This window comes from Anabrus simplex, chromosome 5 (assembly GCF_040414725.1).
Source record: "Anabrus simplex isolate iqAnaSimp1 chromosome 5, ASM4041472v1, whole genome shotgun sequence".
Classification (NCBI taxonomy): domain Eukaryota; kingdom Metazoa; phylum Arthropoda; class Insecta; order Orthoptera; family Tettigoniidae; genus Anabrus; species Anabrus simplex.
This window is the reverse complement of record NC_090269.1, coordinates 174433658-174505746: the sequence shown is the minus strand read 5'-3', so window position 1 is coordinate 174505746 and position 72089 is coordinate 174433658. Positions and strand designations below refer to the sequence as shown.

Here is a 72089-nt window from a genome sequence, read left to right as displayed (position 1 = left end):
TAACATGAGGATGAATGTCTCAGTATGCTGCGAAAACAACGGCAGGGATGATACATTTGTTCATTCTAAATCTGTCGAGCAAGTGGCTGCGCGGTTTGGTCATGTTTTGGGGATAGTGGGTTCGAACCCCACCGTCGGCAGCCGTGAAGATGGTTTTCCATGGTTTCCCATTTCACACCAGGCATATGCTGCGGTTGTATCTTAATTACGGTCCCGATCGCTTTCTTCACAACCGAGCTCGATACCTGCAGTCGCTTAAGTGCAGCCAGTATCCAGTATTCGGGAAATGGTGGGCTCGAACTCCACTGTCGGCAGCCCTGAAGATGGTTTTCCGTGGTTTCCCATTTTCACACCAATCAAATGCTGGGGATGTACCTTAATTCAGGCCACGGACGCTTCCTTCCCAGTCCTACCCCGTCCCTGTCCCATCGTCGCCGTAAGACCTATCTGTGTCCGTGCGACATAAAGCAAATTGTAAAAAATAAATAAAAATGAAGTCGATAAAGAATGATGTAATCGCACCCCTGGATCTGACCATAAGACCCCCAAACTTCTTTCACTCAATTTCTGATTGCAATTTTCTGTTTCTAAACTGCGGTAAATCGGTAAGTGATAGTAACTGGATTTCAACATTAAACTTTTCTTTGCTTCGTTTATCACTTTGCGCGATTTTCATACTTGGTAGATTGGCCTACACTCAGCGACTAGAAAAATGAAGTTGAGTGGTGGAGAACTTGCAAATAAGTTGCCTAATAGACCAATCTATGTTCCTTCAACTCCAATATTCTCGTTTATACTCAGCTTATTGCCTAAGTAGTGCCTTAATTCTTCAATCAATATTTCCTACCTGTAGAGTTTGACTTTCTTCAGCTCAATGTTGTAGATTGCGATGGACGTTGAAGGAAATTTGTAAACCTTATTAGCATAATAAGTCGTTACAGACTGAAGCAATTAACTTCGAGAACATATATCTCTACTTTAAAATTATTTCGAATATTTCGTGCATCTATAGAAAATAATGATCAAGTAATGGCAGCTTCTCTAATGTGTCAGATTTCGGTAGTTCTGACCGCAATTTAGTTAGAACTAGAATGAATCTGACTGATTTTCTCCTTTCATGTTTTAGAGAGACATAACTTCAAAGTGAAATTCAGAGCAGAGTACGAGTAAGTGAATACAACAGAGGTTGTAATACAATACGTATGTGGCTTAAAACCAGTCACACAAAGAGAAGAGTGTGGGAAGTATAACATGGCAAAATACAAGACCTGGGCAATGTATATGAAGGAGTTGAATTGGAAGATTATGTCTGTAAGTTTCAGAATTGTATTTCACGATATATTGGACTCTGATCAAGAATATACTTATTCAATTAAGTATCCATAGTTCATCTGTGAATAATTCGGTGACGATTCCTCTTACTTCATCTTACAACTTGTATCCTCAGAGATTGTTTTTGATCTTGAATGTTTTAGTTACAATTCGACACTGATGAAAATGAGCCCCTTCATGTAGCTTCTGAATTGGATACAATACACAATTATTTCAGGACTGTGTGAAACATACCCTTAAACTAAAAGTTGAAATAAATTAAGTAACACTAGGATTACCAAACATTCTTTCTATCTACTTTTACCGAAGCGGTCATTTTGACTGATAGTGGCACGTGTTCGTTTCTTGAGGATATTGGTGTCAGGAAAAAGTTCGAATTGAGCATAAAAACATCATAGACCATAATTTAATTTTTATCATGCATGACTTGTAAACACTATTATGAATAAATAAATAAATAAACAAATAAGTACACTAGTACTTATACCGAATGGTTTTAACATGAGGATGAATGTCTCAGTATGCTGCGAAAACAACGGCAGGGATGATACATTTGTTCATTCTAAATCTGTCGAGCAAGTGGCTGCGCGGTTTGGTCATGTTCGGGGGATAGTGAGTTCGAACCTCACCGTCGGCAGCCATGCTTTCCCATTTTCACACCAGGCATATGCTGGGGTTGTACCTGAAGTACGGTTTGTTTATTTATTTATTTATTTATTTATTTATTTATTTATTTATTTATTTATTTATTTATTTATTTGTTTATTTATTTATGTATTTATTTATTCAGTTTTAGTGTCATTACAAAATCCATAACTGAGCGAGTTGGCCTTGCGGTTAGGGGCGCGCAACTGTGAGCTTGCATTTGGGAGATAGTGGGCTCGAACCCCACAGTCGGCAGCCCTGAAGATGATTTTCCGTGGTTTCCGGTTTTCACACCAGGTTAATGGCTGCTTCCTTCCCACTCCTAGTCCTTTCTTCAAATGTAGAAATATAATCTGTAATACTGTGATATTTTTAATGAAAAGCCATTGTAAAAACGTCTAATTTGAGAGATAAATGTATTTAGTGTGAATCATTTGTGTTTATTATTGGTACTAACTGTAAGCCTATCTACGATCAGGAAGAAGTGCTTCCGGTTTTAATGCCTTCATACCTCACCTTCATTGTATGTAACGGTCATGTGAAGTAATGCCACTGGTAGAGACAGTATTAAAAACCCAATGAAAAATTGCCTATTGAAATAGGGTCTATAACTTAAAAGTTATTGCGAAGTTATGAAAGCATCTTGAAACATGCAGTATATACCAACAGTGCTGGATCAGTGTTTTTCTATATCAATTCTTTATTCATTACATTTTTGGTGCATACCTTCTTACTTCCACTAAACAAAACATCTTAATTCGATGTTAATGATTTTAACTTTGGAATTATCTTTCTAGCAGATTCTAGGTAACATCTCTTACTATTGTATTATAATCTTCTTCTTCTTGTTAATCTATTTACCCTCCAGGGTTGGTTTTTCCCTCGGACTCAGCGAGGGATGGCACCTCTACCGCCTCAAGGGCAGTGCTCTGGAGCGTGAGACATTGGGTCAGGGGATACAACTGGAGAGAATGACCAGAATCTCGCCCAGGCGGCCTCAGCTGCTATGCTGAACAGGGGCCTTGTGAGGGGGTATGGGAAGATTGTAAGGGATAGACAAGAAAGAGGGAAGGAAGCGGCCGTTGCCTTAAGTTAGGTACCATTCCGGCATTTGCCTGGAGGAGAGGTGGGAAACCACGGAAAAATACTTCCAGGATGGCTGAGGTGGGAATCGAACCCAGAGGCTCCAGAGGCCTCCAGACCTCCAGAGGCTGACTGGACCCCGTTTCCTCGTGTCACTTTTCAAATTTCGTGGCAGAGCCGGGAATCGAACCCGGGCCTCCAGAGGGGCAGCTAATCACACTAACCACTACACTACAGAGGCGGACAGTATTGTATTATACTGTATACTGTATTATAACTGTAAATAAAAGCCGTATTTTAAATTGCTCATAATATTTCTGTAGAAACCGTGTATCGGAAAAATATACTATATTCAACATTTATTAGAATGAAAACTGTTGATCAGATGAAGCTGATATTTTATAGAAATGAATATTTACAGCCAGTTTATTTTTCTAAGATATTCGTTCAAATTTATAAAGTTACCCACTTTTATTGCTGTCGGATTTCACTTGGAGTGCCCCGTAAATATTATGGAAGGTCTGTTCTGTTGATTCTAGCGATCTTTGTTTACGTTTTCTGACTAGCTCTCCATCTAAGAGAAATCCTTATCTGGTGCAGTTTCTAGTAAACCAGTTTCGGGTTTCCCAGAACGATGATCTTTTCCAAAAATATTTATAGCTTTGGCTTGCGTTGTTTTCTTGTGTATGTACAATTTCGTAACGATTTTCTTCACTGGTCATAGATATACCTATCACAGGGAATGGTTGCAGTAAATACATCAAAAATATTTCGTATATGATTTCTCACTTCAGATGAGAATCTCCAAAAGTCGGATTTCTATTATGTGCTTCTCATGGCATAAGAGCAATTGTGAAAACTCTGTAGTTAATTAAATTATTCGGTTGTTGGGCTTCTTCGTAAACAACAGGCACTGAAGTAGAGCACAGGTTTGACAGATTTCAGTACTGATCTAGAGAAATCTTTCTCAGGTTTACACTGTTATAAACATGGCTATGTTTAGTACGTAATACTTACGGACCACTCCAAATGAAATTCGACAGCAACAAAAGTGGGTGTCTTTGTAAATTTGAACGAATATCTTAGAAAAATTAACTGGCTGGAGATATTCATTTCTACAAAATATGAGCTTAATCTGGTCTACAGTTTTCGTTCTATTAAATGTTGAATATAGTATATTCCCTCGACACTAGATTTTTACAAAAATATTATGAACAATGTAAAATACGGTTTCCATTTAAAGTTATAATACAGTATATGATACAATAATAACAGTCTTAGAAATTTAGTTGCTTATTAACAAGTTTTTGAAACATATTGATTACATTTGACCGACTTTCGCAAGTTAAAAGAAATATTTGAAAGTAACTACTGCTTCCTATTCAAACAAGGACACGGAGGCAACGTCCACAAAACTGTGGAGGGTCTTCCTATAATGATTGTCTGTTCAGTTTTCGAAACTCGTACCTTAACTTACGCAACCGCACACGAACTGCAATATCTGCGCATTTCAGTTGAATACGCGCTTCATTTCTGTCCGCTTGTTGAGTAGCTACGTGCTGCTTGTGCGAGCTCATCCTCATCATACTAATTCTTTACGCATTATGTATTCATTCACGGCTCCTTAAGATTGACAACGCAGATTCTAGTTCGAAGTAGATGGTTGTCCAGTTGTCCTTTCCCTTTAAACAATAATAACAATTAGATATTATTTCCATTGTGGAAAAATGAGAAACCACAGCCTGTTTCCAGTCATTCGACCCGGACAGGGATGGAATGAATGAACGAACGAACGCATGAAGCCTCCATCTAGCGGCCAGGATAAGAAATGTGCCGGCTGCCGAATCCTGTCGCACTCCTCTGGGTCATTATTAATGAAACGAAATTATATTGGAGAGTGTTGCTGGAATGAATGATGATAGGAAAAACCTGTCCTGCCTCTGCTTTGTCCAGCACAAATCTCACATGGAGCGACCGAGTTTTGAACCACAGAACCCAGCGGTGAGAGGCAGGCGCGCTGCCACCTGGCCAGGGCAGCTCACATCCATTGTGGAATAAAATTAAGATTTTAGTGATTATCTCATTAATATCATAAAGAACACACATAATTTACATAACGATATCATACAATAACAATAAAGCCCCACTCAATTTTCTAAGGATAATTGATATGTAGGTCTCGGAAGTCAATAATAATATCATACTATAAATTTAACTTTTGTGAGTGCTACATTTACTACATTTAGGAAAGTACTCACATATTTTTGATTTTCAAGGCTTTTACGTCCGTTTTAAAACTTTCGTATTTGAAAAAACTTGTTCATCTTTTGGAGTTTTTTTTTCCGACTTGACGTAGAATGTATTTGGATAGGATTTCATCTAAAAATTTGAATGTGAGGATCATTAACCGACAAAAAATTCCAAATTACTAATAAAAGTGCTATTTGTGGCCTGAGGTCTGTATACATGGCTTATATTTCATTTGTCCGGCTCCATGGCTAAATGGTTAGCGTGTTGACCTTTATTCAGAGGGGTCCCGTGTTTGATTCCCGGCAGGGTCGGGAATTTTAATCATAATTGGTTAATTCCCCTGGTACGGGGGCTGGGTGTATGTGACGTGTTGATCATCATTTGATCCTCATCACGAAGCACAGGTCGCTTATGGGTGTCAAATCAAAAGACCTGCACCAGGCCATTCCGGAGGCCACACGCCATTTCATATTTCATTTAATACCTTAATGTGATCGCTGAATAAATAATCCAAACTCATCCGGTCAACAAGCAAATGGATAGTGGACAAAATAGTGAACTCAGGCGCTTCGAAAGCCATTCTTTCGACTTCCAGACAGCATTATATCTTATCCGGTCCAGTCAGAGTGTTTGAGGTCGTCCTCGGGGACGCCGACCCTCCACGTTTAGTTGAAGGGCAGGATTTGCAACTGAGGTTTCACTGCTATAGAATACATGCCCATACCATCGCAGGCGTAATGCTGTAACGGAATACTTACAACCAGAACTATAAAGGATAAGAATTGTAGCTAAGAACTCAATTCATGTTTCAATACCCTCGTCAAGAAAATCATCATCATCATAACTTTATTTGCGATTTCCTACTTATGTGGGGCCAGCCTTCTTGCAATGTTTTCTCCGCTTCAGTCGATCCATAGCGTCCAGGAGTCTGAGTTTGGTGAGCCGGATATTACGTCTTATCCGGTCCAGCCAACGTGTTTGAGGTCGCCCTCGAGAACGCCGATCCTGCACGTTTACTGTAGTTGAATGGCAGTATTTGCAACTGAGGTTTCACTGCTATAGAGTACATGCCTATATCATCGTAGGCGTAATTCACGCATTTTCTCTGTAACTGGAGCAAACTTAAATTTCTTCCGCATTTCTTCCTGATATGGTCTAGTCGAGTCAAGCCATTTGATCACCGCAGCATTTTCATTCTCCTTGCATGAAGTGCCTGTTCACGCTCCGATGTTCAGCTCCATTCAGGGACACTGGTCTAATCACTGTGCGGTAGACTTTAGATTTTAGATGCAATGGAATTTCCTTATTGCACAGTACTCCAGTACCCTGACGCCAACTCATCTGTGCAGCAGCCAGTCTTGTCTTGACATCGGGAATCGTGTTCTTCGAGAGGCACCTTCTACTTTTGTATTTGCTGTACGACGCCCTTACGAGTCTCGTTAGCTTGCATAACGTCGTCAGCGTATAGTAACGTCCACGGATACCTTGCCTGGATGCAATTTGTGATGGTGTTCGTGCCGAGTATGAAGAGCAATGGATAAAAGGCCCATCCTTGATGGATGTCGACAGTGATTTGGAAGGCACTGAATATTTCTGCTACACACCGTACTGAACTTGTGGACTTTCGTTACACAAGTTTCACCCAGTTCTGACTGTCAGCCGAATGAGATCAAACATCTTTTCCAAATCAAGAAAGGCCATGTGAACCGTCTTTCTTTCCTCGTGGTGTTTTTACATCAATAGACTAAGTGCATGTATGGTGTCTGTTGTTCTACTGTTTTTAAGAAAGCCGCACTGGTTACAATGAGACAGTGATGGATCCTAATCTCGTGTCAAGGAAACGTCCAAATATGTTCATACCGGGTGAGTTAGCCATGCGGTTAGGAACGCGCAGCCGTGAACTTGCATCCGGGTGATAGTGGGTTCGAACCCCACTGTCGATAGCCCTGAAAATGGTTTTGCGTGTTTTCCCATTTTCACACCAGGCAAATGCTGGGGCTGTGCCTTAATTAAGGCCACGGCTGCTTCCTTCCCTAGGCCTTTCCTATCCCATCGTCGCCATAAGACCTATCTGTGTCGGTGCGACGTAAAACAATAGGAAAAGAAAAAATATTTTCAGAGTATAGCACAAGAGGTGGATTGGCCTATGATTTGAGCAATCATGTACGTCTTCTTTTCATTTTCAAATTGGAATTGTGATACTGGTATGCGAGGTCTCGGGTACTGTGTCGTCCCCAATAATCTTGTTGAAGAAAGCAGTAAAAGGGTAAAGGTGTATTCTGCCCGAATGCAGGTCCGAAACTCCGCAGAGATGTGCCTGAGCCGGAGTTTACGTACGGTAGGGTGGCCAGTTCCTTTGCGCTCCTCCATTCCCTTAACCCCCACCAACAGCGCGTGGCAACCCATCCAAATCTTGACCACACCCAATGTTGCTTAACTTCACAGATCTCACGTGATCCGGCCTTTCAACACGGCTACGGTCGTGGGCAAGAGAGCAGTTAGCCGTACTAAATATTGTTCTTCAAGAAGATATCATCTACACAAGGGGATTTCCGAGGCTTCATTTTGTTGATGCAGTGGGCACTTCCTCCGCCGTGAATGGGGTCAGCTGTAGGTAGAGGTGGATGAGAGAACTCTTTGTTGAATGTATCCTGAAATTTCTCCTTCCAGCGACGTAGTATGCCATGTGCTTTTTGCAGCAGGAGCCCAATTTTGTCTTTGATAATCATACATGTCCTTAGATCTTGTGTGGGCAAGTTTGTAGATGCTATTCGTGCCACCAGGCTTATCCAGCTCGTCGAAACAGATGAGTTTGTAATGTGCCGCTTTTGAAGTAGCTACAGCTCGTTTTGTAGCGGGCTTGAGAGCCGGTACCGTGCTGCATGCCTGGTGCCATGTCTTATAAGCAGCCTGCTGCACATCATCATTCCACCAGCAGGTCTGATTGTCAATAAGGCGTCGATTTAATTTGGCGACACCTAGGGTGGACGTGGCACATTTCTTGAGGATTCAAGCAATGTGTTCCAGCTATTTTCTACGGATGACATTTTAGAATTTGTGATGGATTATTTAAATGCCGCCTTGGTGGTAGCTCAATGTTCTACTAGTCTCCACAATTTAATGCATTCAATATTCGCGTTAAGCCTTACAGATATAGAATCTATATGGACTGTGGCATGTAGTACAAGTAGTTGGTGTTGAGGATCAACGCTGTCATATGGAATCACTTTCATATCCTTGACCATCTCAAGGTCTCTTTTCTTCGTTATACAGTAGTCAATTTTGGACATTTAGCTTCCACTATAGTAAGTGAAAATGTGTGAATTCCGATTTCTAATAATGTGTTGGTAATAGACGAATCACACTCTTCAGCAAATTCTAGAATTAGAATTCCATCATTGTTTCGACAACTTTATCCATGTCGTCCATCCTTTTGTTCAAATCCATCCATGCATGACTGAGATGTCCATTAAGATCCCCATTAAAGAAAATCATTTCACTATCATCAACGGCCTGGATGTGTGATTCGAGATCGTTCCAAAATTTGGCTTTCTCTTTATCAAGGCAGCCTGTCTGTGGGGCATAGTTTGTCGCAACTCGAATTAAAACTGGTCTCTAAGTAGACTTTTTTGATGCGTGTTATTCCAGAGATGCTGTCGCGAATCCACTGGCCTATTATCACACCTACACTATTTGAACGATTCTTACCATTGTAGGTTAGCTTTTAGCCTTCTTCGATACCTCTTAATTTTGCACCAGCTCATCTGGTGTCTTGAACGCAATCTATGTCCACATTCCGCTGCTTAAAAGAGGCGGCCAGTTCTCGGCTTCGGCCTGTCATTGCCCAAAGTTGACAGTGGCTAGTCTGCTACAATTTGATATCCTTTGGTCTAGCTTCCTTAGCCGACGTCGACCACGTATCGGTTACCCTCGACCATTTTTCACATCGTTCGGGCGATAATGGTACGGGTCGCTTAGAGGGAACGCCCTAGCATTTATATCCGAATAAAGATTAGTCAACCGCATGATACGACAAAAAATACCTCAACTGACGTGTCGCTCCGCCTGTCGTCAAGGACGTTTTATGCCTACTCCCAAGATTTCCTGAGGCTACCCCTAACATGGGAACAAATGCCTTTTTCCGCCGCTCCTAACATGGAGTACTTTCAGTAACATTTCCTCCAGCTGAGGGACCGCCACTCTCCCGAAGGAGCTCCTCCGCCCAAAGCCGTTGGCTCCTTCAGGATGTTAGGTTATTTCCCGCCGCCCAACACTCAGTGTTGAGTTGCTGGCTCTACAGTCTACTCTATTACTGTAGCAGGACGAACCTGGCCAGGTAATGTTACGTGACAACATTTCCTCTCCCACTTTGTGCAGACTTGGGACTGAACAACCATTTAGCATGTTGGTGTAGTGTCTTATTAGGGTGCACAGTCCCCGAAACTTTTAATAAAATAAAATCGTTTGTATGTGCAACTTTGAATAGTTTTACCTTGAAGGTAAAAATGTAAAATAAACAATTTGCACAAAGTCAAATGTTAATATGTCCTGGTTACTCAGCTTGATCCTCTGTTCCCTCAAAAATATTTCTTTTGCCATTATTTTGGTTTTCATTCCTCCTGTACTTCGAAACTGAACATAGAAATCTGACTGAATTTCGGTGAAAACGTCAACGATTTTGTTTGGGTATGATGTGTAAAACAAGAAGCCTAATTTGGCACGGACAGATTAACAGGTATTTGTTGTTCGTTTTGTGGTAGCTGTGAAATGTGCCCAGGTAGCAGGAAAAAGCACTGAATATGCCGCAATTATATCTCTAGAATTTAGTAAGTAAACGATTGTATTTTTGTGTCTCCCTGTTGTTCAGCCATGAAATCTCCGACAAAGCAGTACTCTAAGTCATCTGGGTTCAGAAAAGGAAGCCCAAAGAAATAACTTAAAATTATAAATATATATTGATTCAGACCATTACCTCTCGGAAATCAAAACAAGATTCCTACCGAACAGAATCAAGCCAAAAGCTAACAAGAAACCCAGAATCAATACAGAAATAATAAAGCAGAACAAAGAAAAGTACATCAAGAATCTGTCAAACCTGGACATGAATAACTGGGAAGAAATGAAAGTATCCTTGATCAAAGCATCTGAAGGTTTGGGGAACCCTCCACGAAAACGTAAGCACAGGTGGTGGACTGAAAAATGTGATGAAGCACTTGAAAAAAGATTAAAATCCTGGAAGAGGTGGAATTCCAACAAGACAGAGGAAACGTGGGAAGAGTTCAGGAATCAAAGGAAGGAATCAGCCAAAATCATACGAGGTGAAAAGAGAAAATATGACAGAGATAGGGTGGTAAAGGCAGAAGAAGAATTTAGAAAGAACAACACCAGAAATTTTTACAGAATATTCAAAGAGGAACTACAAGGTTATCAACCACCAAGTCTCTGCTTCCAGCGAACAGACGGCAGCATTGCTACCAATAACAAAGCAAACTGCCAGCTCCTAGCAGACTATTTCAAAGAGCTGCTAAACTGTGAAGAACCTCTGGACAGACTAGAGACCCAGCAACCAATCCATGAAAACCCAGATTCTAAACCTCCAAATATAGACGAAATCAAACAGGTAATCAAAGAGCTTAAGAATAACAAAGCGCCAGGTGAAGATGGCGTAGTGGCAGAAATGTGGAAGATTGGAGGAGAAATCACAGCGGAAGCAATTCATCGCTGTATAGAAGATATATGGAAAACTGGGAAGATCCCTGCAGACTGGAAATGTGCGCTTATACATCCGCTTCACAAGAAAGGTAACCGAACAGACCCGAACAACTACAGAGGGATCTCTTTACTGTCAATTGCTTATAAGATATTCTCTAAAGTTCTACTAAACAGAGTTCAGGAACAGACTGACCACCTCATTGGAGAATACCAAGCTGGTTTCCGAAAAGGAAGGTCGTGCGCAGAACAAATTTTCAACCTCAAAAGTATACTGCGAACAAGAGCAATAAGGAGTCAGAACACCGTAGTCATCTTTATCAATTTCACAAAAGCGTATGATCCAATATACAGACAAACCTTATTTAAAGTCCTAGAGGAGTTTGGAATTGACACGAAAACTAGAGAACTCATTAAACAAACCCTGACGGATACCATCTCGAAAGTCAAGTTCCTCGGAGATATATCTGACCCGTTCGAAATCAAGACAGGGGTCAGACAAGGAGATGGACTGTCCCTGATCCTCATCAACCTAGTTTTGGAGAAAATAATGAAAACTTGGGAAGAAGCTCTGAAATCGGAAGGGACAAGAGGAATACACCTTGGAAGAGAAGGCCAGAACTTAGAAATTAAATGTCTAGCTTTTGCCGATGACCTCGCCGTCTTAACTAAAAATCGAGAAGACGCTATAAAGATGATAGAGAAACTGCACGAAATCGCCGGAAAAGCAGGTCTTAAAGTTTCTTACGGAAAGACGGAGTATATGGAGTGTAGGCACCGAAATGAGAAGTACATGGAGATAAAGCATGGGAAGATTAAAAGGACAGAGAAGTTCAGATACCTGGGAGAATGGATCCAACCCAATGGGCTAGACAAAGAGGCTATCAAAGGAAGAATCAGAAAATTAGAATTGGCCTACAAACTAACCCAGAGTATGTACAACAAACGGGCAATATTCTACTTGGCCAAAATCCGACACTATCATTCAGTAATCAAACCAGAAGGATTGTATGCCTCAGAGTGTCTTATTTTGAATAAAAAAAGGGAGCTACAAGAACTGGAAAAGAAAGAAAGGAAGATCCTAAGGAAGATCCTGGGACCCCAGAAAACTACTGATGGAAACTGGAAAAAAAGGAAAAATAAGGATCTTTATAAACATACGGAAAAGATCTCAGACACAATGAGGAAACGAAGGTTGAACTTCTACGGACATCTAGTAAGAATGGATGAAAGCAGACTGACCAAAAAGATCTTTAAGTACATTGTAGGATTGAAGGCCACCACTAAGTGGGTAGAAGAGGTCAAAAGAGATGCAGAAGAAGTTGGAATTATACTACAGGTGATCAATAAAAGGAAAGAGTTTAGGAACATAATCAACAAAATCAAATTTTTTGAGGACAAACCACCTAAAAAGAAGCCCAACCGGATAATCTCTGAGGAGGAGAAAAAAATACGAAGCGAGAGAATGAAAAGGTTCTGGGAAGAGAAGAGAAGAGAAGAGAAGAGAAGAGAAGAGAAGAGAAGAGAAGAGAAGAGAAGAGAAGAGAAGAGAAGAAAGGCCAACAAGCCTTAAGTTCTATGCGGTCCACAGTTGGCCAAATTCGGAATAAGAAGAAAAAGAAGAAGACCAAGTGTTTGTTCAGAAAAGGAAGCCCAAAGAAATAACTTAAAATTATAAATATATAAAGATATAAATATATTCTTTTGATAGACCAAGTGTTTGTTCAGAAAAGGAAGCCCAAAGAAATAACTTAAAATTATAAATATATAAAGATATAAAGATTCAGTGATGCCTAGGCCATCTACGGCAGCTTATGGAGGAACTGTTGAGGATCCAACCAGCCTTCAGGCTGAGGACTAAACATACATACATAAAGATTATATTCTGTTGATAGACCAAGTGTTTGTATTTTGCGCCACCAGTTTCATTACAGCCAAAGGCCAAAGGCCATGTGGTTAGCTACTTCATAGTCTGTAAAAATTATTGTAACGCAAGTATCGCAAAATGGGTTACAGTATGATGCAACCTTTTTACATAGTTTTCAGTTATCTTATTTGGCAGAAGAAAGAATGCAAGTGGCACGTAAACATTATTTTAGTAAAAGTTGCGTGTAAAACTGCTTTTAAACGTGCCATCTACGTAAACCGTATGTTTTACACAGAGAACAGATGAGTATGTTGTAGTTGAAAAACCATTTATATACTGTAGGTTTCATCATTTATCTTCAGAAAAGGCTCTCCGTTGATGGTGACGTTTCCCATTCCTTGCATTCGGCATGTCTCTGTGGCCCTTTTGGGGAGATTCTGGTGAATGTGAGCGCGTGCATTGCGTATTCTTCTTTACCAGCATTGAAGTTTCTATATCGCCGTGTTTAAATTCGTTGTGCAACGGTTTTGATGGTTTTACTGCAAACATCTGTCGTTGATTTTCTCTTTAAGTTATTGCTAAGCTTTTGCGTAATTTCTATAAGTCTGATCTATCATGGTTGTGAATCTGAAATATTTCTACAATAAATTATTTTCGCTGGATTGTATATAACATATGAGTTGAAGGAACAGGCCCACTGCTAAATTCCATTCTTTGATGTTTTATGGAAGCGAAATTTAAAATCATTAACAATAACAAGTGTTTTATTTTTCTCGCTATCATCATTTCCATACTGTCGCATTCACTGTCTGTTCACTGCACTGTACTAAACGGATTGCCTGATGACTCACAATAACAGATGTGTTCTGTGCTGTCACAGTTCTGAGGGAGAAGCGCGGTAGCGGACTCATTTACACCGTGAGTCTCAATTTACCGCTCGGTGAATGGTAAACAGCCAATTAGAGACTATATTTTCGTACACAAATCAGTTAACAGAATATTGTAATAATCTCTTGTTCACCATTAACAATACAATCTGGTAAGATACTTATCCCAAAATTAGTGAGATTTCTTTAATCATTGGGTGATACGTATTCATTGCTCCATTCACATTGTAGAGTAATATTTATGTGAACAGAGATTTTTTTCTTGCCACTTGACGACTTAGTACTCCATTCAAACAATTGATCAGTTTTACACCTCCAAGTACTGGTCACTTCCTCTTCAACCATAAAAACACGTTTGTAAATTGCCAACGCCGTGAAATGGGTTATCAAATTACATATAATATACTAGCTGATGTACCCGTGCTTCGCTACGGAATTCAAAATTTTATACAGAATTCTAGGTTAGGTACAGTAGTGTAAACGTTGTGAGCAAGATTGTATTAAGTTGCATAGCTCTTAAAGTTGCCCTAGAAGCACGACGGGCAAGTCACCAACGTCTTTTCTCATATCAAGACTGGGTTAGGGAATTTTCATTGTAATGGTAGGCCACCTTGCCTACCGTCAGTCACAATCAGGTTGGGGAGTTTTCATTATAATAGCAGACACTCACTCTCCGCCTGCCTTTATAGATTCTCAGAAAGACTCTCTTAGTGGTTTTCCCAACTGAAATGAACATGGCTCATTACAATGACGTCGGTAGGAATGGCGCGATTAAAAGCAACGCCTTCATATGAAATACTCTATCAAATGAAAAACCACACATTTTTTCACTGTTAACGAACAGTACTATGCTGCCGAACTAACAGTCCAAAGCTACAGAGCTGGAATGACCAAGACGCTAGACATCCGTGATCCATGAACAATCTTCGTTCTTTTTTCGGCGGGGAGGGTGGTCAAATAGTTGATAGTCCCAGGGCAAAAACTCCTCCAAGTCAGAGAAGAAACCACATCTTCGCTGCTAATTTGGAAAACAATTAATGTGGATTTAGTGAAAGTGAAGAGGAATAAGCTTTTCCTAAGAAACGGCTCTTTTCAAGATTGAATTTTGAGTTATTTAGAGAATTCTGGTACTCTAATTTGGAATAGGGCTAAACTGTACTTCCAGACCAGTTCATATTACTACTACTCCCACTACTACTAACTGAGCCTCTGACTTAAGTGCGCACACTGCTCATTCAAAACAGCGAGTCAGAGTAGGTATCGAATAGCTGGCATACAATGATGGACCAGTGTGTTACGTACCAGGAGTATCAGAAAATATATGAACCAGAGGTTTGGCATGCTAAAGAAGAAAGTTATCTAACTTCTCAGCTATTTCCCGCCAATATTCAGTTAGGCTGTTATACTCGGTACGCAGCAGTAATCCCATCTCTCGGAGTTGAATGTCAGCATAAGAGACAAAGAACATTTCAACAAACGACGGTCAGTGTAATGTTATTGTTGATCAATGTTACGCGCTTTCGATATTGTAGGCCTTCACATTATTAATTGTCTTCCGGTTCTGAAATACCACTCTTATCATAGTCGGTACTGTAAAACTGAATAAAACATAAATGATCGGAAATTATATTCTCTATAACTTTTGTTATATAGTACTCTTCCATAGGACCAAGAACATAGGTATTTAAAAATTAAATTTTAGGTTCCTTCCCCTAAACTACCATTTCACCTAGGGTGAATAACATTGTTTATAGCTTAAACTGTAGTTTCTTATTCCCCGACTCTATATACCGATTTTCATTAAATTCTGTTTACCCATTTTGTCGGGACTCGGCGTTGATATGGACTTAGCAACAAAAATTCAAATTCATGAATATCTCTGTTATCATAGCCGGTACGGTAAAAATGCATAAGACGAAAATGATCAGAAATTTAATTCTACATAACTTTAATTGTGTAGTATTTATCGATATGACCACTAATAATATAAATATTTGAGAATTGAATTTAAGGCCTTCCCCTAAACTACCATTTCACTCAGCGTGAATAAAATAATTTATAGCCTAGATTGTAGCGGCTCACCTCCCCCCCCCCCCCGACTCTACATACCGATTTTTATTAAATTCTCTTCAGCCGTTTTCTCGTGATGCGTGTACAGACAGACAGACAGACAGACAGACAGACAGACAGACAGACAGACAGACAGACAGACAGACAGACAGACAGACAGACAGACAGACAGACAGACAGACAGACAGACATTACGGAAAAGTAAAAACTGCATTTTCTTGTTACTGTGGACATGATCGATACAGAAATACCATTCTTTTCAAATTCTGAGCAATGTACAGACAAAACTCTTATTTTATATATATAGATTGCTGTTGCTGCTGCAGTTTCCTAATTTAAGGAGCTCCCTGTATGTGATTGTATTTTATGAGGTATTACCTTATGTTGTGTGACATGATCTCCGTTGTAGGAGCATATCCCACTTCTAGCGTTTCTCATTCCAGACTGAAGCATCTGTCATACACTCAATTGTCAGATTCCTTTTGATATCATAGGTACGTAAATTTAAATCCATGATCATGCGGCTGAAGTGGAGAAGTACAAAAGTTTCTATGGCCATATGATATCGCATGGCTCGTTTAACTACTTCTTACCAATTAGCACTTCATGAAAACTAAGAAAGGTCACAAATCTTCAACACGTTTCATTATAATCTATTTTCTTAATATTAGCCAGTGCAACAGAAGTAGTTCTTGTATACGAGACACCCAATAAACCAGAAGATATTTTATCAATATTGATGGTAGCCGTTGGAATCATTCGTGACTCGCCGGGGATTTTCGCACGTTTACGATAATCAGTGTTTCGATATTGTAATGCACGCGTTGATGTCGATGGTAACCTTCGATTACATTCTGTAATAAATAAAATAATAAAGAAATAATGTACACGGTTCTTACATTTTTACATCACCCTCATTTATATCGTAGAACATATCCTCTACCACCAACAGCTCACTTCAGCGCCCATAAATTCCTATTTAAATAGGTTTATCTTGACCTTTCTTACCTATTGTATCAATTTGTGCAGATAGTTTGGCAACGTCCCGTATACAAATGCTTTATCAAAGGTTACCACCCTCTCTAATAAAAAATGTTCATTACTATTTACAATGCACATCGCTGTAGTTTGAAGGTAAAAAATTTCTTGTAGAATCCGCTTATAGCAAAAGGTACTTACCAAGGCAAAAAAAAAAAAAATTTAGAAATGGCAAGATAGAGCTCTCACAATGAATTTCCAACATGTGACCTCAAATTAACATAGTAGTTGATGGTGTGAATGTGACTAGGTTTAGTTGCGAAAACGAATAATTGTTCAATTGCCTCAATGGATTCCGAAGTCTTCAAACGTCAAGGAAACAAGTCTCTGCTCACACAAATGTAGCTCTAGAATGTGAATTATGCACTAACGAATATCACAAAATGATTGCAGAGATCTCTCACAAATTTTGGGATTATTATCTTAACAGATATTTTATTAGTGGAGAAATAGAGAGTATTGCAATGTTATGTTGACTAACTTGTTTACAAAAATACAGTAAATGATGGCAATCGACGAATGCAAGTTGAAATACCTTTTGGTATGAGAAATTACCTCCCTTGCGAAACATGTGAACTTGCCGTGGTGGGGAGGCTTGCGAGTCCCAATGAAGCAGATAGCCGAGCCGCAGGTGCAACCATACCGGATGGGTATGTGTCGAGAGACCAGACTAACGAATGGTTCATCGAAAGGGGAGTAGCAGCCTTTCGGAAGCTGCAAGGGTGGCAGTCTAGATGATTAACTGATATGGCCTTGCAATAATACTCAACATGAATTAGCTGTGTTGATACTGCTACACGGCCGAAAGCAACGGTAAACTACAGCCGTAACTAATTTCCGAGGGCATGCATCTCTCTCTGTATGAATGATGTACTGATGATTGCTCCCTCCCGGCTAAAATATTCCAGAGGTAAACTAGTCCCCAATTCGGATCTCCGGGTGGGGACTACACGAGAGGGAGCAATCATCAGGAAGATAGATGTTGACATTCTGCGAGTCGGAGCGTGGAATGTTAGAATTTTGAATCGCCGTGGTAGGTTAGAGAATCTGAAAAGGGATATGGATAGGCTAAAGTTAGATGTAGTTGGTATAAGTGAAGTACGTTGGCAGGAAGAACAGGATTTTTGGTCAGGCGACTACAGAATTATCAATACAAAAACAAACAGGGGAAATGTAGGAGTTGGTTTAATAATGAATAAGAAAATAGAGCAGCAGGTAATCTACTACGACCAGCATAGTGAAAGAATTATTGTTGTCAAGATAGACACGAAACCAATGCCCACTACAATAGTACAGGCCTATATGCCTACTAGTTCAGCGGATGATGAGGAAATCGAAAGAATATAGGCTACGAAGAGATAAAAGATTGAATACAATATATAAAAGGTGACGAGAATCTGATTGTGATGGGAGTCTGGAATGCAGTGGTAGGCCAAGGAAGAGAAGGTAATGCAGTAGGAGAATTCGGATTGGGACAAAGGAATGAAAGAGGAAGTCGGCTGGCTGAATTCTGCACTGATCTTTATTCCTTGCTAATACTTGGTTTAAACACCACAAGCGACGCCTATGTAGGTGGATGAGACCTGGAGGCACTGGAGGATATCAAATAGACTTCATTATGATTAGACAGAAATTCAGAAAGCAAGTGTTGAATTGTAAAACTTTCCGAAGAGAAGACGTGGACTCTGATCACAACTTGTTGGTCATGAAATGCCATCTGAAGTTGAAGAAATTGAAGAATGGATGGAATGCAAGGAGATGGAATCTAGACAAGCTGAGGGATAAGAGTGTGACGGATTGTTTCAAGAAATATGTTGCACAAGGACTAAATGAAAATGCTGAAGGAAACACAATAGAGGAAAATGGATATGCATGAGAGATGAGGTCAGTAGGGCTGCAGAAGAAGTGTAAGGAAGGTAGAAAAGATTAACTAAGATTCAGGAGATACTAGACCTGATTGATGAACGATGAAAATACAAGAATGCTAGAAATGAAGGGGACAGAAGGGAATACAGGCGATTAAAGAATGAAGTGGATAGAATGTGCAAGATAGCTAAGGAGGAATGGCTTATGGAGAAGTGCACGAATGTTGAAGGTTGTATGGTGCTAGGAAAGGTAGATGCTGTATACAGAAATATCAAGGAAATATTAGGAGAAGGAAATTTAGGTGTATGAATATCAATATCTCAGGCGAAATGCCACTTCTAGGGAAATAAGACAAAGTAGAAAGATGGCCGGATCATATCCAACAGTTGTATCAAGGTAAAGACGTAGATGATTTGGTTCTGGATCAAGAAGAGGCTATTGGTGATGATGAAAGTGGAAACCCAATTTTGAGGTCAGAGTTTGGCAGAGCTGTGGGGGACCTGAATAGGAACAAAACACCTGGAATTAATGATATTCCCTTTGAATTACCGACTGCCTTAGGAGAAATCAGCATGGCAAGGTTATCCACCTAGTGTGTAAGATGTATGAGACAAGAGTAATGCCATCCGATTTTCATCAGAATTTTCTGATAACTATTCCCAAGAAAGACGGTGCTGACAGGTGTGTAAACTACCGCACCATTAGTTTAGTATCACATGCCTGCAAAATTTCACACGTGCTATTTCCAGAAGAATGGAAAGGCAAGTTGAAGCTGGGTTAGGAGAATATCAATTTGGCTTCAGAAGAAATGTAGGAACACGTGAAGCAACCCTAACTTTACGTCTGATCGTAGAGGATCGAATTAAGAAGGACAATCCCACATACATGGCGTTCGTAGATCTTGAAAAGACATTTGATAATGTTGAATTATTTACAATCTGTATAAAAATAAGTCTGCAGTGATAAGAATCGATGGATTTGAAAAAGAAACAGCAATCCGGAAAGGAGTGAGGTAAGGCTGAAGTTTTCCCCCTACCTTTTCAATGTTTACATAGAACAGGCAGTAAAGGAAATCAAAGAGGAATTTGGAAAGGGAATCACAGTCCAAGGATAGGAAATCAAAACCTTGAGATTTGCCTAAGATATTGTTATTTTATCTGAGACTGCGGAAGATCTCGAAATGTTGCTGAATGGTGTGGGCGAAGTCTTGGATAAGGAGTACAAGATGAAAATTAATAAGTCCAAAACAAAAGTAATGGAGTGCAGTCGAGCGAAGACAGGTGATGCAGGTAATATTAGATTATAAAATGAAGTCTTAAAAGAAGTTGATGAATATTGTTACTTGGGTAGTAAAATTACCAACTATGGCAGAAGTAAGGAGGATATAAAATGCAGACTAGCGCTAGCAAGGAAGAACTTTCTTAGGAAAATACATTTTTTCACTTCAAACATCGATATAGGAATTAGAAAGATGTTTTTGAAGACTTTCATCTGAAGCGTGGCATTGTATGGAAGTGTAACATGGACGATAACTAGCTCAGAAGGAAAGAGAATAGAAGCTTTTGAAATGTGGTGTTACAGAAGAATGCTGAAGGTGATACGGATAGATCGAATCACAAATGAAGAGATGCTGAATCGAATTGATGAGATTGATTTGTCTAAATTTGACGAGAAGAAGATATAGGATGATAGGACACATCTTAAGACAGCCAGGACTTGTTCAGTTGGTTTTTGAGGGAAGTGTAGGTGGTAGGAATGGTAGGAGTAGACGAAGGTATGAATATGACAAGCACATTAGAACAGATGTAGGATGCGATAGTTACGTAGAAATAAAAAGATTAACACAGGATAGGGTGGCATGGATTGCTGCATCAAACGAGTCTATGGACTGATGACTCAAACAATAATAACATGAGAAATTAAATTCCAGTTACTGTACTGTGTTCCGATTTCTCATATCTCATTACAAATCACATTGAGAACATTTCACGAAGGATAGCTGATCGTGCTGAATAAATGTGTTCGACGTTTATATGTGTTCCATTTACCCGACAATTTCCTTAAGTGCTGCCTCCCATACTCTGCTGCTTTTTATGAGGCTTCATTTTTCTCTTCCTGTTCTATTCAAATTGTTTGCGATTAACAAAACATTAAAGAGGTGCTATTCAAACCTGAAATAGGAATACCAAAACGCAAGAATATCAGGTCGTTGATAGACAATGGCAAATGCAATTATAAAGGAAAGTAGAGGTAAGGCTTTCCGACAGCTGGATACTGTGAGAGTAGTAGAGCTATTCCGGCACCTCCCGTTTTATACTGGCAAAATAATATTTTGGAGCTTGAAAATAAATGCAGCGAACATAATATGAAAATTAGTAGTTTTTCGAAGATGAAACTGATGTCGACTGAGAGGAAACTTAAGAAGATTGAATTCTCTGTAGGGAGGGAGTATAAGAGCAGTTACATTTCCTGCCTCTGCTAGTAAGATGAAAAGGATTATCTTCACTGATCGGGGAGAAGGACTGGCTGAGGAGTGCATTCGAACTCATTACCGTAAGAATACGACATTTATACAGTATTTTAATGAACTTATTCAATCATTGAGATCAGTCTAATCACATTGGATACTTCTTTGTTCAAGTAAAGAATTCTTAGCACTTTAAGTGTAATAACACTCCAAGATCGTTAAAAAATGAAATAACATTATTATTATTATTACTTCTTCCTACATACAACAGATTGGTTCCTAATCTCAGTGGATGTATTTCTATGAAAGTCTTCCCAATCTCCTATTAGAGAGTATTATAACTCTTAATCAGAAAGTGAAACGTAGTAGAATGGTCAGGTAATCAGCTGGGCGGTTGGACTATGTCCTCCTTCCTCACGCGTAGGCCCAGTTCTACAATAGACGGCCTCAAAAGTGTGACACTCTAACCACCATCACTGACAAGTGAAAACTTAATGGCCTGCCCGCATTGATAAACTCTCTCTACTTTCCTCACACCATGTCTGCTCCTCTCTCTACTTTCCTCACACCATGTCTGCTCCCTATATACATAACGTTTAGTTACTGTAAAATATCGTGAAAAATCTAAGCAACAAAAACACGCAATTATACTTTTCCTCCCTTAGTGGATGAGTGTCGGTCTCCGGCTCCCAAGATTGCGAGTCCAGACCCATCATAAGTAGTCGTATTTGTAACGGACGAAGTAAGTCCATTCGGCACTTCATGTCACCGGCGACTCATTACACGTTCGCCTGAAACAAATAATGAGCCTAAGATCGGTCACTAAATGGACTTGTGGTTTATAATAATGTATTATTACTGTTATTATGCCAACGGCCGCAGCCGTGTTAAAACACCGGATCCCGTGAGATCTCCGAAGTTAAGCAACATTGGGCGTGGTCAGGAGTTGGATGGGTTGCCACGCGCTGTTGGTGGGGGGGTAAGGGAATGGAGGAGCGGAAAGGAACTGGCCACCCTACCGCACGTAAACTCCGGCTCAGGAACACCTCTGCGGAGGTTCGGATCTGCCTTCGGGCAGAATAACCCTTACCTACTGTTATTTTTATTAATTATTACTACATCTTAGGGACATGACTTTCAATTGCGAAACGATGTTAACCATCCCTTACGCTCTAATAATACAAACGATAATGGAATGCTTCAAATAAAATAACACATGTAAATTCACTCTTTGAGAGCCTCCGTGGCTCAGGCGGCAGCGCACCGGCCTCTCACCGCTAGATACCGTAGTTCAAATCCCGGTCTCTTCATGTGAGATTTGTGCTGGACAAAGCGGAGGCGGGACAGGTTTTTCTCCGGGTACTCCGGTTTTTCCTGTCATCTTTCATTCCAGCAACACTCTCCGCTATCATTTCATTTCATCTGTCAGTCATTAATCATTGCCCCAGAGGAGTGCGACAGACCTCGGCAGCCGGCACAATTCATATCCTCGCCGCAAGTTGGGGGCTTCATTCATCCCATTCCTGACCCGTCATTGACTGAAAAACAAGTTGTAGGTTTTCATTCATGTAAGTTCACTTTTTACCCGAGCATTGATGTCTCTCAACACCTGACTCAAGTACCGTACATCAGTAATTATGAACTCCTAATAATTCTGTGAAAGATAAGTTTCCATATTGACTATTGACATATACAGTATATCTTCCCATAAATTTGGGGATAAAAGACCTGTTACTGATTGCAATAATCTTTTTCGAATTCAACTCTGGCAAAATTATTAGTAAGAATATCTATTTTAGTAGCATAAATATTGTATATGCGACGTGTGTACATATGTGCGTGCGAGAGAGAGAGGTTATTATTACTACTATTATTATCATAAATTGTGCTCTATAACTTTATTCTTCCTAATATATTCTCCTACCGGTAACTACTACTACTACTACTACTACTACTACTACTACTACTACTACTACTACTACTACTACTACCACCACCAATAATAATAATGATAATAATAATAATAATAATAATAATAATAATAATAATAATAATATGTTGTAAGAGACGTCACGTATCGGAAATTAGGATTTATTTAAAGTGTCAGAAGATAGGTAGATGAATGTACTGATTTGGGTATTAAAGTTTTAAACACTCTCAAATGCTAACTGTCTAGGCTAAGATTCAATCCTGCGAACTTGAGCATAGTAGGACGCGTTAGGCAGGTAGTCAGTTGGATGCATTAATCTTTCAAACAAACTCTATTTACTATTGATATAAGCCCACTATGGAACGCTTACGATTAGGTCGTTTTAGAGGTTCGCTTTCGTTCCCAGCATCTCTTGAGCGCGGCTAATATATTTTCCTAGCCGAATTGAGTGGCTCAGACGGTTGAAGCACTGGCCCTCTAACCCCAACTTGACAGGTTCGATCCTGGCTCAGTCCGGTGGTATTTGAAGGTGCTCAAATACATCAGTTTCGTGTCTGTAGATTTCCTGATACGTAAAAGAACTCCTGCGGGACAAATTCCCGACATCTCGGCGTCTCCGAAAACCATAAAGGTAGTTAGTGAGCCGTAAAGCAAATAACATTATTGTTACCGTATTTTGGTGGTAGGTAGAGGAGTAAGAAGGTGCGGGCGTGAATGGGTCTCAAACTACGGAATCAAAGTTAATGTAAAATTTAACAAGGTTATATTTTCTTTTCAAGATTAAGTAATAACAAAGAACAGGTACTTAGTAGCCGAAACACAATTTGAAATGTACAATTACAGGGATTACAGAATTTGGGCTTCGAGCCCTGAGTTCACAATTCTTGAGCAACTAGCCCAACTTTCCGATATACAAATTTTAACAAAGGGGCAGAAGACCCCAATCAAACCCTGGAGCACTTGCTCCAAATTACACAGTAAAGCCTCCTCGAGGCACACAACACTCCGTTTCCAAAAGAGCCACTCGCTCTTTAATTTAAGCCTCTCCCAGGCCACACCAAACTCCACCTTCAAGTTGTCCTCAACGGACATAAACACAGGGGTAAAATACCCAATCTACTGAGGTCTATTAAATGAAAAGCGGTTTAATTAAATGACCTCTAAAACAATTTGAGAGGAGGCGAACTTGCACTCCTAATACACTTTGATTAAGACCTACTTGGCCCTAGGCCGTTAATACAAGGGCTAATCCCATACTAAAGAGGTGACTTAAGAAGAGAACAATTTGTTTTACATTAACGAAGAATAGGTTGAGAAAACTAAGTTCACCTCACAACAATATGAGTGGGAGCTCGAGAGGGTTAAGCACTCTCTATCCCGATATGTCGTTTGAAAATAGAATAGATACCAGTTGTTTTTACATTTTAGGAAAAGGTTACATGGTTGAACGCTTAGAACCCGCCCCGAAGGTTAAACTGCTGAGCTAGCAAAGAAAGAAGTTATTAATCGGCCATTACCTTGTTGTTGACCGCTGCCGAAGAAAGAGGCGCTTCCCGCCTCCTGCTATGTACTTAATACACTGAAAGATCGAACAGAAGTGGCCCGGAGACCCTAAAATCAGCAGTTTATATCCTCTCGCGGAAGGTTCTAGGCGTTAGGGGAATGAAAACAACCTCCCTCAACGTTTTTATTGGCTAGGACCCCGCAACAGATTCAAGTTGGGGGAAGATACCCCTGATTGGTCAGAAATTAATTAAAGAAATTCGGGATTGGTTACATTCATAACAAGGGGAAGAAAGGGGTAAATATTGCCAACTTAAACAATGACAGAAAGAAATTTAACAAAGAACAAACTCTTGAAATTAAATTTTCTCCAAAAAAATAGTTCTTTGACTCCTCACTAGGTTGCACTATTGTTGATCTTCAGTAGTGTCCTCTAGAAGAGAAAGTTCACACTTCTTACTTCAAGTGAAACAAAACCACATCAAAAATGACACAGTTCAAAAACTCAAAATTTTCCACGTGGTGACATCTTCTGAGAAAGTAGAGAATTAATAGCGTAGATAAAGTTCAGAGTTCCTCCAGCAGAGGAGTTTCAACTGGCGCACATTTTAAATTAGCGGAGTGGAGGTGTACCGCCCGGTACAATTATTATTAATATTTTTTTCCTTTCTTTTCTGTGAGAGTGGTTTCCGGGACTCAGTACGTTTGGGTGTCGGGGACTACGAATTAAAAAATCACATAATTTGGAGTGGTAGAGGAGTAGAGGACATCGAGGAGAGAAATTCCAGTGGAATTCAGGATCTTTTGGACCAGTGACATGTTCGGCAGCTAGCTAAATAATAATAATAATAATAATAATAATAATAATAATAATAATCCAGTGGAATCTGGATATCTCGAATCACCTCGGGAGATAAATTTTATTTCGAGTTATAGAAATTTCAAGGTAAGGAGAGTACCATTTTTGAACATGTATAGCGCACAAATGAATCGTATATACAGTATCTACTGACCTATACTGAATACATGATTTATAACAGTATTTAAAAATATACAAACAAACTCTATTTTATGGCATCACTTAAATTATAACCCTTATTACAGTAACATTTTAGAATACAAAATACAGTAAATGCAGTAGTGAAACAAGAAAAATACCTCCGTTACCACCTTTGAAAAAGTTCGTTAGTCTCTTCTGTTTTTTACCGTTAACCTTTCCACCCTTCTCGTCAGTACCACGCAGCTGAGATTCGTGAATGGAGCTTGTCATCCGCGACTTCGGGGGTTGCTTTCGTGCTTTAATACACACCTGAGAAACAGCGAGGCTTCACCGATTTTCCGATCGCTAGAAGTTTTAGTTTTTCGGTTCCCGTCATATTAGCTCCCAGCATCGCTCTAGGGTTTCTTTACTTGTTAACTGTTGCTCACAAACCACAAATGCCGCATTGCATAGTTAATGTTGCCCAAAATTCGAGTTACAGAGTATTTTTTGCTTCGAGGGAGGAAATCGAGAAATTAGTGGAACCGAATTTCGAGTAATAGAGAAATATATACACGTGCAGAATACGACAAACGGCCAAGAAATTTAAGTTACTTCGAGATACTGAAAATTCTAGTAAAAGAGCTTCGAGATATCTAGGTTCGACTGTAATAATAATATTGGTCGTCGTACGGCCTAAGTTACTGTAGGTTTTTTATTTAACGCCATTTAAGGTGCCTGAGCAGCAATTTCGACCTTCTCTTTTACTACACCTGGTGAGAGAGTATGTTTGATACCCGTTGGGTGATCTACACTGAGTTACAATTAATTTGTCAGGGTGACACTAAAAATATCACCAGTCATTTCTCATATACCAACACTGTACGACATGGAGTGCCGAATGGACTTTCTATCAATCCGGCCAGCTATGCGGTGCTTGAACTCGTGATAAAGGGATCCCGAGACCGACACACTACCACTGATCCACAGACGGAGCTTAATATAATAATAATAATACTGTATGACTGAGGTGAATTTAATTCGTTACAGGGAATGAATATGAAAATATGCAATTTCCTTGGATTGGAACTCGTTTAAGAACAACGTGTTTGTAATTAATTAAAGTTGGCATTTTCTCGTTGATACTAATCCATTCCTAGTTGTCTGAGGAGCGAGCAGATCAAGCACCTGCCCACGTAACCATGACATTGTTTTGACCGCAACCCAAAGTCAAGGCTGACACAACGCCCAGTTGAGGCAATGTCCGCTAGACTGCGCAATCTAATCGAGCGACGGAACACTGTTTCTCTTTCTATACGAAGTACCGTTCAACTGACAGCGCACTACGCGACTCAGTTCACGTTCTTCGAGTATCTCAATAACAGAACCGGAATATCGACATTATCTGCACTTTCAATGGATGAAATTGTGACTCTAGAGCTCTAAGAGGCATTACAGACAAACAGAAGGTGCTGTGTCACAACGGATAATAGTGTAAAGAATTCGTAAAGAAGAACGTCATTGTTCTGATTATTGAGGTCAGTATTTCATACTAATGTCTTCCTTGACAGGTGCTTCTCTTTTGATGCCTATTTATCACACGCTTCGCGTACTCTATTGTGTTTAGTAGCTGGAGAAATCCTGTCACCTTGACCGTTCAAAAGTACGAGTCAGCTCCGTCAGAAGTTTATTTGAACAGTGGATCTGGATGAGAAAGGACTGCTGGAAGATGAGAAACATATTAAAAATTGCATTGATTTTGGTGCTAGTGGTGTATTGTGAGGTGCTAGCCGCTACAGTGAATGTTAGTGACATTTACCAGTGCCATGATCAGCTGACCTGCTTCCAGTTACAACTCTTACACAATCTCAGTGACATTGCGGCGGCCGAGGACGTCAGCTTAACAGAGGATCTTATTCTTGAGCGGGTGCCGGGTGCGGTGCCACCGCAGCCACCAGAGTTGTCCGTGGGGGAGGTTGAGAGACGACTGTCTGCGGGGGCGGACAAGGAACTGGGCTATCTGGGGTTCGCGCTGGCCAGGAAGGCCCTGCATCTGCTTGACACACACAACATCAAGTGGAGAATGATGCCGGGAGTGGAAGTGAGACTCTTCCGCAACGAGGACAATGGGGTAGATGTTGGCCTGGAGACCTATGATGTTGATCCAGGTACGTCCAATATTCAATTTCTCCTTTATTGCTGGTGGAATTGTGATGTCTTGTAACTCATCTTCACATCTAACTACTCCCTTCCCCTGTGAGTGAGTGATAAATGACTTTATTATTATTATTATTATTATTATTATTATTATTATTATTATTATTATTATTATTATTATTATTATTATTGACCTTTCCCTAATTATTTGGGTGGGGGGGGGGGGTTGGCAGCACATTTTGATTCGGCGCAGTTTTACATTCGGATGTCCTTACTGATGCCTGTGTGGATAGATGAATTCACTGTTGCGTTTCAGAGATGATTGGTAGTGTGGTGTGTCGTGTATACCTGAAGTATTGAGTATTAAGACGAACACAAACATCCAGTCCCTGAGTCAGATAAATTAACCAGACACGGTTAAAAAACCCATCCCGACACGAAATCGAACCCATGACAGTTTGAACTCAAAGCTACGCTATGCTGACCATTGAGGCCAGGAGCTAGACTCTATAACTACATATTAATTATTCTAAATTTTAATTACAGGCCTACCGGGCGAGTTGGCCGTGCGCGTAGAGGCGCGCGGCTGTGAGCTTGCATCCGGGAGATAGTAGGTTCGAATCCCACTATCGGCAGCCCTGAAAATGGTTTTCCGTGGTTTCCCATTTTCACACCAGGCAAATGCTGGGGCTGTACCTTAATTAAGGCCACGGCCGCTTCCTTCCAACTTCTAGGCCTTTCCTACCCCATCGTCGCCATAAGACCTATCTGTGTCGGTGCGACGTAAAGCCCCTAGCAAAAAAAAAAAAAAAATTACAGGCCTGGTTCTAATGGTCTGCTTGTTATTTACTAGGCTTGTAAGATATTTCCTCAAAGAAGTAATAGAATGGTTAGGGATTGAGCGTGTTTATCAGTCTGATATTTTGCTTAAATTTCTCATAGCATCAGACCTACTGGATTCTAAATGTAATGGCCCCACGGTCCAGACATTAGTTTCGTAACATTTATAGCAGTTATTTGAGACCCAATGACGTCACGTGTCTATTCCATCGGGCCATCCACACCAACATCAGTGTGCTCTTAGTTAAGTGTAGAATGTTTGTGTTTACTCCACAAGAATTGGAGAAGCTTAGTCCGACAGCGTTATACTGTAATACGAGATATGGAAAGTGAAAGGGCTCCTTAGCTGAACATTTTAGTATCAAAAGAATATTAATTTTGTCGGGATAGAAGAGGAGGGAAATATTGATAGTGACCACCTCAAGAAATTCTAGAAAACGTATTAATAACATTGATTAGCTTACTAATCAGCACTGAGACGCAGCTGCAGAAATAATTATGTCCGTAGGAACTACATTTTCAGGAACCCCAAATACCGATCATTTGATACTTAATAAGGGTAGGTGGCCCATAATTTGTAAGATGATCAAATATTATCTTTATCATACCACAAATTCTCAAGTAAATACAAACTTTAAAGCTGTTTTGAGCCCAACGGGTTTTCAGGCGATGTTTTTTGGCGATAACGATTCTTGCAGCACCATCTGCAGTGATATGTTCAACCTTACGATTTGTTACACTTACGAAAACTGTATGCATAGATATAATACTCAAATTTCGACACATTATTTAAGTGGCAGTCTTTTATTTTAAGAGCACATATAAACTATTTTCATTCAAAAGAAAAGTTTATAAGTCCCTCACCCATCACACAGTTAAATTAACAGCCTTTCACCTTTCTTAATAACATCTCCCAAACCTGTCCGAGCACGTCTGGCAACTCACAGCTAATGGTTTGTTGTTGATCATACAATAGTATTCGGGAGATAGTGGGTTCGAATCGCAGTGTCGGCAGCCCTCAACCATCGTCGCCATAAGACCTATCTGTGTCGGTGCGACGTAAGGCGTCTTGCAAAAAAAAAAAAAAAAAAAAATATATATATATATATCATACACTATCTTGAAGGAGGTGAAGTTTCCGTTTGTCACGCACTCTTTCCCATAATGTTTCAACAAGTCTTCTGAGTTTTTCTTCCTTAAGAGCGATCGGTTCCTTCACTGCTGCTGGTGCCATCGCAGATAAGAGTTTGCCATATTTCAGAATTTGTCACAGTCAGCGGTGTAGTTCACTTCATCTATTGATGTACAATTTCTTGATTATGTTTGTGTAATTGTGATCCCTTTTCAGATCTGAAGTTCAGTATTTGGTGGTGGGACTCAATATTTACATCCATTCTATTGGTTCTGATATAAAGTGGTTTGCTACAGTCGATACTTCGGACATAATAACTTCTGCAACATTCCTAATTATTAATCGCATTTTAACGTAGTGGTTAAACGAAGTTTGCACATTTATTACGAAACTAGTACGTATATTTTCGTGAACTGTATACGATGATCTTTTCTCGTTTCGAGAAAGAAATGGACATGTTGATTTTTGTAACTGGATGACTCCATTATTCTTAATGGTCACTACCTGTAAGCGAATGCCGTGTCCGACTCGTTGGCTGAATGGTCAGCGTACTGGCCTTCGGTTCAGAGGGTCCCGGGTTCGATTCCCGGCCGGGTCGGGGATTCTAACCTTCATTGGTTAATTCCAGCGGCCCGGGGGGTGGGTGTTTGTGCTGTCCCCAACATCCCTGCAACTCACACACCACACATAACACTATCCTCCACCACAATAACACGCAGTTACCTACACATGGCAGATGCCGCCCACCCTCATCGGAGGGTCTGCCTTACAAGGGCTGCACTCGGCTAGATATAGCCACACGAAATTATTATTATTATTAGCGAATGCCGTGATTTGAGTTTTCAACCTCAGCCGGCAGGATCAGTAAAGACATACGGTGAATATTTACTAATCCATTAAAGCTAGTTGCACGTAAAACCCATTAAGGGACATGATCTACCAAGACGACTGCTTCCCGTTTAAATAGCCTGACGATGTTGAAGTGTCACGTATTCAGCGTAACGTCTTCTTCAGTTGAAATGCTTGGTTTCTTGACCAGGCCTAAACTCTCTCATATCCGATAACTTCTCAATTAACACCGTTTCAACTCTCGGTTAAGAAATAAAGTCCCTGGGCAAGCCGAAGATTTAACTTGAATGTCCAGGCAGGAGTCAGAACGCTTTGCCTAAACCATGAGAAGAGTAACTTTCTTTCTTTCTTTCTTTCTTTCTTTCTTTCTTTCTTTCTTTCTTTCTTTCTTTGGTCAGCCTATATCTAGGATCACTGAAGCTACCCTGGCTCATTTTGGTTTAGGCCAGGGGTTGAGGGTTGTATTTCCGTTTTGACGCCACGCGTTGTGGAATGAAAACTCAGCGTAGGATAGACCAGGATTCGAACCTCAGCCTTCCGGGTGGGAAGCTAGCAGCCAAACGAATCTACAGGATGTTGGAAAGTTGCGGTAATGAAAGGAATTAGGACAGCTAAAATGCTGATAGGATAAACCCCTAACTCGCAATTTTAATGCAGAGTCAACTGAGGGAGTTAAGGCAATGCAGCTTCGCAACTATAATTTACCAGAATAGAGTCTCCGAGGACCTTCTTTCTTGAACTTCCCAATTTTATTTTTGAACGACGGTGTGAATGATGTATTCGTGCAATAATTTGACAACCGGTTTAAGGCGAATTTCGACGTTTCATCAATCCTAGACACCTCGGCAGCGACTGAATGTCTATGATGAGTGATGGTAAGAATTAACAAGGCATAAATATGAATTCTCTGCAAATTTTTATGGTAAGTCCGTCACTGCATGCATGGGAGTGATTTCAACCGATCATGTTGGACAGTCTTCAGCAAGTAGCCCCGGGGACAGAAATACTCGACGTCTTGATTCCGAGCACTAGATCACTGTTGTTCTCAATGTACAGACACAATTGACACTAGATGCTTGTATGATCACATCACAAAAGTAGCGTTCAAGCGTTCCTGCCTCACATGTAAGTCACTGAAGGTGAAGGTTGGCTGATAAAATTTGAACCTGGCAACTTTCTGCAAGGGATAGCTAATGGAAATATTTATCGTTTATTGGTAATAGCAAAGAAAAGAAAGGGAAAACCATCTCCCTGTAGGCCATGAGTGTCCTTGGAGGTGTCTCGTAGAGTGGTTGGCCGGCACTTCTCCCACGAAATAACGTGGTATTCACTTTTGGCATGGGTTGAGAGAACCTCAAAGCCGTGTCCCTCTCCAAAAGTGGAAATCTCGTTTCCAAACTTTTCGACTTCCTAATGGAGAATCAAACCCACGTCATTCCAAGTAAACCGAGCTCACCATTACGCCACGGCTAGACAGCTCCTAATTGCTAATCAATTTTCTGGCAAGATGTAGTGTTTACAGTGCGGTATGTCTTCTGGTATGGGGTAGAGCAATTTGTTACTTTCATTGACCTGCCTCAGTCTCATCCTTGTCTTTCACAATATGAAAGTGACTGAGGTATTAGCGATGCTAGTAATACCATTCCTTCTGCAGCCAGTCCCTGTTATGTATGGGAGAAAATATGGTTCATAGGGTAGGTTGGTGCGTGCATTTCAGTGGGCTTGCCAGACTGGTATGCAATAGCAACTTTTGGCTCGGTGAGGAAAGCAGCGGGAAACTACCTCACTCCTCATTTTCCTAGTATGCCTCTTCAGTGACACCTAGGCTATCTATGACTGCTGTTGGTGGAGCTGTGGAAGATCAAACCAGCCTTCAATATTATTTTAAAATACCCCGGCTGAGAGGTTCATATGGTTCAGTCCATTAGTATTGGGAAATCCTGAAATATACCAGCTCTTGTCAGTGCATTTATTGGCACATGAATGCACTTCCGTATTATAGCATTTTAGGCACGTAGATGACTCCGGAAAACGTAGAAGTAGTTACTGAGACGTGAAACAATAATTATTATTGTAAGTATTATTATCATCATCGTTATTTCATGAAAGCATGAGTTAGTTACCGCGGGGTTTGTAACTGAGCATGGCATTGTTTCCAATTACCAGCTTCCTAACTCCCATATATCTTATTAGCTGATGTACCCGTGCTTCGCTACGGAATTGTACATTGTATACAAAACTCTATGTTAGGTAGTATACACATTGCGAGCAAGATTTCATTAAATTGCATAGCACTTAACGTTAGCCTAGAAACGCGACGGGGAAGTGACCAAACGCCTCTTCTCATATGAAGACTAAGTTAGGAAATTTTCATTGTAACGGCAGGCCAGCTTGCCTACTATCAGTCACAATCAAGATGGGTTTTTCATTATAATTTGTAGTCACTCAATCTCTACCTACATTTTTACATCCTCAGAAAGACTTTCTCAGTAGTTTCCCCAACTGAAATGAACATAAAGTATGTCATTACAATGACGTCAGTAGGAATGGCACGATTAAAAGCAATACTTCCATATGAAATACTCGATCAAATGAAAAACCACACATTTTCTCACTTTTAACGAATAGTACTACGCTGCTGATCTAACAGTCCAAAGTTCCAGAGCTGGAATGACCAACTCGCAGACAGCCGTGAAAACTCTTCGTCTTTTTCCGGTGGCGGGGGGGGGGGGGGGGCAGGGGGGGTGGCGAATAGTGGAGAGTCCCAGGCCAAAAACTAAGCTCTTTCGCTAGTATGTTTCCTAGGAGTACCCGACGAATCAGAAAATCTCAATCCACTACACTGGCAGCGGAAAGGACTATCTGACTTGGAGGCAAATTCTTCCTCCAAGCCAGAGGAGAAACCCCCACTTCACTGCTAATTTGGAATAAAATGAATGTAGAATTTAATAAAAGTGAAGAGGAAGAAGCTTTTCTTAAGAAACGGCTCTTTTCAGGGTTGAATTTTAAGTTATTTAGCGAACTGTGGTGCTATAAATTGGAATAGGCCTAAATTGTAATTCTAGACCAGGTCATACTACCATTACTGAGTCTTTGTCTTAAATGTGCACACTGCTCATTCTAAACAGCGTGTCAGAGTAGGGATCGAATAGCTGGAATACTATGATGAACCAGTGTGTTTCAGTACCAGGAAATATATGAACCAGAGGAAAGGCATGCTGAAGAAGAAAGTTTTCTAACTCCCCAGCTATTTGCCGCCAATATTCAGTCAGGCTGTTATACTCGGTACGCAGCAGTAGTCCCATCTATCGGAGTTCAGGGGCAGCATAAGAGACATGAACAACACAACAAACAATGGTCAATATAATGTTATTATTGATCAATTTTAAGAACTTTCGATACTGTAGGCGTTCACATTCAGTTTTCTTTCGACTCCGAAGTACCACTCTTATCACAGTCGGAACGGTAAAACTGAATAAAACATAAATGATCGGCAATTGTATTCTCTCTAACTTTTGTTATGTAGTACTTATCGATAGGACCAAACTACAATTTCATCCAGGGTGAATAAAATTGTTTATAGTTTAGACTGTACAGTAGTTTATTATTCCCTGACTCTATATAAATTAAATTCTGTTCACTCATTTTCTCGTGGCTCGGCGTTGATATGGACTTAGCAACAAAAATACAAATTCACGAATATCTCTGTTATCATTACCGGTACGGTAAAAATTTTTAAGATATAATTGATAGGAAATTCAATTTTATATAACTTTAGTTATGTAATATTAATCGATAGGACCACTAACAATATAAATATTTGAGAATTAAATTTCAAGCCTTCCTCTAAACTACCATTTCACTCAGCGTGAACAAAATAATTTATAGCCTAGATTGTAGTGGTTCATCCCCCGACTTTACATACCTGTTTTCATTAAATTCCCTTAAGCCGTTTTCTCGTGATGCGTGTACATACATACATACATACATTATCATTATAGACTGTTATTCCTTTCAGCGTTCAGTCTGCAAGCCTCTGTGAATTTACGTCGCCACAATCCTCTATTTGCAACTAGTGCTGTGGCCTCATTTAGTTCTATACCTCTCATCTTTAAATGGTTAGAATCTGAGTCTAACCATCGTCGAGCTCGATAGCTGCAGTCGCTTAAGTGCGGCCAGTATCCAGTATTCGGGAGATAGTAGGTTCGAACCCCACTGTCGGCAGCCCTGAAAATGGTTTTCCGTGGTTTCCCATTTTCACACCAGGCAAATGCTGGGGCTGTACCTTAATTAAGGCCACAGCCGCTTCCTTCCCACTTCTAGGCCTTTCCTGTCCCATCGTCGCCATAAGACCTATCTGTGTCGGTGCGACGTAAAGCAAGTAGCAAAAAAATAACCATCGTCGTCTTGGTCTACCTCTACTTCTCTTACCCTCCATAACAGAGTCCATTATTCTCCTACGTAACCTATCCTCCTCCATTCGCCTCACATGACTCCACCACCGAAGCCGGTTTATGCGTACAGCTTCATCCATCGAGTTCATTCCAAACGTGTCTTTATCTCCTCACTCCGAGTACCTTCCTGCCATTGTTCCCACCTGTTTGTACCAGAAACCATTCTCTCTGCTTTCATATCAGTTATTTCTAATTTATGAATAAGATATCCTTGGCTCCAGTAAAGCAAAATTGGTCTGAAAAGAGACCGATGTAAAGATAGTTTCGTCTGGGAGCTGACTTCCTTCTTACAGAATACTGTTGATCGCAACTGCGAGCTCACTGCATTAGCTTTACTACACCTTGATTCAATCTCATTTACTATATTAACATCCTGGGAGAACACACAACCTAAATACTTGAAATTATCTACCTATTCTTGCTTCGTATCACGAATCTGACATTCAATTCTGTTGAATTTCTTACCTACTGACATCAATTTAGTCTTCAAAAGGCTAATTTTCATACCATACTCATTGCACATATTTTCAAGTTCCAAGATATTAGACTGCAGGTTTTCGGCACAATCTGCCATTACGACCAAGTCGTGAGCATAGGCCAGACTACTTACTACATTTCCACCTAACTGAATCCCTCCCTGCCATTTTATACCTTTCAGCAGATGATCCATGTAAACTACAAACAGGAAAGGTGAAAGATTACAACCTTGTCTAACCCCTATAAGTACCCTGAACCAAAAACTCATTCTACCGTCAATTCTCACTGAAGCCCAATCGCCAACATAAAAATGCCTTTGATTGATTTTAACAATGTGCCCTTAATTCCATAGTGACCCATAAGAGAAAGAAATTACGGAAAAGTAAAAAGTGCATTTCCTTGTTACTGTGGACATGACCGATACAGAAATACCATCCTTTTCAAATTCTGAGCAATGTACAGACAAAACTCTTATTTTATATATATAGATATAACCTCTCTTGGATAACTTACATTCTCTTCTGGCTTAGGAATTCAAGGCCTAAAGAGTCCCTTATTTTCACGCATTGTGTCACGTTTCACACTCTTTCACCGATAACTTCATTCTTTGAAATGTTAGATTCTCTTCTGCTTGTCGTTAAGAAAGGATTGGTATTAGGACGTACCTCGTTTAAATCAATAGTCACAGCCATTAGAATGAAGAACTGTCTAAAGGAGTAAAATACATACTAACCATATTCAGGCAGCCGATACAAATATTTTGAAGGCAGTTAAAAGGTGGATATAATAACTAAATGATAGGTAAGAGTTAAATAATTTTCAGCAAATCATGGCGTAAAGTAACGTAACAGGCATTGCTGCCTGTAAAGAATAGAAGTAGGAAGTGTTCGCATAAATTACGTGAAAGTATCAAACGTGAAAAGTTCGATTTTAAGGAGTCGTTTAAAATGAAGACACCTTGAAAAGTCCTGAAGACTCAAATCATGAAGAAGAAATAGAAATGATCATAATCACCATAACATTTATGAGTGATGGTTGTAAATTACTGCTGCAATATACGTTAAATTAGAGACTGTTCATTAAACCTCACAAGTGGAAGCGATAAATTACCAGGATATTTCACAAATAAGGCTCCTAGTTAGTTGGGCACAGTCTATGACATCCTATGCTTTCAATTCCCCAGAGTTTACAGAGCAGACATAATTTGTAAAAACGAAGACATAATTAGCGTACTTAGTAGATGTAGAGCAACGTCATCACAAAGAAATTCTTGTGACCCACGTGCAACGCAGTAAGGCAGCTCAGTTAATATTTACTTCTGATTTGAAGTTCACGACCGACCAGCCAATCAGTGAAATAAACATTCCAAAATTGATTGACAAATTTTATTGCAGTGTAATGTAAAGTTCATCATCAAATTTAAGGATTATCAAGATCGCAAACTGAGAGGGATGTACTGAGCATACATACATGCATACATAGATACAAGCTACCTGAATTGGTTATTGTGAGGATTCCCAACGACTGTGGAAATGTGTATCGAAAATTTGTCAACTTGATTTTAAAAAAACACTAATACTCGTAACTGATTCATTCAAAGCTCTTGTGATCATGCGGACTTTTCCTGGCAATGCATCAGAGAATCTTATCCATAAAGCTATTACATAGTTACTACCTTTATCAACATCACACTCGTTTTCTATATTGAACAATATAAAGTAAAGTTGCAGGATTCGTCTACCATATGCGTAATCTTCAGCGGATCAGTGGTAGAGTGTTAGGCTCATGACCCCAAGTATTCGGGTTCATCCCGGTTCAGGTATTCGTATTTTCAAGGACGACCAAAAATATTGGCACACAATGCCCTTGTTGTGTGCATGCTAAAAATCTTTCGTAGCACACTTAGCATTAACCGACAAAATTACATTTATTTAGGCATAGTACTGTATTCATCTAATAGCATTCATCTTTCGTCGATAGATAGCAGTACAATCGGAATATCGCAATTGGTGGACAAGCCGCCTAGTTATTGTTACGAAATAGTACAAGAGGGGTCTTTGAAATGACTGAGTTTCGAATTTCAAGCGTGAACCAGTTTAATCCTCTTTCACCTTTGATAAAGATATTGTTAGAGGAAATGTCATTTGAAACCATCTGTAAACTCAGTCACCCATTGCTGAAATTGTTCGTGTCTTAGAACACATGCCGTGGGAGTTAATGGCACTAGATAATTTTCAGTGAATCTCATTATAGAACTTGAAGTATTAAACTAGTTTCATTACTAACCATTCATCGTCTGTGACAGCTTCTAGATGTTCCAGAACAGGTATGAGACTTTCACTTGAGCAAGGAGCTCTATTTCATTTTGAACTAGTTCTAAGACTTTTTTTAAAAGTAGGCAAGCAAAGTAGTTATGCAAACCTGTGACTTAGTCACTGCCCACAGCTAGACCAGGGTTACTGATCAATAGGAGGCGGATGTTGTTCAAATGTCATCTTTATTCCTTTGCATTATGACGTTGGTACTGATACCATAGACATTAATTCTGCAATATAACAAACGATTAGTTATTGCTGTATTTCAAGTTTTAGGTCAATATATAAACATTTTGAAGAATTTTAAAATCATTTTCTTAATTTATACATGTAGCCCTATTGATTGTTGTCAGACTGATAGAAGTCCACAAGTGAAAACATAAAAAGTTGTACATATCTTACATATTGTTAAATTTGCTATATATCTTCATGACCAAGCAAATTGACCAGCAGATGCTGGTGACTAAGAAAGGGTAAGGAAAGGATTATACCTATGAGTCTTGGGTTTCCAATATATGAGCAGGAACACAATACAAAACTCTGACAGTTAATGCGCGCGATGTACAAGGAATGCACCCGCCCCTACAGCCAGATATTCACCCTCGCGTACCTCAAGATTAAGAACAAATGGAAACGAGAAGGAATTGGAAACAGCAGTAACATAACTTTTCACTTGAGTACAGAATTATCCTCCCAAGTAGTTCTGTGCAAGAAAATGCCGAAAGTGAAACATCCATAAAATGCATTTTTAATTAAGCTAGTAAGTGAATTTGGAAAAGTCGTTTTTACAACAGATGGGCGTGTTTCATTCTGGAAATTGTCCAGTGTTACAATGAGTGTGAAACGGAATTTTGCTTTACAACATCACATTAAACGAGAACATCATCTGAAAGCTGCAACGAGTGTGAAGAACAAGTGTTCGGGCGCAAATTGCTAGTACTACACCCAACAACTCATTATGTCCATATTTACACACACTTCCGACCAAATTATAAGATAATTATTTCTGTAGAAACAAGAGCTGCGTAGCGAATAGAGCAATATATTTGTTGTAAAACATTGTCACACAGACTCCAGAATTCAGTTTGGTAAAATATTTTATTTAACGTCATTTTTTACTTATTTTATAGAATGTTTCCATAAATTTAAGGACATTTTATTGATAATTTTCAGTGATAATTTATGCCATCAACTGATCAGGCATCATGAGCCAGAGCCTACTGCGATAGGGTGGTCAGTTCTATTCCGCTCCTCAACAGCACGTGAGTAACCCATCTTAGAAATAACCACTTGCTTATCTGCGGAGATCTCAGTTGATCCGGTGTTTCAACCTTGCTGTGCGTTCCCAGTTTTAGGTTTGAGAGAATATCATTTCAGATCTACCTCACACCACTTTGAGTGCTTCAGCCGTGTTTTCAGTTGCAGAAGATATTGCTCTTCTGTCTTGAACGGTAACTTCCTTGTCAGAAAGCCTTTTATTTCTATTAGTTTAACGTTGCACTAACACATCGAAGGCTTTCGGCGAGGCGAAGGTGGGAAAAGACTAAGACAGGAAAGGTAGCACCCGTGGCTTTAATTAAGTTACAGCCCCAGCATTAACCTGGTGTGAAAGTGGGAAACCATGGAGAAGGATTTTCAGTGCTGGGGACGATGGGACGATTCAAACCCACCAACTCCCAAATACAAGCTCACAGCTACGCCACCCTAAATGCAGGCCAAATCATTTGGTTTGTCAGAAAGAGACGATGGCTAGGAAAACATAACGATGAAGCTTGACTGACTTATGATTTTAGGTGCAGAATATAAACCTTATGTCCGCCTCTGTGGTGTAGTGGTTAGCGTGATTAGCTGCCACCCCCGGAGGCCCGGGTTCGATTCCCGGCTCTGCCACGAAATTTGAAAAGTGGTATGAGGGCTGGAACGGGGTCCACTCAGCCTCGGGAGGTCAACTGAGTAGAGATGGGTTCGATTCCCACCTCAGCCATCCTGGAAGTGGTTTTCCGTGGTTTCCCACTTCTCCTCCAGGCGAATGCCGGGATGGTACCTAACTTAAGGCCACGGCCGCTTCCTTCCCTCTTCCTTGCCTATCCCTTCCAATCTTCCCATCCCTCCACAAGGCCCCTGTTCAGCATAGCAGGTGAGGCCGCCTGGGCGAGATACTGGTCATTCTCCCCAGTTGTATCCCCGACCAAGAGTCTGAAGCTCCAGGACACTGCCCTTGAGGCGGTAGAGGTGGGATCCCTCGCTGTGTCCGAGGGAAAAGCCGACCCTGGAGGGTAAACAGATGATGATGATGATATAAACCTTATGGTGTATTACCCCGAAGAGAATACCCAGAATATTCGGCTATGAAGGTATACTGATTTCTCAAAATTAGACGATAAAACATTTTACAGCACAATAATAAAACGTGCGTCCGGCTCCATGGCTACATGGTTAGCGTGCTGGCCTTTGGTCACAAGGGCCCCGGGGTTCGATTCCCGGCAGGGTCGGACATTTTAACCATCATTGGTTAATTTCCCTGGCACGGGGCTGGATGTATGTGTTGTCCTTCATCATCATTTTCATCCTCATCACGACGCGCAGGTCGGCTACGGGAGTCAAATCAAAAGACCTGCACCGGGCGAGCCGAACCCGTCCTGGGATCTCCCGGCACTAAAAGTCATACGCCAGGCAACCATCTTTGGTTTGAATAAGGATTACACCGTTTCGCTTTGGATTGCAAAGTGAATGAGTGACACGCCAAGTTGTTGAAATTGCATCATCCGACTAGAAACGTGTTCTGGAAAAACTACATCGCATGGAAGGTAACTTATAACAAGCACTTTGACAGATTTGAGTTCAGGTTTTGAAGATACGTTGGAGGAATCCCTTTGCACGAAGAAGCCCCTAGTATGTGACAAGGAGGATTTGATGTTTCTTCCGGAATGTCGGTGCCAGATTTGCAAGCCAAAAGAGACCAAGCCACCTTGTAGTAATTACAGACTTGCAATAGTGAAATTAAACGAGGGGAAAATCTGTTCGTTGTATCATCTCCATGCTCTATGGTGTCATGTGTAAGGAACGAAGTCTTGACACGAAACGCTACCGAGAAGTAGCTACAAGTTTAAAGAACTTTGCCTGTAAGATGGCGTCAGTTGCTTACTTGACTTACGTACCTTTAGGTTCGTATGCATGGAAAGACGTCGTGTGAACGGAGCTCTGTTCATTGTAAGATGTACATGGTTGTATATTGCAACAAAAGTAGTGACATTTCAAGAGCACCATGTATTAATACTTAAAATTTGTCACCATTTTCTACGAAGAAGAGAAAGGTAAGTAAGTCACTTTCTTGCGTATTGTACTTTATTTGTTTCAATCACCCAAGGTATACGACCAATGTTTTGTTTCAAGCATATCAGCGCTATTTACTGATCCAAATACCATCCTGAGTAGACGTTTAGTATAACACACGTCGCAATTAACTTCATACGTTCGGCGATCGAATTTCCATCCCTTTGCATTATTATGCTTGTATGGATATTCCCCAATAATGTGTGTTATTTCTCTCATTTAAACAGCGTCCAACGAGTATCACGTCGTATAACGGGAGGCTTGCATTTGGAAGATGATGCATTCAAACTCCACTGCCGGCTACCCGGCATTTCCCATTTTCACACCAGGAAAATTCCGACCCATTACTGTAGTTTTTTTTTCAATCATAGCGTTGCCTAAGATCTACCTTTTAACTCTTTGTAGCAATATTCAGAATACAACGGTGACCAGAATGCTGTATGTGCGTAACACTGTGCCCAGCAGGAAGGTGACTTGATGGGACTGTCAAGTGACCTAGCTGTTGACAACAATTCGTCTCTGTACCTGAACTTAGAGCAAAATTACTCATAGAGTGCGCATATTTTGCTGCGTGAAATCAATATTTCGATGAGCTGCCTGCGATATTATGTGAAAAGTTGGACATGCAGTTATGTGGCAAGCAAGCTTGTAGTTTTGCGTGACTGTATATGTTACCGTATTTTTGTGGTAGGTAGAGGTGAAAGAAGGTGCGGGGGTGAACAGGTCTCAAGCTACGAAATTAAAATTAATTTAAAATTTAACAAGGTTATATTTTCTTTCCAAAATTCAGAAAAAACACGAATGGCAGGTACAGAGTAGCAAGGTAACAAATTACAAGTACAGTATTCACAAGGTTTGGGCTTCGAGCCCGTAACTCACAATTCTTGGGCAATTAGCCCAACTTTACCCCAAAACAAGTTTCAACAGAGGGGCAGAAAACCCCATTCATGCCCAGGAGCACTTGCTCCAAATTACACAGTAAGGCCTCCTTGAGGCGCGCAGAAAACAAAATTTTCTAGAAAGAGCAACTTGCTCTCAAAATTTAAGCCCGTCAAAGGCCACACCAAATTCCACCTTCAAGCTGTCCTCTAAGGACATATACACAAGGGTAAAATACCCAACCTACTGAGATCTATTAAGTGAAAGAAAGGTTAATTACATGACCTCTAAAATAACAATTTGATAGGAGGCGATCTGCACTCCTAATACATTTTGTTAAAAACCTAATCTGGCTCTAGGCCGCTAATGCAAGGGCTAATCCCATATTACGGAGGTGACTTTAGAAAAGAACAATTTACATTACATTAAGGAAGAATCGGTTGTGAGAAATAAGTTCACCTCAAAACAATATGAGTGTGAGCTCGAGATGGTTAAGCACTCTCTATCCCAATACGTAGCTTAAAAGAGAATAGATACTAAGAGTCTTTACATTTTAGGGAAAGGTTACATGGTGAAAAAGCTTCGGACCCGCCCCGAGAGTTAAACTGCTGAGCTAGCAAGAAAAGAAGTTATTATACGGCCATTACCTGGTTGTTGAACTGCTGTTCGAAGAAAGAGGCGCTTCCCGCCCCCTGCTATGTACTTTACACACTGAAAGATGGTAGAGAAGTGGCGCAGAGACCCTAAAATCAGCAGTTTATATACTCTCGCGGAAAGTTCGAGGCGTTTCAGGAAAGAAAACATCCGCCCACAATCATTTATTGGTTAGGGTTAAGCAGCATATCCAATTTGAAGAAGAAACCCCTTATTGGTCGTAAATTAATTAAGGAAATTCGGGATTGGCTAAATTCAAAACAAGGGGAAAGAAAGGGGAATACAGCCAACTTAAACAATACCAGAAAGAAATTTAACAAGAAACAAACTTTTGAAATAAAAAATTCTCAAAAAAACAGTTCTTTCACCTTGCACTAGGGTGCACCATTGTAGTTTTTCAGTAGTGTCCTCTAGAAGAGAAAGTTCACACTTCTTACTATAAGCAAAACAAAAATACGTCGAAAACGACCCAGTTCAGAAACTTCAAAATTTCCAAGTAGTGAGATCTTCTGAGAAACTTGAAAATTAATACATTAGATAAAGTTCAGACTTCCTCCGCCAGAGGAGTTTCAACTGGCGCAAATTTTAAATTAGCGGCGTGGAGGTGTACCGCCCGGTACAGTATATATAGTCAAGGGACGTCCTATTTTATGCGAGATGCGTATCACTTGGATATGATTTTTCATTTCAAAACTCCACATTCATTGCGTAGGATTAGAATAGTCATATAGAAAGATGCAGTACAGATGTGGGAAATAATTATGTGTAATAATTTTTATTTATTTATTTATTTATTTATTTATTTATTTATTTATTTATTTATTTATTTATTTATTTATTTATTTATTTATTTATTTATTTATTTATTTAATTTATTTATTTATTTATAAAAGAAGTCCTGGGAAGATTTTGGTAACAACTTGGAAAGGCTAGGTCAAGGAGCAGGGAAACCTTTCTGGACAGTAATAAAGAATCTTAGGAAGGGAGGGAAAAAGGAAATGAACAGTGTTTTGAGTAATTCAGGTGAACTCATAATAGATTCCAGGGAATCACTGGAGAGGTGGAGGGAATATTTTGAACATCTTCTCAATGTAAAAGGAAATCATCCTGGTGGTGTTGTGAACAGCCAAGCAAATGGGGAGGAGGAAAATGATGTTGGTGAAATTATGCTTGAGGAAGTGGAAAGGGTGGTAAATAAACTCTATTGTCATAAGGCAGCAGGAATAGATGAAATTAGACCTGAAATGGGGAAGTATAGTGGGAAGGCAGGGATGAAATGGCTTCATAGAGTAGTAAAATTAGCATGGAGTGTTGGTAAGGTACCTTCAGATTGGGCAAAAGCAGTAATTGCACCTATCTATAAGCAAGGGAACAGGAAGGATTGCAACAACTATCGAGGTATCTCCTTGATTACTATACCTGGCAAAGTATTCACTGGCATCTTGGAAGGGAGGGTGTGATCAGTCGTTGAGAAGAAGTTGGATGAAAACTAGTGTGGTTTCAGATCACAGAGGGGCTGTCAGGATTAGATTTTCAGTATGCGCCAGGTAATTGAAAAATGCTCCAAGAGGAATAGGCAGTTGTGTTTATGTTTCATAGATCTAGAGAAAGCATATGACAGAGTACCGAGGGAAAAGATGTTCGCTATACTGGGAGACTGTGGAATTAAATGTAGATTATTGAAAGCAATCAAAGGCATTTTTGTTGACAATTGGGCTTCAGTGAGAATTGATGGCAGAATGAGTTCTTGGTTCAGGGTACTTACAGGGGTTAGACAAGGCTGTAATCTTTCACCTTTGCTGTTCGTAGTTTACACAGATCATCTGCTGAAAGGTATAAAATGGCAGGGAAGGATTCGGTTAGGTGGAAATGTAGTAAGCAGTCTGGCCTATGCTGACGATTTGGTCCTAATGGCAGATTGTGCCGAAAGCCTACAGTCTAATATCTGGGAACTAGAAAATAGGTGCAATGAGTATGGTATGAAAATTAGCCTTTCGAAGACTAAATTGATGTCAGTAGGTAAGAAATTCAACAGAATTGAGTGTCAGGTGGTTGATACAAAGCTAGAACAGGTCGATGATTTCAAGTATTTAGGTTGTGTGTTCTCCCAGGATGGTAATATAGTAAGCGAAATTGAATCAAGGTGTCGTAAAGCTAATGCAGTGAGCTCACAGATGCGATCAACAGTATTCTGTAAGAAGGAAGTGAGCTCCCAGACGAAACTATCTTTACATCGGTCTGTTTTCAGACCAACTTTGCTTTACGGGATCGAAAGCTGGGTGGGCTCAGGATATCTTATTCATAAGTTAGAAGTAACAGACATGAAAGTAGCAAGAATGATTGCTGGTAGAAACAGGTGGGAACAATGGCAGGAGGGTACTCGGAATGAGGAGATAAAGGCTAATTTAGGAATGAACTCGATGGATGAAGCTGTACGCATAAACCGGCTTCGGTGGTGGGGTAATGTGAGGCGAATGGAGGAGGATAGGTTACCTAGGAGAATAATGGACTCTGCTATGGAGGGTAAGAGAAGTAGAGGTAGACCAAGACGACGATGGTTAGACTCGGTTTGTAACGATTTAAAGATAAGAGGTATAGAACTAAATGAGGCCACAACACTATCTGCAAATCGAGGATTTTGGCGACGTTTAGTAAATTCACAGAGGCTTGCAGACTGAACGCTGAAAGGCATAACAGTCTATAATGATAATGTATTTATTTATTTATTTATTTATTTATTTATTTATTTATTTATTTATTTATTTATTTATTTATTTATTTATTTATTTATTTATTTATTTATTTATTTACTTCACTTACCTGCAAACGCATAACCTATAATCTAGCAGAGTTGTATTATACTAATATTCACACTCTCGCATGTATAAGGGAATTAAAATAGTATATTGTAAATTAGCCAATGTGAAATGATAATTATTGTTCTCTCTCTCACACACACATAAACACACATATATTACATAACTATCAACTAGGTCTACATATTCTCTTCCGGGACAAATTAATTTTTCTCTATATTTTGTGAAGGAATAATTGAATCGCAGGAAATTTAAAAAATCAACACATTGTCATACATATTTGAAACATAGGAGTTACACACCCAATTTTCCAACTTATCCAGTTTGTGTGGTTGTAAACCGCTTCAGAGAGGAATTATTACCCTAAGAATGTAATGGCCATATATGTGCCAATCTCCCTGAAGAGGATATACAAGAGAAACCCAGTCCTTCGCTATTCACTTCGTTGTACAGTGCATACAGCAGTGGGTATCTTTCAACAGGTAATCTCGGCAAAAGCTTTTGAATGTAGTTAATAAATTACTGTCCCTGGCACTGATTGTTAAAGAATTCCGAATTCTGGAATCGGTCACAGTAAAATAATTGTTATACGTAGATGAATGGTGAAGAGCAAGGGTAATGCCAACGCGAATGATACAATTATGACAGCAGGAGAGAGAGAGAGAGAGAGTGAAATATAGAGGAAGTGTACTGAGGTGAGTTGCTATGTACGAGTTTGTGTATTAATACAAGTAAGTGATATTTACGTCCTTTACAAAACCAGTGAAATTCTTAACAATATGCACATCATCCCCAAGTTAAACATTAATGTGAGGCAACAGTTTAAGGCTCGCTGCAGTTTCATCGTTTATTCCTTAGTTGCATCAACAAGGACTATAACTATCTTCTAAACTGGTAGGAAGGTAACAATTTACCTGCATGTTCGTAAAATTGTCCTGTATAAAAATACAGTTAAAACCATGCAAATAGTTATTATGAAAAACCTGAAAATTATCGAGGCTTGTAATAAGTTAACACCTTATTTTACGCGTATTTTCTATATATATATCAACCTTGAATTTAACACATTTAAAGTAGTTAGTCTATTTATTAAAATGTAAGGTAAAAATAGTTTTCATTTCCAAATTTTAATTTAAGACAGACGCTAAGTTCTGGGAAGTGGACTGTAATGAAGCGTTATTTGAATATTGGTTTATTAACATTCACAACAGTCATTTTATAAAATCCGCATTGAACTGGATATGACTGTATTTGCTGTGATTAGCATTCTTGTTCTTTAAATATAGTTCTATATCAAATGTACCTTCAAGCACAGTCCAGAGTGATATATACAGAACCATGCATCACAATTTCTATCTGTGGGTTAATATTAGGGTGTTACCTGGTTCCAAGGATAGCAAATTCGAATTCAGAAGAGATGATTGGACTTTTGAAGGAGTGGAAGATGAGGTCATTGGCATTCCATGCCGTAAAATGGGGGCATTTAAGAGGAGTTAGAAAGCAAATTATAGAAAATATAGACTTTTTGGAATTTCATCCTTCAAAATAATTTAGGAATACGGTAGTTAAATTATTGTATTGCTCACCAAGAAACTCGTTATACAATTATGCCTTCTTCTTTACGTTTACTACATTCAAATCATTCCTTTTTTCATATTATTTTATTCAAACCACTGTACTGTACCCTTTAGGACATGGGTGTAGTATGAGAAAACCAGAATTTCTACTAATTTCTGGGGTTTCCATCATTCCTTATGTAGGCAGAATTGTATAAGACGAATAATTACAATGTTATTGTTTTTTACGCCCTTCAAATAATTTTGATGGATTTCCGAGATGCCGAGGTGCAGGATATTTTCCCGTAGGAGTTCTTTTACGTGCCAGTAAATCTACCGACACAAGGCTGACGTATTTGAGAACTTCTAAATACTACCGGACTGACCCAGGATCGAACCTGCCAAATTGGGGTTTTAAGGCCAGCGACTCAACCGTCTGACTACTCAGACTGGCTATAAGACGTATGACTCTCTATGTTTGCATTATTTAATTTGTGTTTTAATGTTTTATTGCATGAATTTTCATATTGAAGTCCTTTGATCTCAATATTTTCGACATAAATATGTCTTATGACTGGAGGTCATCTGAAAATTTGCGTTATGAAAGTTCGTTAAGAAAGTTAGCATCACAATTGTGCGACAGATTTGTTACCCTAGCAATCGTGCAGGCTGGTGGTTACCTGAAACTAGCAATCGTTGGATACCATGACCTAGAGACATATTTATGATAATGTCATTTTCCCAAAGGGAAAAGTGGTTTTATTTTTCAATATAATATGATCCTGTGATTCACAAACTATTGTACCGAGAGTATTAACATTATCTAAAATATTTTGAAATAGTCAAGAGATGACAATGAACCAAATTCATTGAAACTGTTCGCTTCCTTCCTGAACTACATGTACATCTATATGATAATAATGTTATTGGCTTTACGAACCACTAACTACTTTTTCGGTTTTTGGAGACGCCGAGGTGCGGGAATTTAGTCCCGCAGGAGTTCTTTTACGGGCCAGTAAATCTACCAACACGAGGCTGAAGTATTTTCAAATACCACCGGACTGAGCCAGGATCGAAACTGCCAGGAGGCCAGTGCCTCAACCGTCTGAGCCACTGAACTCTGCCATAATATTAGCTATCGTACCTGTATTCGAAAGATCATCAATGTGGTTAAGGTTGATGGAGAAAAGCATAGGAATGTTGGTTGTTCAGTTCTTCCACTTTCGTCCCGCCTGTTACAACTGGCAATGTCTGACGGAAGTTCCCCATGTTATATTCCCCGTAACCACGTCCGTCTTCCTTATATCCTTCACAGCATCTCATATCAATGTTTAGACAAGAGCTGTTCCACACGGCGAGGTAACTCGCCCAGATCGCGTGTTATGCAGACGTCCACTAGCAACCCGGTTTGAAACAAGCAATACATTCAAGTATCGGGAACGGTAACATTTTTACTACGATAAAACGTACAGTATGAGGCATGAAATATCATAATTTACAATTTTCTTCTATTTGTTACAAAGGATTATTCGGTAAAAATAATATTAACAACAGCAGGATGCAGGAAATAAATAAAAACCTCAAATCTAAATATTTTTATTATTATTCATCGCATAGTCAATAATTTTGTACTGCTGCGCTAGAGTTGTTATATGGCATTTATCAACAGGAGAAATATTAACGGAGACATTTGACATTCATTTACAGACCTTTCTCTAAACCAATATTTCCCTTGAACTTTACATTCCTATTTTCATTAAATTCTATCAAACGTCATTTCATGATGCGCATACAAACATACATATATAATAATAAATATAGATAGACAGACATACAGACATACTGGATATTTAGAAATTGCTTTTCCTTCTTATTTTGGATGCGAGCGACATAGAAATACCGTGGGCCGAAGACTGCTACACTAACCATTCAGCCATTGAGTCGGACATGAACGTTCCTTCAATCTCGCCAGTGAATTAAATGAACAAAATGGTCATCAAGTAAGAACCATTGCAGTAGAACCTCTAGGCTAATGCTTACTTTGAATTATAATAATCTACTCATACAGAACAAAGTACATTTAAAAAAAGTATATATGATACTCCTATTATTATTTAATCATTCATCTACGTTTTTTTGCTAGTGGATTTACGTTGCTCCGACACAGATAAGTCTTGTGGCGGCGATGGGATTAGGAAGGACCTAGGAGTTGGAAGGAAGTGGCCGTGGCCTTAATTAAGGTACAGCCCCAGCATTTTCCTGTTGTGAAAATGGGAAACCACGGAAAACCATCTTCAGGGCTGCCGACAGTAGGATTCGAACCCACTATCTCCCGGATGCAAGCTCACAGCCGCGCGCCTCTAACCGCACGGCCAACTCGCCCGGTCATCTACGTTTTCAGAGTACATGACATTCTCAGTGATTTTAAAATATATGTTTTTGTCATACAGTATTATTTTAAACATAGTAGTATTTTCAATCTCTTAAAGCAAAGACATCTCCATACATGCCATTGAGGTTCCCGGAGGAGTACTAGAGAATTTACCCTATGCATAACCTCGAGGTTAAACGGTACAGAGTGTATTCGACCGCCTTTGACTATAGGAATTAACAAGGTGAACGTTTCCGGTAGAGATCGAGTGAAACCCAAGGGACATGACTCTCTTTAGGAGTCGATGACTGGTGTCCAGACTTGTCGTCTTCATGACAAGGAATCGAATCCACTTCATTTAGGGTGAACTAAGTACGTCTTTACCACCTCAGCTCGTTAATCTCACTTCTGTTTTTCTTTCTATGTCACTTTTCGTACCCCTTGGTGGAGTCCTAGGTGTCGTCTATGTAGCATATTTCGACCTGGCCTAGTTTTACGGTCGGATTCACTTCCTGATGATGAGGTATATAATCGAATACGTGATTCTGAGGGCGTTGAGGTCCGAGTTCCAGTAAATGTAGTTGGGATTTCTAAAATGAAATGTCAATTTCCTATGGTTCAAATTCCACGCAATGCTGGATGTCCCGTAGCACTCGACGCGATAGCAAGTGCCACGTAGAACTTTGTTAACAATGTGATGTGTTGTGTGTTAATAAAGAATTGTGTAGACGAACATGAACACCATGTTCCAGAACCAGAATAATTAATTAGATGCGACTAAAAATCCATGGTTCAACCGGGAATTGAACGTTGGGCTCCGTGAGCCGAAGACTGCTATTCTGACCATTTAACCATTGAGTCGGACATTAACGCTCTTTCATCAGGCCAGTAAATTAAATGAACAAAATGGTCATCGTGTAAGAACCATTACAATAGAACCTCTAGGCTAATGCTCACGTTGAATTATAATAATCTACTCATACAGTGTTATTTAACGTTCCTGTTCAATGTTTTCCTAAATCTAGGTGTTTAGAGTTGCTGTTGTTTATGTAACCACACCGGGCTTGATAGCTGCAGTCGCTTATGTGCGGTCAGTATCCAGTATTCGGGAGATAGTGGGTCTGAACCTCACTGTTGGCAGCCCTGAGGATGGTTTTTCCCATTTTCACACCAGGCAAGTGCTGGGGCTGTACCTTAATTAACGCCACGACCGCTTCCTTCCCAGTCCTAGCCCTTTCCTGTCCCATCGTCGCCATAAGACCTATCTGTGTCGGTGCGACGTAAAGCCAATAGCTAAAAAAAAAAAGTTTATGTAACCCTTCTTCCAGAAGTAATTTGGCAGTTTAATTCGTTACAAACAGTAAGTTTAGACGAGATTAATCCCTGATTTTTCTTCACCTGTGAGTACCAACGCAGCTCGGGCAGTCCCACCACATCCACCGCTCGTCACAGTCCAGTGGGGAAATCAAGAAGAAAAACAATCGAATACTCACCGAGACGAGGATTCAAGGAAGTCGTGACTAGGCGTTCACCCAGTTTTATTAAGAAACTGATCGGTCTACTATCCCACTTGCTACTCGATAGACGACTGTCTCTCACCGCACAGCTGATCACTGCGGTGTCCGCTCGAGGGAGCATTTGTTACGAGGAAGGACCTTAATAACGGAGACGAGTTTAATTTGGTTTGGTCTGTTATTGTTTCTACATTCCGATGCCCTGCTGCATGATTTTCTCACATTATCGTTACTGCCCTATACGGCAAAACAAACGACACTGAAATGTTTTTGCTTTACGTCGCACCGACACAGACAGGTGACGATGGGGTAGGAAACGGCTAGGAGTGGGAAGGAAGCGGCCGTAGCCTTAATTAAGGTACAGCCTGGTGTGAAAATGGGAAACCAAGGAAAACCACCTTCAGAGCTGCCGAGAGTGGGGACCGAACCCAATATCTTCCAAATCGAAGCTCACAGCTGCGTGACCCTAACCACACGGCCAACTCGCTCGGTGCACTGAAAGGGCATTCAATAGAGCTGGTACAGCATGTGTTCAATGAGGCGCACAGTTACAAAATTCGCCTTATCCATTTTAGCAAATTTTTCAGGAGACGAAAAAAAAAAACGTTTCTTGCTCATCTTCAGTAGAATAAAAGTATTCATTCATGTTTATTAATCAACGTACTTACATGTATTGATACAATTGAAGAACTACATACAGTTCGTGATATACAGTATAGGGAAGATATTTATAATTAACTTTGGATAAGGCTTGTTTTGGAACTCAGCATTGGATAAGGAGGGTTTTGGAACTGTCATCGTGATAAGGGCAGGGTTTGCAAACGTAGCTAAAACTTTATAATCGTAATTTTTGTCATTAATTGATATTAAAAATGACATTATTTTATTATTTATGCTCTTTGAAATCATAAAAATATTATAATCGTATTATATGAAAATATAGAAGGATATGAATGTCAGTGATTAAACTCGATATCAATAAACTGGCTCGAAATTATCGGAAATAGTTCCGCCAGCAATTTCAGAAAACACGCCGTGAACCTGTAACTTCATAAACATCGTACTAATGCTTACTTCATAGAGTATTATTTGAGATACGTTCCAGTTACGGTGCCCCATTTTTGGATGGTGCGGATTTTGGAAACAACATCTTAGGATAGCGCGGATTTTTAGAAACGTCGCCTGCATGTATATTACATTTTCATGGCGACAAAGTGGGTTCAGGAACAGTTTTCTTGTTGAAAAAGATGCTAAATCATATGAAATAGACATAAGCTAAGGAATCAATTTCAATTTTAAAAAAAATGAATAAGGCGGATTTTGGAACCATGCGCCTCATTATGTTTCTGAAGATTATTCAGCATGTAGCAATGAAGGTGAATATGGCTTTCACCTGAAAAAAAGAATGTTCCAGAAGAAATCTGGGTCCGCATACGTCATATACAACACTCGGCGGCAATACTGTATTCGGCACGCTCATCCCGTTTTGTTAGCGCTGAGCAACTTGCATGCAGTATGCAAATCTAGCCATTTCTTCATACATCCACCAAATAGATCTATCGCTCAAATCGAGTTTCAGCTGTGTTCGTGGTAGCCTATGCTTTGTGGACTGTAAAACCCATGTTTCTCGTTTGTGGTAACAGTACTTGGGCTACCTATTGTCAGCCTTCGTTGACATAGGACTGATCCCGTACGACGCAACTTCTCAACGAGGGCCAACATTGCTCTTTTATTTAGCGCCTCGTTATGAAATCGCTCCCCATGAAGCAAACTCGGCCCCACTCTGCATGATCGAAAATAAACACCCCCTCCTTTCTTGTAACAACCACACTGACACAAAACTGAATTCGCAAGAAGTCAAACTAATAAATACTTCGTTAGAAGGGAAATGTGGACAGCAGATGTGCAATAATTTTAGTGCCACTTCTTTCGCCGCATACCGTACTATTATCATGATCATTGGGATCCAACAAGTGATGTATTCACAAAGACGCACACAAAATGCTGTCAGTTGCGTGCACTCCACCATCAAGACTGCGTCTTATATATACGTGGCCTGGCGTGGCTTCTAGAAGGATGTTACACAACACCTTTTCTCGTAAATTCTACAGTGCCTATAGTTTATAAAGTAAAGAAAATTCTACAACTATCTAGTGTCAATGATACGTTATTCTGGATGTTACAGTATGTTGCACAATGTTACTATGGATTATACATGAAGATGATGATGATGATGATGATGCTTGTTGTTTAAAGGGTCCTAACATCGAGGTCATCGGCCCCGTCGATTATACATCATATAGGCCTATGTAGGTATTAATAAATTATATAGTAGTAATTACAGATTCTTACATTACCTAAACTCGTATAAATATATGTAGTCTATACAGCACATATTTCGTGACATAATCTCACAAATACTACGATCGTCCGACTACGTAAATAATAATAATACTAATAAGCCATACCTCACAAGTCATAATAATAATAATAATAATAATAATAATAATAATAATAATAATAATAATAATAATAATAATAATAATACTTCGAGCTCAATACTTGTATTATCCACCCATGGGTTAAAGAATTCTATTTTCAAATTATATCAGTCTATTACACAAGATTTATTCGGTCCTGAACACATATCCGTGAGTGATTTTGAGGCCTCTGCAAGTAAGCATCGATATAGTAAGGTTTAGATTCAAGTTCAAATTTCGGACAATCAGATACGGAATTATGGCGCAAATAGAATTATTATTTTATTAGCTTCGTGTGATTCTCTGAACATTTAGGTCCGTCACTAGTCCGTGAGACGTTAAATCAAAATGTCTACGTACAGTAGATATGTCCACACGATTACTACTATTTTACTATTCATGTTGCACCAACTACACAGGTTTTACGGTGGCGATGGATAAATAAAGCTAGGAATGTGAATGAAGAGACCGTAGCTTTAATTAAGAAACAACCCCAGCATTTGCTTGATGTGGCAATAGGAAACCACAGGAAACTACTGTATATTCTGGGCTGCTGGCAGTAGGGTTTGAGTCCCACTGTCTCCCAAATAAAAGCCCATAGCAATGTGAACTGAACTGCATTGCCAACTTATTCTCTTATACGATTATTATTATTATTATTATTATTATTATTATTATTATTATTATTATTATTATTATTATTATTATTCCGGGGTATCTGTGGAATGCAAAGGTGATGAAATAAGGTGCGGGCTTGAATGGGTCTAACTACAGTCTCAAAATTAATTTAAAACATTAACAAAGGTTATGTTTCTTTAGAATTTCAAAAATCAACAAATATCAACATAACAGGTACAATTAGCGATTTTAAAACAAGTCAAGGAAAATACAATATTAGTGAAATCGACAGGTCCTGGGCTTCAAGCCATTCGCTTTACAATTCTTGAGCCCCCAGCTCAAATTTACAAAAGAGCACAAATTATTCAAGGGCAGAAATCCCCTAATTCAAGAGCACCTGCTCTCCAAAATACAATATCTAGCCTTCCAGAGGCACTCGTTACAATTACTAAATTTGAAAAGAACTAACTGGCTCTCAGTTTCTTACTGCCTACTCAAGACAACATTACATCAATCTCTGGTCTCTCAAACCAACATTTACAAATTGAACTTACAGAGGTACTTAATACCCAACCTACCGAGTCTTCATGGAAAAGAACAGGTTAAATAACTGGCCCAAACACAAGGTGAATGGAAGCACATGGCGTTCCAATACAATGAACACTTAAAAACCTAAAGGGCTCTAGGCCGATGAAACAGGGGCTATTTCCAAACTACTGAGGTGACTCATATAGCAATTGCTTTAACACCTTACAGAAGAAAAGTTACAAAACGTAGTCACCTCAAACCAAGATGAAGGGGACCTCGAGAGGGTACATCACTCTCTATCCCCGGTTTACAGTTAAAGATTTTATGAAGGTTTCCACATTAGCCGGAAGAAAGTTACATTTTAGAAAAGCTTGTTACATACTGTAACTAAAGATTCGGACCTTTCCCTCCGGGTAAACTGCAGATGTAGCAAGAAAGAAAGAAGTTATGTGGCCATTACCTTGTAGATGTTCTGTTGACCGATGAAATAGGCCGCCCGCTTCCTGTTTTGACACACACACACTCAGTAAGATGACGATCAATTGGCCAAGAAACGAGAAAATCCGCAGTTTATAAACCCTCAGGGAAGGTTCGAGATCATTCAAGACTAAACTAGCCACACCCTCTCAATTTTATTGGATGAATTTCAAAGTTATACTTAGAATCGAACAGGAAGCCTGGGATAGGTTGAAAATTAAATACATAAATTAGGGATTGGCTAGATTCAAAACTTGCGAAAGAAAAAGGAAATATTGCAACCCAAAAATAAATTAACATCAATCAGTTACAAAAACCTGGAAATACAAAAATTCTTTAAATTATAACTTCTTACAACTCGCACCAGGGTGCATGATCATAGTTTTTAGTGGTGTCCTCTGTGGAAAAATGCTCAAACTCTTGGTGAATGTCAAACAAAACAAGTAGAAATTCGCTCAGGTTAGGAAATTGCACAATAACAAAATTGCTCAATATATTAGTGGTGACATCTTCTGATTAAAGTTCCAAGTTGGTGTAGTTTCAGTTTCACTGTTTTACCAATAGAGGAGTTCATTTAGGCGCTAGTTTTGAATGCGTGGTGTTGAGATGTACCTCCCGGTACAGACCTCCCCCTCCACAAATGTCCTTCCTTGGGGTGACGCAGAAGAATTTTGAGAAAATATTTTCAGGTGAAAAGAAAAAATAATTTCTTTTTGAAGTTGATAAGTAGAAACTCGTTTAAATCCAGCTTTAGAGTGTCCTTGTTGTCGTAGAGTGTTAACAACATGTTGATAATGTTAACGGCAAGACCTGCCGCCGCTGCCGATACCGAGATGAAGGTCGCCCGAATCCCCCGAGTACTCACAGGTACACCTCTCCCGGTACTATGAGAAGGGTAGGGTAGTCGTGGTGATGGACGTCGCAGATTAGAAGTATATGTACAGTCCCCACATGAGTTGGCGGTAAGGACACCGCATTTCAGCCTTTGCCGGGAGATGGATTCCGGCGCGCCGTTCACAAGGAGCCTTCACGGGAGTGGAGTGGGCCCATATCCCACTTCTGTTGCAGTACGCCGGCGCACGGCTGAGGGGGCACTGAAACAGTAAGATCTCAGCGACAGAGAAGTGTTGTTGCAGACTTGAGAGTACGATCTTTATTGGTGTTGCAGAGGGGCGGGTGGCGTGGAAGGTTCTTGTATGCCAATAGTGCGGAGACGCAGGAGACGGGGGCTTGGTAATGGCCACTAAGGAATAGACAGAAGGAAAAATAGAGGGGAAGATCATGCATACAGATTATATATATATGACTAAATAAAATCATTTGGGGCAGAAAGTCTCCAAAAGAAAAAACATATAACCTTCAAACTCCTGCTAAAATTTAATGGCAAAAAAAGGTACCGGTAATTTAATCATACAGGTTTCACTTGGGAGAGGTGGACGCTAAAGATCCTCTCTGTGTCTGGATTGCTCACTAATAATGTAAATGGCGTCAAAAAATCCAATATGATGCACGGGCCATGAAATCTGGGGGCAAGCTTGTCCGCAGGAACAACGTTTCTAACCATGACCTGATCTCCGACTTTTAAATTGGTGGGCATAGTTTTGAAAGCTAGCTCGAGGGGAAGGTTTCAATTTTTCTTTCGCCATGTAACTTTTGTTTCTTAATGTAAATTCTCACATAAGTCTAAAGAACTTACTCAAACTTAGGAAATGAAGAGTTAGGAACCCTCTTGTATTCCCTCTCAACTTGATATTGAGGTGACTATGATTTTTTAACCTTTAAATTAATCTCTTAATCTCCATCTGGTCACCTCCATACTATAAAAGCTGTGCGCTTTAGGGCCGTATATTCGGCATTGCTCCAGTCTGAGGAATGTGTATTTATGTGAACCAGGGGGGAGGAGCACGGGCGGCGTTAAGAAGGACCAGCAACTCAAGATAATAGCATAATTTTCATAAATATGTGATAGCTTGTGCGGATAGCTTGAGGGGAAGGTTTCAACGTCTTTTATTTATATGGTTTATATGGTGGTTTAAATGTAGAATTTTCGGCAAGTCTGAGGACTCTATCCTGTTCCCTACTGAGAAATATGTAATGTAATGAAACAAAGAGTGATTACCCTCTGTCGGTTCTCATTCAACGTGGCATGGGGTGACCACAGTTTACAAAACCACTAAATTTCTTTAAACATATTTGGCTTTAATATTTCTTACTTAGTCACTCCGGTGTAGCATAGGTTTAGCCTCTGTATCATTGGGCCATATGCCCACTTAGGATTTTAACTATGTCCATAAGGAGGGCAAGTGTTTCGCCTCCTAGCCTTTTCTTTATGGCCAGTCATGTTCAACCTTTCCTTTTTACGTTAAGGCCAGTTAGTATGGGCAATCATGACCCCGTTTATTCCATAATTGTTTCTGGTGTGAAGTTCCCTTTAGGAACAGTAAGTTATAAACTGTTGAACATTAGGTAATCTTAAATCAGGGTTACTTGGTGTAAATACTTTATTGAAGACAACCAATAGGTTGCAAGTGCGCCATGAGAAAATGGATGCCTCTGCGAGGCTGGACTATGATATAGTTGTACCGCAGAGCTTCTCTTGTTCTTATAAATTTTGTACCTGACAGGAGCACTAACGCTCTTTTCTATGTAAATCATCCCAACTAGTAATATTGTGAATTAGGTACCTGATTTTCGGACTTTTATCTCCTTGTTATTGCTAGAGCTGTTATATTATGCTCTAGTTAATTCCTTGTCCGCACATTTAAAAAGACTGCCTTTTAGAAGGCCATCTATAATATGATCAGTGAAACTCATTTCGGAAGAAGTTTGAACATTATCGACTGAGGTCTCTACTATCGACTTAGGTGCTCCATCTGGTGAGAAGATGGACAATCAATTTTCAAGAGAAATTTTGTAGTCTTTAGTTGGTAAAACTGAATTGTTTGTGGATTGTTCTTGGTTATCAGCACTTCGAACTCTTCCCGCCAGCTTCAAAAATTAACCAGTCAGGATATATTTTATTTATTTTTTTATCCAGTGATATTTGTGTTTGTGACCACGGGTTCGGCCCAGAGAATTCTGGAACCTTCCTCTCTGGTATAAAAGCTAGGACCTTTCGGGCATATTGGCTTTTGATCGGTCCAGTCCAGCAGTAGAGTGTGTTCGTGTGTTCGTAGAGGAGGCAGGGGAGGGCTTGCCTCGTCCATCTCCAGAAGGTCCACCAGCTCAACGTAATGGCAGACATCTTTTTATCATGTACAGTATTAGTCTCAGAAAGCTAGTTTGAAGGAAAGGTTTCAAAATTCTTTCTTAATGTAATCCGGCCATGTAAATTCTCAATCTGGTTTAACACTTAATTTCACTTAGGGGATAAAGAGTGGGAACCTCCTTGTATTCCCCTTCAACTTGGGCTTGAAGTGACTTTAAAATTTATCTTTTCTTTGTAATTTAAACTTTCTCTTTCTAGTCACGTCTGTAGTATAGGCCATCAGCTCAAATAGGGTTTTAGGTATTTTTCTAATGTTTTTCAGAGGAGTGCAAGTGTTCGTCTCCCACATTTTGAATTTAGACCAGTAACTTCAAACTTTTCTTTTTCATTAAGGCCCTGTAGAATGGGTACTTATTGCCCCTGCTAAAGTTAACTACTATTATTAATTTCCTTTTTAAATGTAAATCAGACTGTTGAGCAGATAAAACAGTGTCTACTGTTGGTTTTGGTAAAATGTAGATTGTGCTTTTAAGAGGCGAGGATCGTATGAATTTTGGAGAATAGTCTCCCAGAGAGTAAGTGTGTGGAGAAAAACGCTCGTTGTAAACGTAGTAAATTTTGGAGCTCAGTTTTCTTGTGGATACATTTGGTGTTCTTGTTAAATTTGTAACTGGGGAGCTTCAAGCTCATGTTGTATGATTGTTTTAGTTTTTTCTAACATTGCTTCTCGATCTCACGAGCTGAAATTTTGTATCTGATTATTTGTTATTGTCTTATGAAGTTTAAAATCTCAAAAGGAAAACCTAGGGAAAAAAGCTGCAAGTTTTATAGTTTTAAATTTAAATGTTATCATTTCTCTATCCACCCATTCATGCCACACCTTCTTACACCTCTGTCCACCACGGTATCCCCGTAACAATTATTATTACTATTATTATTATTATTATTATTATTATTATTATTATTATTATTATTATTATATTGCTCCCTGTATTCGTCGGCTGTGAGGGACATAAAACTTCTGGCCAGTCTTATCTAGTCCTCCCAGAAAGTCTTCATTAATTATTTTCTTGTCTTTCTCCTATTCTGGGATACTATCAGTTTTGGCCTACTCTTTAGCTACATCTGAATTTGTGTAGATTGTCGACTCAATTCCTGAATTCCTTTCTGTTATTGTTGCTATTATTATTAACACCGGTATTATTATGATTATATTATCATTACTGTTGAATGCTGGGTCACTCCTGGCTTTAAATGTTATTTTGATTATGGTCTGCCACTCTTAGGAAACAATGAGTTTATTTAACTGGTATGCTTCGTGTTTTCCAGACGGCCGCACGTTCGGTTTTGGAGCCCGTAAGCGTCTAATGATGGCGCTGCTGCCCATGATGTACAAGATGGGAGTGATGACCACCATGCTGGGAGGACTCATTATACTCACCCTCAAGGGACTCGCCATTGGTGTCATCCTGCTGGTGCTGGCCATGTCTAACTTGGTGGCGAAACTCAAGTACGGACACGGTGGTGGGTACCAGGGGGGATGGGGCCACTATCCCGGACCACCCATACATGTCCACGTCCACTCTGATGGACATGGCCACAAGCAGGCCTACAGTGGCTGGCACTCGGGAGCGTCTGGTCCTGGGCCCAGCATTCCACTGGAGTACCACCACGACCGATGACGCGTACAACTCCGTCGTCGTTCGCTACTAAGCTCAATATTACCTTCCTCTTCTTGTTACACGCTCGTACAGGAGAAAAGCCATTTTAAATAGTGCTGTTATCCTAAGCATACGAGAATTTGAACAATAGTTACGAGTGTCTCCATAATCATCCTTTATTCTGATACACCTCACCATCATATAGACCTACTATGTATAGAGAAAATAATAAATTAAGGTCTGTTGACATCATGGGTATAATGAATAGTGCTAGATGGGATTAGTTGATTTATACAAAAAGTTCTGTCTGAGATGATACTCTTTGATTTAGAAGTGTATCTATGCGCTGTAAAAAATTCTACAACTAACGTTAAGAAGAATATGAATACACCTAATACAGAATTCACGTGCATTATAGGCTACAAATCAAATTTAACGTAATTTATTGCTGTTTTAATTTCATTTCAGTATCATTTAGATTTAAACAAACATAGCGTCACACTAAGACTGTTAATTTCACATATATCTGCTCCATAATTGTTGTTGTGTTCCTTCTAAAATATCATTACATCCGTTAAACCATTTTATTGTAAGCTCTTTTGGTATGAACAATCTCTAAACATAAAAAAAGCGGAATGAATTTATTGAGAATAAATTATTCCTCTCAGATTTGATTATTTTGCTCCAGTAGGTTTTGTTTTAAAACGTGTTGAATGTAGCTTGTCGAAAGGAGACACTATTAACATAGTATTTAATAAGGACATATTTTTAATAATTTACTGTCGTTCTATCATTTTCATTTTCACGTTCATTAAATATTGCATACTATATTTTAAGCACTTATGTTGTACGAAAGTTATGTCCCAGGTAAGCATGTGTTTTGTGACATTATAGTACATTTGTTACTCATAATGACGAGAAACTGGGGATGCCTGACCTCATGCATTAATTGTAAGCTATTGTTAATTCATTAATTCATGCCCTTATTATAATTAATGGCACAATGATATTATAAGTAGAAGCGTGGAATTCCATGTTCACGTGGGTCCCCTAAGTAATTTCAATACTTAAAATGGATGATGTAATAGAAAATAATTTGAAGTGATTTGTACTATAAATGGACATTCGGTCTGAATTACTTAAGCGCAAACGCAGTACATTCGACATGCGGAAAAGTAAGATATAAGACAAGCGTAATGAAGGGCCATGCTACGGTTATACCAGTATAAACTGCTCCATCTTTCTTGTTAATCCAACTCATACAGAGAAGTCTCTTCTTCTTGTCTTCTTGGAGCTTTACCGCGGTGCAGTGTCTACTGACATGCCTAGCGCTAGTTTTGTCAATCGAAAGTGTTGTTACAGAAACTTCATGTAGCATATATATCCTCTCTCAAATGGACCAGCCACCGTTTGCTGGGTCTTTCACAGGGACGGCTTTCTAATATGCGAAAAGTCAAGGCCAGTTCGGCGACACATTGCACATCTTTCATTATGTCAGTATAAGGGCTAAGATTTTCAGGATAGACAATTTACAAATACGTATACATGATCACGAATTTTCGTGTTTCTACTTTGGGTATCACCACAACAATAATTTTCTAACGTCGTACAGCCACACGAAACCTAGTATACGGAAGCTCCATGGCATGCACAGTTTTAATGTTTCACAGAGACCGATCAGCATTCATTTCCATAGAGATATATCGTCAAAATAAACAACAAAATTGTGTTTTGAATTATAGTAACATATGTATTCAAAATGTTTTCCTTGTAGGACACTATCACCAGCACTGTGGTCACATAGCCTTTACTTAATGAATGACTGACTTTACTACAATACTTAGTTATCTCTAAATAAAGCGTGTTGTTAGAGCCAACTACTACCACAATTCAGATTTGCAGGATAGACAACTTACAAATACAAATCTTAGGATAAGGTGTTCAAGTAATATACAAAGAATATACTGCATTACACAAAAGGTACCCACGGAGTTCGATAGCTGCAGTCGCTTAAGTGCAGCCAGTATCCAGTATTGCGGAGATAGTCGGTTCGAACCCTACTGTCGGCAGCCCTTAAAATGGTTTTCCGTGGTTTCCAATTTTCACACCAGGCAAATGCTGGAGCTGTACCTTAATTGAGGCCACGGCCGCTTCCTTCCCACTCCTAGCCCTTTCCTGTCCCATCGTCGCCACAAGACCTATCTGTATCGGTGCGACGTAAAGCAACTAGCAAAAAAAAAAAGCAAAAGGTATCCAAATAACTGTTACCAGGTAACTATCTTTAGAACAAGAGAGGCAGTAAACTAAATTTAGTGAATATCTCTTCGGGACTTTTTCTAGATAAAGTCACTATCACAAATAATTACAAATAATTTAATTTTTTTGCACTATACACTACGAACTCTGATTTAAATTGCAGAGTGCTAAACAGCTCATGATAATAATTAACACATAATGGATGTGAGACATGCAAATGTAATAAATCCATAGCACCTATCACTATCCAAACGGTTCTCTGGTCAAGAACAGATGCACTATGCACGCTGACCTCAGAAAGCTTCACAAAATATTTTTCGTCGCTTTACACAGATGTATGATGATGTCTTTCTTGAAATAATATCCAGTACATCGTCAAATATTCTTTATCGAATTTCTCCTACTCTTCAATAAGTAGATTGCGAAGCTTGCAGATTGTGAGGTATGTCAATCCATGGTTGGTCAGATCTGTCTAGTTATTCTGCTTCGATATTTCAGAGTGTGTGGTCTATCAAGCCATTTTTGTTCAATTTGTTTAACTCCTCATAAGCGATAATGCGCAGGCCTTGCAGATAGCGTGATATGTAACGTCTTTGATAGCCCAATTTACGCCAATCTTTAGAGGCAATTCTGTGTAGATCATGTAGATTGTGTGACTTGCCACACCATTGCTGTTTCAATTTGTCCCACTCTTAAATAGCGATTCTGCGTAAGTCGCACAAATTGTGCGGTATATCGCGTCTTTGATAGCTCCATTTGACCCAATCTTCAGGGGTGATTCTGCTCAGATCTTGCAGATTTTGTAGGATGTCACACCATTGTTGATGCATTATGTCCCACTCTTCACTAGCGATTCTCTGAAAAACTTTCACACTGTGTGGTCTGTCAGGACATCCAAAAACAACTTGTTTTTGTAGATCCTAGGTTTCTGCGATAGGATAATATTTCAACTAAGGAGGTCACTCTATAGGGCAATTTCACCGTTAAAAAGAAAATACCTTGTCGATGCTTACATGATGCTAATCTTTCCATGGGATGTTGATTTCCCGAAATACCAACATTACAGTTCCTCTTCTATGTCATAGACTGCTTATAGAGTGTACAGAGGTTATTCAAAAGTTACCTTTCTTAGTATTTAAATGTTTAATTTATCAGATAATGTTAATCAATACACAATTACTTATCAATAGAAACAGACATATTAACTGTTAACAGTTATTGTTTTACTACGCAGAGATTTGGCTATGCGTTTTCGTTCACGTAGCTTTGAGCTTGCTGCCTCCGTCAGATGTTTGAATCCCCCCGCCAGGAGTCCTGAAGACGATTTCCCGTGGTTCCCCATTTTCACACCATGCAAATGGCCATGGATGCTACCTTCACATTTCCTATTCTCACGTCGCCGAGACCTTCCATGTTTTCCTTTCTTACAAGCTGCTTTACGTCGCGCCGCCACAGATAGGTTTTATGGCGACGATGGGAGAGGAAAGGTCTAGGATTTGGAGGGAAATGGCCTTGGTCTTAATTAAGGTAAATGAAAATGGTAAGTGTGCTTCGAACGCACTATCTCCCGGATGCAAGCTCACAGCTGCGCGCCCCAAACCGCACGGCCAACTTGCCCGGTTCCAATGTGTTAACGCGACGTTAAATCACTAGTAAAATAATATAATTTTACTGGAGAAATGAAATACCTCTTTGATGAAATTAATAGCCTAAGGGAACATCATTCTATGTGTAATAATGAAAAATGAAGTTGTGCCACTTGAAACGAGTCATTGTATTTTTATATTTTTAAATGTTATGTAATTTATTGTGTTATTTACTGTTTGTACAGAAGAAATAAATTATTTGAAATGACAACTAATATTTTCCTCATTTAGAAGAAGCCAAAAGGTTACAATGGTTCCAGATCTACAAATTCGATTAAGCACCCTCAAAACTTTACATTCTACACGGTAAATTGTGTGAGCTTTATAATTTAAAATAAACTCGTTAAAAGAGAAGTCATACATGTTCTTCAGAGATAAATTTTACTATGACGTTTGCAATAAACTCCATAAACCTCACTAAGCATAACCCTAACCCTATGGCACTACAGCCCTGAAGGGCTTTGGCCTACCAAGTGACCGCTGCTCAGCCCGAAGGCCTGCATATTACGAGGTGTCGTGTGGTCAACACGATGAATACTCTCTGCCGTTTCTCTTGGCTTTCTAGACCGGGGCCGCTACCTCACCGTCAGATAGCTCCTCATTTCTAACCATGTAGGCTGAGTGGACCTCGAACCAGCCCTCAGATCCAGGTAAAAATTCCTGACCTGATCGGGAATCGAACCCGGGGCGTCCCCTGCACACGGGGTCGGCTCACTAAGCATAAGGGCTATCAAAATAACAGTCCGTCGCAAATGGGAAGCTGTTTTCGTCATGGTCGTTTTGTGTGGAGTAAAACTGCTTTGGCCAGGCGCAAGTGAAATGTAATGCAGTGAAATTGTCCCTAGACAGCAACACATTCATAGGGTGGGACAATGTGACAACACTGGACAGTTCTGATTACCCTGTCGAGGCCTGAACACTTCCCATTTGACACAGACTGCAGTAAACCTATTTCATATTCTGAGCTAGTCCCTTGGTGTAGCGATAGCACGCCCGCCTCTTACACGAAGGCTCGGCGTTCAATTCCCAGCTGGAATGAGTGCTGGGTCGGGTTTCACTCAGCCTCGTGAGAACAACTGAAGAAATTTATACACTTACGAAAGTTAAGCATCAGCTGATCACATCGCACCTCAACACATTCAAGCATTTGGCTGGGCAGCAGTGTTCGAAGTAAAGGCCCTTAACGGATTGTATGTGCCACGGGTTTCTTGTATTCATTTCTTACTTTTAGTGTACAATAGTATGAGGCATTCTTAAATGCAAAATTCAGAATAATATGTGTGGCTCCTCATTTATGGTAAATGTGTTTTCAATTATTTCGTATGATGACGAATGTTCTTTAAGAGTTATATACCGCGCTTAGTGATTGTATCTTGTATGGAAATAATAATAGGAACAACGGTAGCATACAGCAAGTGTTGTTTTCCCATGCAGAATGAGGGTGTGGAACGTTGTATAGAAGAAGACGAAGAAGGAATGCTAGATTAAGGGCTCCAGTTCAAAGCAACAAAGATACAAATCGACCTAACCTGAATAGTGTGTTCCAAAGGCTTGCTTTCTGGGGCAAGGATGTGAAATCGACTTTGTGCACAGTCGATACTGGCAATTCACTAGACATTCCCTTTCAAAATTCCTGAATTTTTGTCTTAAAAGACTGTTAAAGATCAATAATATCTTATAAGTTTGATTTTTTTTCGTGTGGCTATTTCTAGCCGAGTGCAGCCCTTGTAAGGCAGACCCTCCGATGAGGGTGGGCGGTAACTGCGTGTTATTGTGGTGAAGGATAGTGTTTATGTGTGGTGTATGAGTTGCAGGGATGTTGGGGACAGCACAAACACCCAGCCCCCGAGCCGATGGAATTAATCAATGAAGGTTAAAATCCACGATGCGGCCGGGAATCGAACTCGGGACCCCTGAACCGAAGGCCAGTACGCTGACCATTCAGCCAACGAGTCGGACAGTATGCAATAATAAGGTGCCACTAAATCCACTTTAATATGCAAACATTTAACTTGTGTGCATACCGGTTGAGTCTTCTGCCCCTTGTTTTTCACAGCGTTAGCTAACCCTTCTAACGCCAAGAACACGAAGGTCGATGTAATCTTTTGCCTAAGTTTAATAATTTACCAAGGTCGTGGTGGTGGTGGTTGTTTTTTTAAGATGAAGTACAATTAGGTAACCATCCTCTATTTTACCAAGGCACTCTGGATGTACGTTGCAGAGTTAAGTAGTCTCTGACGACAGGGATCACATGCATACGTCATGTAGTTACATACCATATCTATCTGTCATATGGGGAGGTAAACAGGTCGTGCCAAACGATTATATTCATTAGGATATGACAGTAATGCTGAAAGCGATCCTACAGAGATAATAATAATAATGGCGTATGGCCTCCGTAGAGGCCTGGTGCAGGTCTTCTGCTAGATGGCCGACCTGCATATCTGAGAGGATGGGACCCTACCTAAGATGTCTAATATAAAAGATATCACAAACATTCAATCCCCAAGACACGCGAATTAACCATTTAAGATTAAAATCCCCGACCCGGCCGGAGAATCGAACCTGCGACCTCTTGGACTAAATGCAACATGCAAACCATATAACCATGGAGCTGCACGATACAGAGATGATTTGCTGAAACAGAAATTCTGTCAGCACATGTCAGCAGTTGCTCGCAACCGCCTGAATACAACACATTTTGGTTGATGGACATAACACGGAGAATTTGTCACCTGGCCCGCCAGACTGCCCCGAATTAATGCCATTAGACTTCTCCCTGTGGAGCCATTTGAAATAAGTAGTGTACGATGATGGAGGGCATGTAGGAATTGTCAGAGTGGTACCAAGGAATAAGTGCGGAGTGCTCGCACATTCACTGTTCGAATCTCAGCACATAGCCTACGCGTAGCTTGGAGGATCAAACACAAGGCTGCTCGTGTCGTACACAACTTCCATTGAGGTATGGATGTTTACTACCGGACTCTGTTAGCCATGCTGGTCAATATTTTGCTCTAGAGTCGATTACGTCGACATGCTCCTCTACGGTGAGGCAACAGTCAAGTTACAGCAAGCATAACGTCTGTACCACCACACAGACGGCAACCAACCGCAAATCTGTTTAAGACTGTGGAACGACGTCTGCGTACAGTACAACAGCGTCACTCTTCCGAATACACCAGGCGAGTTGGCCGTGCGCGTAGAGGCGCGCGGCTGTGAGCTTGCATCCGGGAGATAGTAGGTTCGAATCCCACTATCGGCAGCCCTCAAGATGGTTTTCCCTGGTTTCCCATTTTCACACCAGGCAAATGCTGGGGCTGTACCTTAATTAAGACCACGGCCGCTTCCTTCCAACTCCTAGGCCTTTCCTATCCCATCGTCGCCATAAGACCTATCTGTGTCGGTGGGACGTAAAGCCCCTAGCAAAAAAAATTCTTCCGAATACTTCCTTTTAGAGAAGTGCCAGTGACGTTCAGTGATACTGATGGAATTGTTTCAGAAGTTATTTAGCTTCCCCGTTAGTTGATATCTTTCCATCAGAATCGTAAGAAAACTACCTGTCCCTTATTGTAGTAATGTCCGGCTCCATGACTAAATGGTTAGCGTGCTTGCCTTTGGTCACATGGGTACCGGGTTCGATTCCCGGCAGGGTCGGGAATTTTCACCACAGTTGGTTAATTTCGCTGACGTGGGGACTGGGTGTATGTGTTGTCTTCATCACCATTTCATCCTCATCACGACGCGCAGGTCGCCTACGGATGTCAAATCAAAAGACCTGTATTTGGTGAGTCGAACTTGTCCTCGGACACTCCCGGCACTAAAAGCCATACGCCATTTTTTTATTGTAGTAATGAAATGTCGTATGGCTTTTAGTGCCGGGATATCCCAGAACGGGTTCGGCTCGCCAGGTGCAGGTCTTTCTATTTGACTCCCGTAGGCGATCTGCGCATCATGATGAGGATGGAAATGATGTAGTGTTTTCGTTACTTCGCTTTGTACTGACGATCTTGCTTCTAATAAATCTTCTGGAGAAAATATTAAACTCTATGATTTTAATTCAATTTTCAGTTGAGAAAGAAATACAAGGTTCTAAATGATTAAAAAGGCAGTGACAGTAAATAACTTGTATTTTGGTGTTAACTCCTAAAAGGTGTAAGTTGTGGGCTGAACAAGTTCAAAATTCTAACTGATATTGGCCTGTTGTGCTACTGCCCGGGTACTCGTGTAAGGAAATGTAAAAAGAAGAAAACAACTGTCTTGACAATTTTGTGGAATTCCATTATTTGAGGAAATGAAGAGTTAAGACAGACATTACAGGAAATTCAGCAAATGTACTTATAGTCTGCCATTAATGAATAATTTCTCCTTTCTTATTTAGTATTCCTCGTTAGTACCGAGTTACTTGTAGTTTAATTCCAAGATGTTCTTTTGTTGCTCAAATGCGCTACCTTTTTTGAATCTTCTATAACTGGAAAACGAAGAAAAAGAAAAAATCTCATATTGAAATAATTTTTCTCACAGGAAAGACGCTGCAATAGAAACCTTGTACAGCCCCATTTTCGGCATCCCTAAAGATGGTTTCCCGAGGGTTTCCATTTTCACACTAGGCAAATGATGGGGCTGTGTCTTGATAACGCGGTGCGACATAAAGAAAAAGAAACCATTGTACAAAAATGTAGAGCTCTTATTCGCACGGTGCAGAGAAGTAGTTCCGTTTAGATTGCGAAAATGTTGCAAAGGAAAACAGATTATAGTGTCTTCAAGGTGAAATGCTTATACTGAGATCAAAGTAGGGAGTATAGAGAATTGCATCTGCTCAAATTCGTTTTAATCCTAAGAGTTGATCAAAGTAACAGCGGTAGTCTTGATGTATGATTATATAATCTGCTGGCTACAGGAATGGCATTTCTACGGACAATACTATACTAAACAAGAAGGAAGAAGGTCCGACCTGGAATGATCGACCACAATATCCAAGGAAAATAACTGCTGTTTTAAATCAATGCTTTAGCAACGTTGAAATTTCCTCAATATGTAAAGAGAATAGTTCCACAAATAGGCAAGGAAAAGTAACAAAAAGTCGAGAATGTAAGGGACCTAGAGGCTGGCGAAGCAAAAGTTGGATCGTTGATACAAGGAACCAGGACGGATAAAAACAAATTTGTATCAGCAGAAATATAGGGTGTGTCCACCTTTGTGTTGTAGTGGTTAGTGTGATTAGCTGCTACCCCCCCCCCCCCGGAGGCCCGGGTTCGATTCCAGGCTCTGCCACGAAATTTGAAAAGTGGTACGAGGGCTGGAACGAGGTACACTCAGCCTCGGGAGGTCAAATAAGTAAAGGTGGCTTCAATTCCCACCTCAGCCATCCTGGAAGTGGTTTTCCGTGGTTTCCCACTTCTCCTCTAGGCAAATGCCGCGATGGTACCTAACTTAAGGCCACAGCCGCTTCCTTCCCTCTTCCTTGTCTATCCCTTCCAATCTTCCCATCCTGACACACGGCCCCTGTTCAGCATAGCAGGTAAGGCTGCCTGGACGAGGTACTGGTCATTCTCCCCAGTTGTACCCCCGACCAAATATCTCACGCTCCAGGACACTGCCCTTAAGGCGGTAGAGGTGGGATCCCTCGCTGAATACGAGGGAAAAACCAACCCTGGGGGGTAAACAGATTAAGAAAGAAAAAAAAATAAAGGAAAGTTAGGGTGAACTGTTCCGGATGCCAAGATGTGGTACAGCATTGATGACGACGATCAAATTAGAAGTGTTAATATTCTTCAAAACGGACAGTAATACAGACCATCTTCAAAGAGATGAAACTGAACTGCTCGCTCCTTACACAGATTGTCTGAGTGATCTAAAAGTTGACCAAAGTGGCTCTCATGCAGTTGGCAAGAAGTTCGCATGCAAGTGTTGAAGTCTCTCACGGCTTGGCTCCATTAACGTGTCGTACACGTAATGAGAAGACCCCATTTCCGGGCCGCCTGGCACTCTGACTACTGCGAATATGGAGCGGTGACGTGCCTTAGATAATTAGTCAAGCGGGTCACGGGACATTCCGGAACTTTCAACCGACACATTCAGGTTGAATATACCTGCCAATATAAGTCAATGAAATACACCATCCTCCACCCAGTTGCCGCCAGAATATATTTAAATTGAAGGAATACCTATAATTTTCACTGTAATCTAATCTAATATATTCCTGTTAATTGCCACCATAACTTAATTCAATGTAGGCATGTCCATTATAATCTCAAGACTAATTAATGTATTCCGGAGAGATACTTAACACGGTCAGTAATTCGTCAACCAAATTGGTCTATCTTGTTGGTAGAAAACCTCTCTGGCACTATTCGACTGATATTGAATTACGCAGGAAGGAAATTTACAGTATAACTTAAATTTAATGATCTATGTCACTAGCAACGGAATAAGAACGGCTAAAGAAAGTGAGAACTCAGATCGACATACAAAAACAGTGAAAATTGGTCTTATTCTATCGTTATTCTGCATTGTTGATATCAATACTGAATAAAGACTTATATTCAGTTCCATTGTTAATGTTAGTGAATTCATTGAAATTTCTTCGTACACACAATAACTTTGGAATCTGATTTCACCTCCTATTTCAATGATCGCGCGTAAGATGGTAGCCTGTATTGTTTTTAAATTACTTCATAAGTTTCCTCTCACATACCACCAAATAAATAAATCAATCAATGCTGATCTGCACTTAGGGCAGCCGCCCAGGTGGCAGATTCCCTATTTGTTGTTTGCTAGCCTTTTCTTAAATAATTTCAAAGAAATTGGAAATTTATTGAACATCCCCCTTGGTAAGTTACTCCAGTCCCTAACTCCCCTTCCTATAAATGAATATTTTTCCCAAATTGTCCTCTTGAATTCCAAGTAAATATAATACTATACCAACAACTATCTGAAATCTAGATCTAGAATATTGCATAGAAATACATGCATACATACATTATCATTATAGACTGTTGTGCCTGTCAGCGTTCAGTCTGCAAGCCTCTGTGAATTTACTAAACGTCGCCACAATCCTCGATTCGCAACTAGTGTTGTGGCCTCATTTAGTTCTATACCTCTTATCTTTAAATCGTTAGAAACCGAGTCTAACCATCGTCGTCCTGGTCTACCTCTACTTCTCTTACCCTCCATAGCAGAGTCCATTATTCTCCTAGGTAGTCTATCCTCCTCCATTCGCCTCACATTACCCCACCACCGAAGCCGGTTTATGCGTACAGCTTCATCCATCGAGTTCATTCCCAAATTAGCCTTTATCTCCTCATTCCGAGTACCATCCTTCCATTGTTCCCACCTGTTTGTACCAGCAATAATTCTTGCTACTTTCATATCTGTTACTTCTAACTTATGAATAAGATATTCTGAGTCCACCCAGCTTTCGATCCCATAAAGCAAAGTTGGTCTGAAAACAGATCGATGTAAAGATAGTTTCGTCTGGGAGCTGACTTCCTTCTTACAGAATACTGTTGATCGCAACTGCGAGCTCACTGCATTAGCTTTACGACACCTTGATTCAATCTCACTTACTATATTACCACCCTGGAAGAACACACAACCTAAATACTTGAAATTATCGACCTGTTCTAGCTTTGTATCACCAATCTGGCATTCAGTTCTGTTGAATTTCTTACCTACTGACATCAATTTAGTCTTCGAGAGGCTAATTTTCATACCATACTCATTGCACCTATTTTCAAGTTCCAAGATATTAGACTGCAGGCTTTCGGCACAGTCTGCCATTAGGACCAAATCGTCAGCATAGGCCAGACTGCTTATTACATTTCCACCTAACTGAATCCCTCCCTGCCATTTTATACCTTTCAGCAGATGATCAATGTAAACTACGAACAGCAAAGATGAAAGATTACAGCCTTGTCTAACTCCTGTAAGTACCCTGAACCAAGAACTCATTCTACCATCAATTCTCACTGAAGCCCAATTGTCAACATTAATACCTTTAATTGATTTTAATAATCTAAATTTAATTCCATAGTCCCCCAGTATGGCGAATATCTTTTCCCTCGGTACCCTGTCATATGCTTTCTCTAGATCTCTGAAACATAAACACAACTGTCTATTCCTCTCGTAGCATTTTTCAATTACCTGGCGCATACTGAAAATCTCATCCTGACAACCTCTCTGTGGTGTGAAACCACACTGGGTTTCATTCAAATTCCTCTCAACGACTGATCGCACCCTCCCT

At 39.9% G+C, this 72089-nt stretch overlaps 1 protein-coding gene across 1 annotated transcript; it reads left to right on the top strand.

The window, feature by feature from the left end:
• The first annotated feature begins 27021 nt into the window (after positions 1–27021).
• On the top strand, positions 27022–64045 carry LOC136874737 (uncharacterized). The gene is made up of 2 exons (XM_067148405.2): positions 27022–27794; positions 59614–64045. Exons 1-2 carry the CDS (start codon positions 27335–27337, stop codon positions 59964–59966), a joined length of 813 nt encoding a protein of 270 aa, XP_067004506.2. The 5' UTR covers positions 27022–27334; the 3' UTR covers positions 59967–64045.
• Positions 64046–72089: the final 8044 nt, after the last annotated feature.

What these genes read in the sequence shown, in the direction of transcription:
- LOC136874737 (XM_067148405.2), top strand. Translation starts at nt 27,335, where the DNA reads ATGAGAAAGGACTGCTGGAAGATGAGAAACATATTAAAAATTGCATTG. An exon ending in GACCTATGATGTTGATCCAG is followed by an intron (nt 27,795 to 59,613) that starts GTACGTCCAATA and finishes CGTGTTTTCCAG; the next exon opens with ACGGCCGCACGTTCGGTTTT.